The sequence below is a fragment of the Telmatherina bonti genome, assembly GCF_933228915.1.
Source record: "Telmatherina bonti genome assembly, chromosome: 2".
NCBI lineage: Eukaryota > Metazoa > Chordata > Actinopteri > Atheriniformes > Telmatherinidae > Telmatherina > Telmatherina bonti.
The window spans coordinates 10911677-10983765 of NC_136620.1; the positions used below are offsets into that span (position 1 = coordinate 10911677).

A 72089-nucleotide genomic window follows, 5' to 3' on the forward strand; every position below is an offset into this window, starting at 1 on the left:
AAACACACGTTTATGGCAGGAAATCTCGCCACTAGAGGGCGTGTTAACTATTTTAATAGCAGATAAAGATGATTTTTGACAATGGAACAACAAAGTTAATAATAGCATTATTGTTTACATGTTTATGATGTTTGTCAATATTCAGATTCATATCTGAAATAATAAATCAACAGGGAATTGTTTGATTGATTAGAAGTGTTTTAAATTTAAAACAAAAAAAACCTCATTTAACTTCTCAAGGAAAAATGAGGAATTTCATTACATTTATTGAGAAAAAAAAGCAATGAATACCTTTTAGTGCTTTTCCTATTTACCAAAGTCAACCCAACAGGCCTGGTTGGATCTTCTGGTGATTAATATGTTTTACACCTGTGTGTTAGATATTTCATAACACAACCAGGAAAATTGCAAAAAGAGCTGATTGACCGCAAAATTGATGCTTCAAGGAAATACCTTAAAATTAGACATTTTAACCTGAAATTGTCCTTCTGGTATGTACCAAGACCTCCATTCTGTTGGTACATTAACAACAACAACAAAAGAAAAAATAGTTTCATGTGGAATATGAAAGAAAACAAAGTGACCAAAAATAGTCACTTGCCCCATAAAGGGTTAAATTAGGAGGATTGAAGCTGGAGTATTGTTACATGTTTGAGCCCAATAATGGAATGCATTCACTTATTTAATGTAAAAGTTTTAAAACTTTTTGAGCCCTGACAGTCCTGAATTCAGGTTTGAAACTGAAGTCACAGAAGACAGAAACAATTTAAATAAATGTTGACAACCTGCAGCGACTACCTTAAAAAATGAGATTAAAGTGTACATGAAGGAGCCGGAGGAACCATGTTTGCTTCAGCTTGTTTCCTGTGAAACTGAAGAAATGAAGCACTCCATGATTTGTTTGAGCAGGCAGCATTAAAACTAAAGAAATTAAACTGGAAGAAAAACCTGTAGGAGTGACTTTTCTGGTTATCATGCAAATTCCAGGCTCTTAAATACCTAAACGAACTTCTACAAAAGGTAAATCAAAAGGTAAATAGTTGATATTTTTTACTGGACTCAAATGATTCCAAACATCTGTTTAAAAAAAAAAAAAAATTTAAAAAAATTTTAAAAAAAATTATCAACACAAAAAGTTGCTTAAGATGTCAAAAGGTTTTAAATATGTATTTAGACCCAAAGCCACCTTTAGTGAGTCACATTATTCATTTCATTTTTCTCTGCTGAACTTGATGAGACATGTTTACAAGATGTTTTAATCGTCTCTAAAACCACAAAAATCTTCCCTGTCAGCTTGGAGAGAGACAAACAGGGAGGCATTAGAAAAAAATCCAACCATTTTCATGTGAAGGTTTAACTTTTCACCTTTTTAAAATAAAAAATGTCTGATTATTCTCCTGCAGTCTCCGTTTGACGGCTCCCGGTTGGTCTTCCCTCCCGGCCTGGCCTCCATAGTAGTGGGGACTTTCTATCTAATCCTCTGCAGCACGCTTCCAGAAATCCTCGCCGTCTCCATGTTTGTCGGAGGGCTGTGCGGCTACGTTGTGTATGATATGATCCACTACTACCTTCACTACGGATCGCCAAAGAGAGGGTCCTATCTGTACGGCCTGAAGGCATACCACGTCAAACACCACTTTGAGCACCAGAGGGCAGGTGAATAAAAACACAACCTGAAGGAAGATAATAGATTTTTGCTTTTTTTTTTTTCTTCTTTTCATCTGATCTGCTTTTTATTTTCCTCTGCAGGTTTTGGGATCACCACTACGTTCTGGGACCACCCCTTCAACACAGCCATCCCCGATGAGAAATTTTAATAAGTAAAAGGCTCTGAAGCGCCGTAAGAACTTGTCAGCCGTCGTCCTTAGCAACCAGGCCCCTCGTATAACCACCCCTGGCTTCATTAGTTCACGTTTTGCAGCCTTGGCTCAAAACACAGAAGACTGTGGCACCTGATGCAGCCACACTCTCTGCAACACATTAATCAGCAGCACAATATTCTCCTCACCTCAGCTATATGCACACACACATACACATGTACACACGGTGTATATATGTGTGTGTGTGATCTTTTCTGACAGTTTTAAGGTCTTCTTGTGCCGTTCTTTCCTACAGAAGTGATACTTCTCTCCAAGCCAAACTTCATCCATTTAATTGAAATAAATTTATTAGAAAGTTGCGAAGCTCATCCTAAACCTCGAAAAGCTTTCTAACATGATTGAATGTTAAGAGAGGGGACAGAAAGTGACAGATGGTGGGTGAATGTGGAGAGGGAAGTGTGTGTGAGCATCAGAGAGAGCCCTACCCCACTGCAGCTTTCCAGGTGAAGCAACTCAGGAAATGTTTTCGTCCCTCCTTCATCCTTTCCTGCAGCTCTTTTGCTCCCTCCACCTTCTTTTGTCTCCTTGATCTTTATTTGTGAAGTAGCTGTGAACAGAACACACTTGGTTGAGGATATTTGGACGTGTTGAGATGCATCCACAGCCCAGCTTTTAACTTATTGATTACAGACATGCCTGCAGGAGGGAGATTTTACTGCAGGCTGTTCATGAGATGTAAATCAAAGATCTAAATGTTTGAAACCGATGTGTATATATTATATTTTTTGCAAGTTTGTTTTGATATGTCCCCTCATTTATGATTTTAAATGTAAAAAAAAGAAAAACAAAAAAACTTTTTTTTAGATTTTGTACAGAAAAGGAGGCTTTATGTGCACCAGCTTTACACTGTCAGAAAGGGGATGATGGGAGATGGATACTGTAAAGAGGGGCGTTGTCATGGTGACAGGGGGACAGGGCTGCAGACATGAAGCCGAGCGGTCACGCCTCCTGCTGTGGGGATCTCAGGTTCAGGGATCATGAGAATTTTTACCGGCTTAACTTAATGGGTGATCAGATTGGGTTTGTTTAGGCTCATTTGACATGTTTGATGCCATATGCAACCAAAAGTGACCTTATTTGACAAGAGGTTGATCTTATTTCACATATTTGATGAATAAACCTATAAATAAATTGAGACGTAGTGACACACTTCTGCAGAGGATTTCCATCTGACAGCAGTTAACTACAGTCTTAAGTGGTATTTTTCTCTAAGGGCCACACCGTGTGGGCCCTTTGACCCTGCAGATCCCTGCAGAGGATGACGATTGAAGCATCTGACTCGACAGCAAGAGGGCGTGGCAGCGACTGGTTGATTCTCGGCACGTCGCCTTCAAACACCTGACAAAAGGGCCGATAACTGAAGCAGAACAAACTTAACTCAAATACTTTAGATTTACCGCTCTAACATAACTTTATTTCATCACTTTTCATAGACAGATTTCTGCATACGTCACACACATTTTATTCATTTTATACACATTTATGTAAAATAATGCATATGTTTTAGATTTGAACCCAAAAAACTGGGTTTGAACTTGATTTTATTCCCGTCTTCTATACAGATGCAGCACATCATCAATAATAACAATAACAATAATATCAATATCAATATTTATATTAGTATTAATAACATTAACATTAACATTGACATTGATATTGATATTGATATTGATATTAATATTAATGAACTCCATGGGGGCTATGTGACTGGAACTGTGTCAGTAGAGGGGTTTTAGGGATGCGCTGTAGTCGATTCAGCAACAAAATGTCTCAACATTTGTGCGTAAAAGTAAAACCAAAGCGCTGTTTTAGGCTGCAGTGAAGATGTTTTTTTTTTTTTTTTTTTCTTTTTTTAGAAAAAGAAGAAAAAATTATTTAACGACTATAAGAGATGACTTTTTATGGAAAGAACAACAAAAAGTAAAAAAAAGTAAAAAAAAAAAATATATTTCTAATGTCATAATTGTGGAGATGATGGTGACCAAATGATGATGATGAGCGTAACGATGTGTCGATGTGATTGTGACGGTCGCTTGGCAAAGTGAGATGATTCCACATGTTGGACTGAAGGACTTATAGATCTTATTTATGTGTATTTATGTGATGAACATGGAAACAGCTGCATGTATGTTTTGATTCTCACATGGGAACTTTCCCTTTGTACTAAATACTGCATCAGAGAAGATTATTTTTCCTAAATCCGTTTACTTTAATGTCTCATAACTTGTATTTTGGAATTTTAAATTTCTATGCAAATGCAAGCTTGTTTTTAAATAAATGCCTGTATATTTCTGACTTGTCCTGTGCTGTTATTTGTGTTGGTGTGGTATTCGTTCAAGTCCAAGGATAGATGTTTTTTTGGCATTTCTTTGTGTATAAACAGCTCAAATATATCGGCAGATTTGGTGGTTAAAATGTAAACAAAAGGATTGTTTTTATATTAAATGTGAGACATTTAAGGAACGTAACAGGAAAAATTTACTGCCACAAATTACACCTAGTTATAACTCAAAATATTACTGTATATTTATCAAAATAAATTACAGGTACAACACAGTTATGTATATTATACCGAAACATGTGAAAACATAAAAGAAAATTCTGTATTTAATGCCAAAAAAAACCCCCAGTTCTAACGAAAGTCATTATTTCACCTGAGCAGCTTTATTATTCAGCATCTGAACCCTGTTAGACAAGCTTTCTGACATTTCTTTAGACAGATGCAACTAAAATACACGGACTAGATTATGCAGAAGGCTGCTGCTCCTCTCTCAAACTCCCAAACCTCTGAATAAACACACTTTTATTAAGACGAGATTTGGATCAACATGACCATGTTTGGGTTTCTGACTTTCATCTTACTGTGCTCGACTTTTTGGCACAATTTTGACTACGGTGTCCCTAAATGAACAAACAACTCCTTCAACTGGCTTTGTGTGATAGGTGCTAGAGCATCGTGTGATGTAGATAATGCCCTAAAAGACAACTGCTTGTTCAGTTTGACAAAACTGTTTTTACTGTAAAACTTGCAGAAAAGGTCTTTTAATCTCATCACTGAAGCTTTTAACATCAGAAAACAGAGAAATATCGTAAGCTGCCATTTAAACCAGAAGTGTTGAGTTAACTTAGTGGTTCCCACAATCGGGGGCGGGGTCCCAGAGTGATCACACAGGGGGCATGGCAAGGATAAATAAAACTTGGGAGTTTTACACTGGATAAATTAGTAAAAGTACTCATAGGAAATTATGATAAGTCAACAAGAGAGACTTTAAGTAATAAAAACTATGATGGAGCATTTCTGTCCCTGCTTGACCGGTAATCGTAATAATCAATGGTTGGTAATAATGAGAACGCAGCAATTTGCATGTGCTAAAATATTATCTAATATAGTGAAGAATAAAGCAGAACAAGTTAAACCACCACATGGGTACTTTTCCATCCTGAACACAAAGAAAAACCTGCAGGTTACTTTAGAAATAAACTGTCCAACTATCATAAATAGAAAAGTTGTTTCACTAAAGCAGCGTCGTCTCATAGAAAACTCCTCGAACCTGAAGTAGTTTGCAGAGATTCCTGGTTTAAAATGTTTCACACTGAAGCAGAAGAATGGATCATAATACTGACACGGTTTTCATTCTAGTTATCTACAATACAGCCACTAAAACTAGAAACACATTTCTGCCATGGGCCCCTCAGGAACCCAAACCATAATCTAAGTAGATCTGCCTTGTCTGAGTCTGGTTATAACATGTTCCCCCAGAGGTTTCACACAACAGATGCATCTGTGGGGATGTTTTTAACGGTGTCAGTGGTGGTGCAGTAGGACCCTGAGCTGCAGCTGCATCAGTAAAAGCTGGCAGGAGGGAGGAGCCTGGAAATAAACCAAACAACCCTCCACACCCTGCAGTCTCTAGGAAGTTCCTCTGCATTCTTACTACACACACCCAACACAAACACATATAAGGATACATAGAAATCTGGGTGGATCCTCTCTGTGAGGTGGGTAAATGTGAGCAGACAGTGAGAGTTGTTCCTGGTTTGTTCTCTGGCCAGCTCGTCTGATGTTGCCTTCATGTTCCTGTGTGTGTTTGCATGCAGTTTGATAGGAGTTTGGGGAGGGCCTGAGAAAGGACAGGAGACCACAGCCTCATCATCATCGCCCTGCCAGGTGTTGTATTCCCTGAACAATCTTATCTTTCACCTCTAAATGCCTCTTTAACTGCCCCCAGGCTTTTAAAGCACATTTTAGTGAGGGTACAACTCCTGTTCCTTTTTTTTCAGTTCACTTTTACGCTTCTGAAAGTATGTCTTCTTGTGTCTGCAGCCAAAACACAGGAAATACTTTTCTTTCTTTCTGCTGGTAGAGCTGAAACAACCACAGTTTCCTCAGAAGTAGCTGAAACATTTGCTGCAGATTTGAATCTTTACGGTGCAGCAAATGACAGAAAATAGAACCTGAGTGTCTCCAGAAGCTCCTGCATGTTCAGCTTCTCATGCAAATCCGAAAGGACTCCCATGTTGAAGTGGAATAACTGATGCAAATGCAGAAATGAAAAATGAAAATTACAACTGTTATATGACTTATTCAAATTGTTAAACAGCGCAACACATTTTGCAGCATCTGGGAAAAAACAATTCAAGGATTTTTTTCCCCTTATTGATGACATGTAGCTTTAAGGAATAGTTATAAACTTTTTATGACCAAGTCATGATGGGAAAATAAATTTATCCACAGTTTGTCACCCGACCTGCACTCCTGAGAGCATTTTTCTGTTTTTTATATAGAAGTTTAGAAAAGTGGAACAACTTGATGAAAACTAGTTAGAGGCTAAATATATGTCCTTTAAGTCGATCCTGAAACATTTTGACATGTTTGAAATAGTAAGTAAGTAAGTAAAGTTTATTTATAAAGCGCTCTTCACAGATAAAAATCACAAAGTGCTGTACATAAAAATGGGTACAATAACACAATCAGCAACAATCAGCAAAAATTAAAATCATCCAAGAATCAACTAAAAGCTCTTCTAAACAGTAGAGTCTTTAGCTGCATTTTAAAAGAGTCCACAGAGTCAAGCACACGAAGGGACAGAGGCAGCTCATTCCAGAGTCTGGGAGCAACAGACTGGAAAGACAGGTCACCACGAGTTTTAAAACGAGTTTTTGGAACCTTCAGGAGGTTCTGGCCAGAAGACCGAAGAGAGCGTCCAGAAGAGTATGGACATAGTAAGTCGGTGATGTACTGAGGGGCCTGACCATGTAACGCCTGAAAGGTCAATACTAAAATTTTAAAATCTATGCGAAATTTAACAGGAAGCCAATGAAGACGTGTCAAAACAGGGGTGATGTGGGCTGTTCTGGCTGCACCTGTCAAAAGTCTGGCAGCAGAGTTCTGCACAATTTGAAGCTTATTTAGAGTCGTCTTATTTATGTAAGTGAAAACAGAGTTACAGTAATCAATGCGACTCGAGATGAAAGCATGGATGATCATTTCAAGATCTGATTTTGACAACAACCTCCTTACTTTAGAGATGTTTCTTAGATGATAGAAACTGTTTTTGGTCAGTTGTCGGGTGTGACTCTCCAAAGACATGGCCTGATCAAACACAACCCCAAGGTTTCTGAGACTGGTTTTCACAGACGGTCCCAGAGCACCAAGATAGTTTTTGATCATAGGTATCTTTTTATCAGGGGCAATGATCAGAGTTTCTGTTTTGTTAGAATTTATCTGAAGGTAATTTGAGGAGAGCCAGTTTTTAATGCAGGACACACATTCTAACAACATAGATAAAAAATAAAACTCTGAATCATTGAAGGAACAGTACAACTGAATATCATCAGCGTAAAAGTGATAAGATACATTTTCAAAACCACAAATAAGTCGGCCAAGAGGCAATAAGTACAAAAGAAACAAAACAGGTCCCAGGACAGAACCTTGGGCCACTCCACACGACAGTTTAGACACATGAGACATTATATTGTTTACCGCAACATTAAAGGTTCTACCTTTTATGTATGAGGAGAACCACTGAAGAACAGTCCCAGAAAAACCCATCTCTGATTTAAGTCGATCAAAAAATAAAAAGGCTGAAGCTCGTGAGTTTCTTTTAACCCTTCAAAGTTGAATGTATTGTGTTTTCAACACGATTTAGGCCTAAAAACTAATTTTACGCATCTGTTCATTTTACTTATTATTATTATTATTTATAGGTACTTTTCATAATATTCACTTATCATTTGTATCTATTTGTCATTGATCTATATGATATTGTATTTTATTTTATTCTTTTATACTTTTGCAAGCATTTTGCATTTTTTATTCATTTTGTCATTTTTTTTCCTGTTCTTCCTGTCTTTCTTTTTCTTTGTTTCTTTCTTTCTTTCTGATTGTTAATTTCATTTGTAAAGAAGTCCAGGTATTGATCAGTTAATATTCCAGATATTTGCTTGTGTTGCGGTTGTGTTTAATTAAAGGTTTATGATCAGTGAGATCAACACTGTGTATCGTCTTTGAACATTGTACAGGATATTAGACAAATGGTGCACCAAATATTTATGCAAAACTGTAAAAAAAAAAAGTAGCACTAAGTTGGAGCAGCATTACTGAAACAATGCATTTCCAGTCTAATTACTATACATACCCCTCACTACAGGAAGAGCTCTGTTTCTGCTGCTGTTTCTCTTTTGAAACAAGACTTTGTGCACGTCTTTTTATTTTATTAAAGTCTTTTAGTTATTAAGGAATTTCTATTTGAAGTTTTTATAATAGCTATTTTAATAGTCTTTTATTTTTTTTAAAGGTCTTTTCTCCACTTTAAGCCTCAGAAGTCTGTTCACTGTGTCTGTGTACTTTGTATTGTCCTTCTGTTTCTGTTTTGTTCTGTGTATATTTTACACTCTCCTGGTTACTGTTGAACAAATCAACTTACTGGTAAAGTTACTTTGTACTTTCTACAGATGTTCAGATATTATTACAGATCTTGTCGCAGCTCACAATAAAGATGAAGAGATGTTGGAGGGGAAAGCAACATTCTCAGACATGAACACTATGAAGCCCTGATGCTGTCTTCATACAGCAGATTATCTCTCTAACTACCAGAAATACTCTGCAGGTTTTCTGGTTACAATGCACAGGAGGCATGCTATGTTTTGTTTTTTTGTTTTTTTATTTAAAGCATGTTTAGGATGACGGACACGTCAATTGCCTTATCAGAGATAATTATTTTGTCACTCATGATGCAGCTAAACATTTTCCAAGCTTGCAGAAAGCAACGTGCAGGATAGCAGAAAGGAATTCAAAGCATGCTGCGTGAAAAAGAAAGTAGCTACAACTTTTGCTACTCCTAATACTTTACATGATCAGGGTGTTGTAGAGAAGTGTCATCAGGTCTTCACTAAGTTCTAAAATGCAGTAAAACAATCTCAAACTAACAATAACATAATAAACATGAAACACTCACTATTCATTGCCAAAATGCAGACTATAAACACCTTTATGCATAGAATTAATGAGGATACGTAGCAACCAGATGCTCTGCAGCATTAAGATATTAGTTTAAAACATTTCTGAGGAGGAAAGACATCAGTCATCAGAAGCAGTTATTGCTGCCCATATGGCAAATGGACTGATATTTATGTAGCGTTTTTGCGGTCATGCTGACCTCTCAAAGCGCTTTGCACCATCAGTACGTTTACATGGGAGTTTTAGTTCCTGTTTAATTCCGAATAAAAGTTAATTCTGCTTTAAACTGATGAAAAACGACCATGTAAACACTTAATTCCTAATGCCAATTTCTATTCGGAAGTGTCTGGTTTATTCGCATTTTAATTCCGATCTATTTAATTCCTCTGTCATGTAAACCTTCATTCCGCTCTAAGTTAATTCTGGTCGTTCTGAGCATGCTCATTACCTTGTCCTGTCCCGATGACGTGCATTGCTTTGCCTCCCGTGTTTGGTGGTCTATCTTTCTTCTCTCTCTCAGTTGCTGCAGAAAGTGAAGTAGTATGCTCGTGTTGAGCTGCTACTTCACATTTATAATAAAAATGGCGGCGAAACTGGTACTTATCATGTAGTTTTTACAAGTTGCGACTGAAAAGACGAGAAGCAGGGACTGAACTTTGTTTATTTCCGGTGTCACAGTCACACTCACTCATACTCCGATAGGCACATTGGGAGAAAAATGCAGGACAGTGTCTTGTTCAATGAACCATAGGCATGTAGTCAGGGGAAGCCTGGAATTGATCCAACGACCTTCCGGTCTTCCACCTGAGCTACAAAAGTCTGAACAAGTATGTCTCATTTGGGGGGACTGCAGGAAAAAACTCTTCTTACTAAAAAAGGACTGAAACACAGCATAGGTTTGAAAATCTGCATCTGAATAAATTGAGATATCTGGAAAAATGTCCTTTGGACAGATGAGACCAAAGTGGAGACGTTTAGTCAGCATGCACAGCAGCACAAACTCTTCAAATGTACTGTGAAGCACGGTGGAGGAGAGATGGTGATTTGGGCTTTTTCTCCTCTGCATACCAAAGTGTTCAGGAGTCAAATGTGAGGCCATCAGTCTGACAACTAAAGCTTGACTGGAACTGTCTCACACAACATGACAATGATCCCAAACATGTCTAAACAGTCCCGTCAAAATCCAGATCTGAATGAAATGCTGTGGTGCAACCAGAGAGCTGCAGAAACAAATACTGCAAACATCAATGAACTGAAGCAACTTTGTAAAGAAGGAATAAAATTCCTGCCTAAACAACTTTTTGTAGTTTGATATGTGAAGATAAAACATTTACAGTCAAAATGCCACGAGGAAAATAATCTAACTTTTCTTTTTTCTGTTTTGTTGTCAGTCTCATCATGAGTAAGGCAGGTGATAATGAAGGTGGAGTTAGTGACTGGAGGGGCTCATCCAAGCAGCCGGACGGTGCAGCTGCAGGAGAAAAGGTACTGAGCAAACTGAGCACCGTCTCTGCCAGACCAGGCTGGACCAAAGTCAGCTGCCCCTGCTGTGTGTTGGAGCGAGTTGAGCCTTTAGTTCTGGTGAAGCTCAAAGATAAGGTCAGCCCGGAGACGAAGCGGTGGCTCCTCAGACTGATTGGAGCGCCGCAGAAAGACGGAGGTGAGGACTCCGTCTCCTTAGAGACTCCTGTGGTTACAAAATAAACACACAGCAGATTAAATGTGTATCATTTTCAGTCAGTAATCAGTTGGTGGTTAAGTTATAATTTCTCTTTTTTAATCGATAAAATATTAATATCATTAGTCTGAGAATGTCATCTTAAATACTCATGTGTAAATGTTTTTTTTTTTGTTGTTTATGTGTTTTACATAATTCTTATTTTGTTTTGCTTCATTTCTTAGTTTTAAAACCATCATGGAGATCTGTAGCTCTTACACTCAAATTATTAAAACTTTATTAATCCCAAAGTGCATTTAATTAACAGTCAGGCCAATTCATCAAAAGAAAATTAGCAAATTAATCCAGGACCTTCTTATAACGCTGTCAGGAACCAAGCAGTAAAGCCATGAGGAAACCTGGGCTTTTATTGCTCCACAATAATGCAAAAAGCAGGCCTTTAAAATAGGTCAACTAAACACAGCGAAGTGTCACTTGAACAGACCAAACTCCACTAAAGAAAACTGACCTAAGACAAAGACTCATGAGGGTTACTGATATAATCCTTCAGCCAAAACCAGATTACACAGAGAGGGGAAAACATGACGAACAATAACCTAACAAAAGTCAAAAACTCAACTTAACACCGCCCCTCCCCCCATGTTCCAGTAGCACATGGTAGACCTGATGAGCTGGTGTCCAGATTTAAGGCTCCTAAGTCCTTTACCACGCCTTTCATCCTCCAAGTAAGGAAGCCTTGTGGGGCTTAGGCCATCCCAAACACCTGAGGCACAGAAAGGACAATAAAAAGGCGATGTTCCAACCTACCCTAATGATCCGACCCATCTGGACCGGATCGTTTCTTCCAGATTCAGCCCAAGTATTCCTGCTTGCAAACCTTAACAACACCCTGCAATTTACTTTTCTCCTCAACAGACAATCCTTTAAACCAACATTAATTGCTGAAATGGAAGGAATATTAAAAGTTGCATGAAATGTTCCTTCAGACCCAAAAGGTATTGAACCTCCTGAAGAGACAAACTCTTTGGTAACTCCTTTTCACAAAACAGTCTCTGTTCTTTTCTAAACTCTGTTGTGAATCCAAAACTATTCTCCAGTACGCCTGAAAGAAGGAATTCTGCTGGTTTAATGTTCAACATCGCCCTTACTGAAGTCAATTATTCACATAGTTTAGGTTACAGTACTTCAAGTAAATTATTCCAAATTGGATAGTAAAGATAGCTGTCTACTTGAGAAAACCGTTGTTGGAGGTAACGTGTCACAAAGTAACGGATTGCAGTAATGATACTACCTGTTTATGTAACAAAGTGACACATCACAATTGAAATATCATTAAAGGGGTGCTATTCTGGTATTTGGAGTTTTCTGAGCTTTCTACAGTGTTACAGTGTTGAATCCTCATCAGACATGTGAACGACACTGTTTTTTATCACCTAAACGCATGTTCGAGTTTGAGTTTGAGTTCCAGCACTCTCTCCGTTCGGTTTCCATGGCGACGAAAAACACGTCGTTTTAGAGAGTTTTTTTTCTACTTGGAAATCCTTGTGACGTCCCGGGGGATAAGGTTCGGTGATTGGTTACCTTCTACTGGTTAACAAGGACATGTACAAATACATCAGGCGGGTGGAAAACGTGGGATAAAGTTATTTCCAACGATGGCTGGTGAGTTTACCAAAGAGAGACATCCTGCTGCATTCGTTGCTGTGGGTTGCTGTTTTCCACTTCGTTTCCAGGGTCTGATTCAGGTTCCAACATGTAGGGCTGTATGCTATGTGTTGACATTGTATTTTGTTTTTTTATTGAGTTCATATCAGCCTAATCCTTCTGTTTATGAGACGTTACAATGACGGTGAAAGCAGGTGTGGTGCACGCTCCCGATGTAGTGCGGTGGCGGGAGGCGGGGCTTAATGCGGAAGAGTCTCAATCCACTCGTTTTGCCCGCAGGCTGATCTGACAGCCTACGGAGAGGGTCGGTCTGAAGTAAATAAAGCCATTTGTGACAATGACTCCATCAATCCCAGCCCTTCTGGTCTCAGAAATAAAAATAAATTAGCCTAAAATGCACATAATAGTTCCACTTTAAGAACATTAAAATACTGTAGGAACGTGCTTTACTACGTTACCCAAGCTGTGTTTGCCTGTGTAAGGAAAGCTCTTATCTGTTTAAGACGTGCATGCGTGCACGGTCTGCATGTGCTTGCCTGGGCAGGTTGCCGTCGAGATCGATTTGAGTGAGGTAACTGGTCTGTGAAGCAAAGGGAGAGGGAAATGAAAACAAGGCCAGAGACAGCAGGCTTCAGCCGCTACTGATGTTCTCATTACCTTTATTAAACGTTTATTGCTAGAAAGGACAAAAATATTCAAATGAAATGTGCTCAATGCACGTGGTGATTTCAGTTTTTCTTTTTCTCAAGGAGTCCCCTCTCTGTCTATCTCACTTAAATCGACTTTTTGTGATTAAAATCATGTGATCGGGCACGTTTTCGGACCTGAAACACAAATGGTCAACACACGCGTTTGACTCTGCACTCCATAGAAATGACTGATATCTTTATTAATAAATCTTTGTGCCAATTTTTTTTTTTTTTTTTATTTATAAAAATGATCCATTTGACACCCAAATGCAGCGGAAACGTCATGTTGACCATTTTAAAATTTGCATAACCAAAAACTTTGTCAAATAGAATCACAAAGCCTTGCTGGTCTGAAAACTTTTCCTTAAACTAAATAATATTTATTAAAACTATTTTAATAAATAATATGTCCACTCGTTTCAGCCACAGGTGCTCACTTTCACCGCAGAGGATTTTGCACAGTTCTGTTGTTATAAATTCCCATCCTTCTGGATCAGATTATGTGGAATTATACTGTAAATGGTGGTATGCAGAGATGCATCCATGCTGGATTTTACATCACAGTAGGAATAAATGTCCACATCATCAAAAAGTGCACTGAAACCCAAAAAGCTTAACAGCAGCTGAGGAACGTCCAGCGGATTTTATGAAAGGAAACAGACCGAAATATTTTTATTCTAACCGCGTGCATACTGTCAACATGCACAAAGTAGCACACACATGTGGAAAGAAGGATTTAAAGATTTATTTATGTCAATCTACACTATTTACTGTGGCAGTGAACCAACTAGAAGCCCTCGCCAGCACAGATCAGGTCTCTTCTCCTTCTGTAGCGACTCCTCGCATGTTGCTTGTCAGACTGTCTTTTGCCAGCTTTTTGCTTCAACAGTTTCTAGACTTCATAGAGTAGAACTCATTGGAGTCTTTACTTTACTTTAAATTGACTCCTGTTTGTCTTATCAGCGGATCAGTCTGATCGATCAGCTGCTGCGCAAAATCATTCTACTATCAGAGATAGAAAACGTTGATGGTGTATTAGATTATTCATAATTAATTTGCTTCAGTGCACTCAGTAAAAACATACAACAGAAACCTGAGATGGAAGGTAGATCTGATGGAAGGTGCGGTTTTTCCAGGAAGGAGTAAATGGACCCAATTTATGGAGAACATTAGGGGTGGGGAAATCAAATTTAAAAAATTGAATATCGGGATTTTTTGCTTCACAATTACAATGAATTAACGCCAGAGAGCTATGCTAACGATTATTGTGTCATGAGATGAAAAAAGAAATAAGGACGTCAGTAGTTGCTATCGAGCTTGTAAGCGTTAGATTATTTCTAGTTTTCTGAGCTTACTACAGTGTTATAGTGTTGAATATTCATCAGACATATGAACGGCGCTGTTTTATTTTAATCACCTAAACACATGTCTGAGTTTACCAGCACTCTCTGCATTTGGTTTCCATGGCGACAGAAACAATTGGTTTTAGAGAGTTTTTTCTATATCGAAATTTCAGTGACGTCCCGGGGGAGGGACTCAGTGATTGGTCATCTTCTCCAGGTTGTGCACCTTCACGAGAAGAAAGCCACGCCCACCTTCACTGCTTAGTATAACTACTCCTAGCAGCTGACCAATCAGACACAGCCTGCAGGACATGGGGCGGAGCTTTCTCTGTTGGCTTGTTTCTGGCCGAGGCTGATCTGAGAGGATCAATACAAAATGAATGAAGGGGTTTCTGAAAAATGCTTGACTATTTCTTGCCCTTCTGGACTTGCATATTAAAATAAATTAGACTGAAATATGCATGAAAGAGTCACTTTAAGTCACAAAGAAATTATTTTTCCAGCTGCTATCAAGTCATTAACGATTGTGACAATAATGGTGACTAAGTTATAAAAAGAAAAAAAAAGTTTCCTTAGCGTACATCAACGTGTCAGGTGATAAATTCAAAGCTAAATAGCCAAATAGTACAGAGAGAGGAGATGCTGAGACAGATGAACTTCAGATCAGTGTAAAAATCAACCATCATAATTTATTGTCATGGTTTGGACTTTTCGTGTCTTTGTTTTCCTGTTTTATTGTGTAGATTTTCCTGTTTAGCTCCCTTATGTCTTGTTCAGCTTTTGTTCCTGTTGATTTAGTTCACCTGGGTTCATTTAGGTCATTTGTTTCATCTGTGTCTTGTTGTGTTCAGTGTATTTATACCCTCGGTTTCAGATCTATGTTGTGGATTGTGTTAGTCCCCTTAGTGCTTTTGCTTGGATTAAAGCAGTCTTTAACCTGCATCCATGTTTCAGTGTCTCTGCATTTGGGTCCAAACCTCACCTCACCCAGCTGTGACATTAACAAGCTTTTTTTTTTTTTTTAATTAATGATAAAATAAAAAGTAATAAAAAAAAAAAATCACTATTTCATCTATTATAAAAAGTTCTATACAATTAAAATGAGTAAAAGTTATTTCTTTCAAAATGATAAGTATATTGGTGATGATCTAGTTTTTATAATAGTTGCTGTGTTTTGAAGTCAGTCATTCGTTAGTTCCATATGCTGCTTGGTCCAGTTCAGGGTTGTGGGGAAGCTGGAGCCTGTCTCAGCATTTATCAGGCAAGAGGCAGGTCACACCCTGGACATGTCATCTGTCCATCACAGGGATGTGTTTGGAATCTCTTAATGGTCATATTTTTTTTCATAGTTTCATTAAATAGGAGAATTTAAGTTGTAGTATCTTGTAGTAGTTAAAGTGTGTTTCTCTTGATAAACAATTAACCACATTGCAAAATACTAAAGATGTTTTCCACTTCTATGTCCCAAACCTATGTCCTCTTGGAGGACCAACAGACCTGTCTGTGTAAACGTTTGTAAAGTTTCTCATTTTCAGTGTTTAATGTTTAAAATCAAGTAAAGGATTTAAGTCTTTCGTAAATGATTTCTTTGTTTATGTCTGCGTTTTGCTCAGAGCTTGTGGAAACATGATTGGGTTTTTTAAACAGCAGTGCAAAACTTGGCTTATTCTCACTGTAAATTGCTCACTGACTCTTCACCATCTTCTCCAGGTGCTTCATTGTTGGCGCACCCGGGTGAAGATGCCAGCGGTGATGTAATCATTTTGTCGGCTCCACGGTGCACGTTACTGCGAGCCACTGAGGAGTTGGGTCTCTGTAAGACTTACCGCAATGGGGAAATGGAGGCCTTCTCCTACAGTGACAGAGACAACTTTAAAGATTCAGGTACAGAAACTACAGAAACACATGTACTATCTCAGAACATGTGTGTGTTCACGTTCCGCTGTCTGTGTATAACAGACAACATGGAGGCGTTTCTGACGGTGGCGGAGCGACAGTTCATAGTGAAATATGAGCTGGAAGGTCTGCGGGCGAAGCAGGACTTGAGGGTACCTGGGCTTCCTGACAGCTTTACGCTGCATCACCGAGACAACATCTGTGAGTTGCATGGCAGTGTTTACAGACAGTAGGAAGAAACTGCATCCTCACGGTCCTCACGTGCTTCAGAGTCATTCAGCCAGAGCAATATGAAGACAAGTGTTTACTTCATTGTGAATGCTATGAGACAAAAACAATAATATTATTCTTGATTTTATTTCATCAGGGCAGAAGCTGAGCTCGGCCGGCGTCCTCGTTGACATGTTTCCTCTCCACTTCCCGGACAAACTGAAGAATCTCAGCGAAGCCTGGTACTCTGGGAATCAGCTGGTTCAGCCGCTGGGTGGGTGGAAACAGAGCACACACTTCTAAACAAATGCACTTCAAACAAGCTTAGTTTTCTTGCCACTTGTCACCAGAGATCTTTTTGTGCTGATTTCCCCCCCAGATGCAGTAAATGAGTATTTTGGAAGCTCTGTTGCTTTCTACTTTAGCTTCCTTGATTTCTACACCTGGTTTCTGCTCCCACCAGCGATACTGGGATTGTTCATCGCATACTTTTCAGGTTGGTGTGTGGACTTATGGCGCATCCATCCATCCAAACCACTTAGTTTAATTAAGGGTCGCGGGGAAGTTGGAGCCGATCCCTGCAATCATTGCATGAGAGGCGGGGTACACCCTGGACTGGTCACCAGTCCATCGCAGGGCATATTTAAGACTCCAAAGTGGAAACAACTAGTATTGTGTCTGGGACAACTTCACAATAATAACGAGACAGACTCCATTATCTGGTCGAACAATCTCCATTGAGAAAAATAAGTACAGACATACTTTGTTAAGGAATCTATGCGCCATGTTACTGCGCCAAAGGGAACAGATCCATATACAACAACTAGAAATTCTGTTATTCTCATCTTCCATCCTTCTTTTAGTTTAGGAGTCTGAAACCCATGGCCCTTCAGATGCAAACGACTCTTCAGCCCTTCTCCACTGAGCTTAGAGAAGGAGCCCAAGTCCTATTCTGGAGCTCTACTGCAACTATTAGATGCATCCTTTCTCCAACACATCTGACTCACATGGCTGAATTTCCTCATCCGCTCTGCAGAGGTCTGGTAAGGAACCAGCCATCTGATTCAGGTGCGTTAGAGAAGCATTGCATCTAAACGTTGTCACGAGCGCTGGACCCGTGTTCTGAGAGGAAAATAAAGCGGGAATTGGCAACTTCAGTCCTTGAAGACCACAGTCCTGCAGGTTTTAGATGTTTTCCTGCTCCAGCCCACCTCATTCAAATTAAACAGCTCTCTTCAACGGCTTGTTGTCAGGTTCTTCCCAAACCCTGACCCAGTAATCTGATCAGGTTCTGCAGCAGCATATCTAACACCTGCAGGACTGTGGCGCTTGAGGGCTGACTTTGTCCGTTTCTGAAAATAGAGCGTGATTCTGCAGAGATGGATCACGCAGAGGGTTCATTTGCTGGTTTCCTTGATTTGTGATGAGAAAAAGGCAAACTGCAAAAAAATGTAACGTTGAAAGAAGTTTCCAGAAGAAACACACAGCATCTGCTAAAACATCCCAAGCTGGAGAAAAGTGAAAAAAAGCCATTTCAGAACTTCAGTGGAAAGTGCAAACATACTTTAAAAACATGGAGAAACTTCACTAATACTGAGTTAAACAGGAGCAAACTGGGATTTCAGCCTTTTTCCTGGCGTTTTTAAAGGAAGTTGATTTATAATGTGTAAACCCTCACAGAGTTGTCAGATGTGGTTGGGTAGTATTGGAGTGAAGAAATTAAAGGAGGTTTACAGAAAAAAATAAAACCCGACGCTGTGATGGACTGGCGGCCTGTCCAGGGTGGACCCCACCTCTCGCCCAAAGACTGATAGGCTCCGGCTTCCCCGCAACCCTTAAATGGACGAAGCGGTTCGGATAATGAATGAATAAATTAATGAAAAGAAAAACCACAAATAGTTTGCAGACAGTATTTTGTATGATTTAAGAGACAAATTGAGAAATTCTGGTTAAAAATCTGAAAAAATGTATATATACTTACGGAAGTCAACTGTTTGACTGTAAATTTCCATTGTCGCTGTTTATAGGGGCGCCGTGTGTGCGTGTGTGTGTGTGTGTGTGTGTGTGTGTGTAAGCGGAAGACGTCACTCGTTCATCCGATGTTTGGCCCCAGAAAGGCAAAAGGTTTTTCCCTGCAAGGCCGCGAGTTAACGCTGTTTGTTTGCTACAAAAATACTTTAAAACACAATCAAAGGGAATAAACTATGACTGAACTGCAACTAGAAGAATCTGAGCTGAAAATCAATAATTATAGAGAGTGTATAGTGAAGCAGTGTGTCAACCCACTCCTGGGTGAGGTAATCTCAGTAGCTTGGTGTGGATTCAGCTCCTTCAGTACTTGGTGGTAACATGAAACTGATTTGTTCCATGAGAAGCGTCACCATCAGCTCAGTGCAGGTACCTCGAGTTTTCTTCTTTGTTTTGAGGTTCTTTTTTTTTTTTTTTTTTTAGAAGCTGCTGTTTCTTTTGAAGATGAGAAATAAATGGTGTTAGATTTCTTCGACTAATACCAAATAAAGATGGTCAATCAATCAATCAAACTTTATTTATGAAGCGCTTTTCCAACGTAAAATATGTAACTCAAAGCGCTTCACAGTTTAAAATCAGACATTAAGGAAACACACAGACAGACACATTATATAAAAAGATACCTCCAACCCCCCTTTTTAGATACATCTAAATGAGAAAGCTAAGTGCAGACGGACTAGTCGTGGAAACCCCATCCGAGGAGCCGTTTGCACAAGATGTTACACATCTTGAATGCGATTCTTCTAATGTTTTAAACCTCACCTTAAAAAAACAAGCAAAATATATGCAGAGGGAATATTGAATGTGTGTGTTTTCAGCAGTGACATCAACAGCGTAATGAGAGGTATGAAAGGGGTGTTTGGACCAAATTTACATGAAACTGAGTTTTCTCTGTAGAATATCGTCTACAACACATCATGTCCAGTTTTACATCCGAGCCAAACATGAGCCGTCTAAAGTGATGTTATTTCATGTGACAGGTGAAGTTAAGAGGGAGATGGCGGAGTCGGTTTCCGTCTCTAAGGTCATTGTGGGCATCCATGACGACTCGGAACCGTTGGTCAGCGGTCACATGCTGCAAGCAGTTTTCAGCATGCTCTGGTCCACCGTGTTCATGGAGCTGTGGAAACGGCGGAGCTCGACCCTGTCTTACCGCTGGGGGACCCTGCAACTCGCTGAACGCTTTGCAGACCCTCGGCCAGGTTTCCACGGGAACCTCGGTGTCAACCCTGTGACGGGACGTGTGGAGCCTTTGTTTCCTGACTGGCAGAGAGACCTGCGCATGGGGCTGGTGTCCATCCCAGTGGTGGGGCTGTTCCTAGGTGAGGCTCGCAGACTCTGTAGAGTGTTAAAGAGTTTTCCAAACATACAAGATCGGACTGAAGGGAAGTGCAACAGATAAGCATGACACATTTCCTGCCTCCTCCTCCTCCTGCAGGGCTGGTAGTTCTAGGGATGCTGTGTTTCTACTGGGGGGAGGCCCAGATGCAACAGCTGCATAAAAACTGGGACTCTGTGCTGACTCAGGCTTTGCTCTACATGCCTTCAGTGCTCCACATCGTCTACACAAATATGCTCTCAACTGTCTACAAGAGGGTGGCGCAGTCTCTGACTGAATATGGTGAGTTAAGGAGAGAACAGGGGGAATCTAGACCAGGGGTCTGCTCTTCAAGCCCCCTCCACTGGCTCAAGAGGAAAATAAAATGTAATTCAGCACGGAGAGACTCATTTATGTTCATTACCAACAATACATAAAATTCAAATTAAAAATGAACTAAAAGTTACATTGAAAGACAGCATTTGCTGAAACGTACCGAGCTGGAGATGAGTGAAAATAGCAATTCCATAACTTCTGTGTGTAAAATGACATCTAGTGGTAATAAAAGGCACAACATCAAACACACAAACCTGTCCAGTGGCCTGCGGTGCAGCAATGATTGCAATACAGGTAGCCACCCAAATGGTGCTCTAGCACTTATAAAACAAGCTATTTCATCAATCAGTCAATCAATTGATCAATCAAATTCAAATATTTCTGCAGCACTTTCCATGCAGAAGCAGCACAAAGTGCTTTTAAAAATAAAAAGCAAAACTAAAACAAGATTAAAGAAAATCCCTGACAGACAAGAAAGAAATAACTCACCCAAAGTCAAACACATCCACTCGTGTTTTTACGCCCACTCACATAGGTAAAACATGTAAAACACTCTCCACCAGCAGGCAGGAAAACGTTGGACCCCAATACCAGGCTTAGTGGACAATCAAGAAGCAATATCTTAGGAATCCAAAAACAACAAAGAGTTTAATGTGAGAGTGAAATATATGTTAAAAATCCCTAAAGAATTCAATAAGAGAGAAAAATTACTGTTGTTAAATGAAGTCTAAAAATAGATGTAATTAAAAGCCTGGTTAAAAAGATGCGTCTCCAGCCGGCTTTTAAATGGCTCAACGGTATCGACCATCCTCATCTGTTCCACAAACGTGGAGCATGAAAACAAAAAGACGACTCACTGTGAGTCTTTGTTAAAATGTGTGGAGTTTGTAGAAGTTGCTTGTTAGAGGACCTGAGGGTCCTGGAGGGCTCATAGTACCTGAGGAAGTCCAACAAAAAGGAAAGCCCAAGCCCGGTATTTTAAAGCTCAGAAGGTTCTCATTTCACACACATTGTTTGTCCATACAGGGACGCCGTAGTAGCGTTAATATGGCACCTGCCATGTACGTGGACCCATAGCAAGTAGGTACAAATGGCTCATTCTAACAGAATGAGAGTTATTTAGGTTCAGTGATTAAATACTGTGATGGACTGACGTCCTGTCCAGGGTGCACCCTGCTTCTCGCGTGCTACTTGCCGGGACAGACTTCAGCTTCACATGATGCTTAATTAGACTCAATGTTATGAAGACAATGAATGAGAAACTGACCTTCAAAGAGACGGATCAGGTTCCCAAACTGAACTACAGCTGCAGGTTTTGTGGTCGCTGAAGGGCAGAATAACATTCACAAGGTGAGAATACATGAAAGAAAATATCACAGTATCTATTCTTGGACTTTAAAAGAACAAATGTGAAGTATTTAATAAAATTTGAGATACAGCATCTTTTTCTGTAAAGACAAAGTCAGACTCAGCAAAGTTAGCGAGCTCCAGGAGACTGAATCACCTGTGATGAGTCGAGCGATGTTGGCACCGAGCAGACAGAAACGTTCTGTAAACTCTAATAGTACTTTAATAGGTTTGGCAGATTTGTTTAGTTTATTCTAAGTTTTTTTTTTAGTTTTTTTTTTTTAAGTCTAATGGATTTTGTGGCTCCAAAAGATGCTTATGTTGGTGGGACAGATGGTAAAAATGTCTCTTATTAATAAACTTTGCAGACACCATGAAGTTAGAGGGGAAAATGAGCAAATAGTCACAAGACTGATGCATTTCTGATAACAGAATGATTCTGTTATGAGAAGAAATGTAATGAAGTCTGTGTGTGTCCCTGCAGAGAACCACAGAGAGGAGTCTGCTTTTGAGAACCACCTGACAGCTAAAGTCTTAGTGGTTAGTTCCTCCTCTTCTCTTAAACCATTAAGTCATCTTTCCAGGGTACCCAGTTCATCGTAACCTGTTTTTTCTCTCATCCTTCAGTTCACCTTCTTCAACTACTTTGCCGTACTCTTCCACATCGCGTTCTTCAAGCAGGATGTGCCGCTGCTCCGTAGGGTAACGATCACATCTATCTATCTATCTATCTATCTATCTATCTATCTATCTATCTATCTATCTATCTATCTATCTATCTATCTATCTATCTATCTATCTTGAATTATTAAAAAAATTAAACTACATACATTATTTTAAATCTACAGACATGTACTGTAATGCTTTCTTATTAACGATGTATTTGATTTGTTTTTATCTAAAGATTAAAATATTAATAAAAGTACACATAATTATATATATAATGCAATAGTCTATAAAAATGATTTAAAAAATTCTTTTTCTCTTCATCATGCAGGCAAACTGATAATTACAATATATGCTGATATATTAAATTATATGATACATTTTTTCAGTAGTATTGTATCAAATGACCCACAAATGCCAAGGCTAATTTACAAAAATACTATCTGCACCCATGAATGTAACAGACAGAGGCTTTTAATGGCTTAGTTGTTTTAAAGGTGTATTAAAACAAAATAATACAGGAAATTATTATTAATCATTAAATATAAATTATTTTAATACAAATTAAAAAAAGTTTTTAATTAAAAAATTCAAAAAGTAATGGAAGGAAAAAGACTGAAATTAAATTAAATACAGTAAATTATTATATAAATTAATAAAACAATAAATAAATCAAATTCAACTAAATAAAAAGTAAGTAATAAAAGTGAATAAATAACCAGAATAACAGTTCCTGTGGTGGTGGCACAAACCAGATATAACAGACTGGAATTTTTCTGTGGAAAATGGGATTAGTGGTGGTGGGCTCAGATTTAATTAAATGTTGAAATGATAGGAATGATATATTTATTGTTATTGTATAAAGCATTTTGTGCTGCTCTTTGGCATAAAAGTGCCTCATAAATAAATTTGATTTGGTGGTTTGAAGGAGCTGAACTTCCTCTTTCTCTCTGAAGCGTTTAGCATCTTTGCTGATCATAAGTCAGCTGGTGAACCAGGTGACAGAGGTGGTCATACCTTTTCTGGTGGACCGATTCATCAGCGCTCCCAACAGGGCAGAGAGTGAAGACGATTCCCATCAGGACAAATTCAGGAACCAGTGGACTTTGCCTCCTTTCCCTGTGAGTGTACAGCATGCAAAACAATCCAGATCCAAACAGGATTGATCTGAATACCACCTTGTGGACGTTGTGTTGTGGACGTTGTGTTGCCACAGGGCCTGTTTGCAGAATACATTGAGCTCCTGGTGCAGTTTGGGTACTTAAGCCTCTTCTCCTGCGTGTTTCCTCTGACCGCCGTTCTGCTCCTTCTAAACAACTTGACTGAAATCCGATCAGATGCCTATAAGATCTGCAGACTCTTCCGCAAACCCTTCTTCCCCCCCGTTGCCGGCATGGGCGTGTGGCAGGTCAGCAGTAAACACAACACAAGTGATAAAAACGCAGTTTGTAGATCCAGTTCACAGTCACTGTCTTGTGTTTCAGATCGCCTTTGAGGTCCTGAGTTTTGTCTCTGTTGTGTCCAACTGCTGGCTGTTGCTGCTGTCGCCACGGTTACAGCAGCTGTGTAAGGAGGGCGGGATGAGCAGCACTGATGTTCTGCTGGTGGCTGTGATGGTGGAGGTATGACAAAGGACATGCATGTAAAATAAGTAAAACTGTGTGTTTCCCTTAACATGACCAGCGCCGTGTGTGTTTGCAGCATCTGCTGATCATAGTCAAGTTCATCATCGCAACCCTGATTCCAGATGAGCCGGACTGGATGCGGAAGAAGAGGGAGCACATTGAATACAGATCCATGAAGGCCCTGAGACAGCAGGTAAACCCTGAATCTGTTCCCTTCAAACACATTTCTTCTGCTTTCTTCATCTGAGTGACTTTTTTTCTTTTTTTTTTTTTTTTCCAGAAGCTGCAGAATGAAGAGTCCTAACTTTGTTTCAAGGTGCTGCTTCATGTTGTTAGTGGTGGAGCCTGAAAGCAAGACCCTGATGTTCACTGCTGCTCCCCAGATTCAAGTGTTTCTGCCTTTGCCAGTTCACATGGTGCATCTGCAACGTTTTCACTGAATATTCATTCATTCATTCATTCATTCATTCACTCATTTTCTGAACAACTTAATCCAATTCTGGGTCGCGGGGAAGCTGGAGCCTATCCCAGCTGGCTTTGGGTGAAAGGCAGAGTACACACTGGACAGCTCGCCACTCCATCGCAGGGCTATTTTACAAATATATATTGCAAGTGCAATTCAAACATCAGCTAAAATGTATTATTTTTAGATATTAGACAGAAAAGGAAATGTATTTGTTGAAATGCTACAGTGTATAGAATAACTAGAAGACACATAAGACAAGGTGTTTTATGCTACTGGCAGTACGTAACACAGGTGTTTTTCTTCTGCTGGAGTCTGGAGACAAGCTGCAGTTAATGTGCGGACTCATAATTATGACATTTTAATCTACAGAGTGAACATAAAAAGCAACAAATATTTGTTTTGAAACCTTTGTTAATTACATTTGTTGCACATAAATCTATTTTAACAGTCATTTTTTAGCCCTTTAGCATTTTCCTCTTTTATTTATTGACAAAAATATCCTATAAATGATTTCTTTAAGTGGCAAAAGTTTCTATTAAGGTATTTTAATCAAAGTTTACATTCCCTGCACATCAAGGGAATTAAATTTAAAGATATCTGTGAGGATCTTAGTATTTGTTGATGCTCTTCAGGCAGATAGGTTGTCTCCAGATTACTAATAATCCTTTAGAAAGAATCCAGAGCTGCTGGAAAAATGTTTTAAAGGGGAAGGAGAGTCAATCAAACTTCCTTGGAATGTTTTATTTGGAAAACGGAAAAAACTTAATTCTACTACTATGAATTTAATTCCATTTGTGAAACACAGAGGTGATAGTATCATGGTTAGAACTAGTGTTACTTCTTGGATATCTTTGCCATCATTATGACAACATTCAGTCCTCAGTTAGAACCATAAATAGATTTTGTAAAAGGGCTCATTTCAGCAGAGGAATTAAAAGTCAAAACTCTGACTGTATTCTGACTCCAGAGAGCAGATCATGTCAGAAAATCCAACAATATCAGAGTGGAAGCTGCTGGAAATTGAATTTCCCCTCAGAAATGAATAAAGTATCTGATTGATTGGTTGAAACTGAAGAGTCAGCTACAAACCTTTATTGCTGGGAATAACCTAGAAAGTGGTCACATTTGATCCTAAATGGAAAAGTTTATATGCTTTTCTCCCTAGTGGATGTGCAATGTGGTGCCATTATTTATCAATATAGAAACAATCAAACTATTTGTTAAAAAAAAAAAAAATCTTTTAAAAGTTTCTTTTTAAATTTTCATGATCCACTGATCGTGTTTTTAGTGTGTTTAACATCAGTGTTTTGCACATTTAAGAGAAGAGTAAATTGTTCTAGCTTTAGCATTAACAAACTACATTTACTTATGGCTGCAGCAGCTGGATAGAAATAGCTTGCTCTGCAGTCTTTACTCTTTACTTTGGTGTGTGTTTGATGCTCTTGATGTCATGAAGAGATTAAATGACAGAACATCAGGTTTTAAAAAGCAAGACTTTACAGTTTTATTTTAAAACTACAGGAAAGAGGTTATTCTGCACTAAAGTGAATCTGCTAAATAATCTTAAATTCCTTCTATCGTCCTTGATGATTTTGTCACATTAAATAACGGAGGAATAGGTCTGTGTGCTGTGCCAAGATTACACTTGCTTCAATGCTGTGGCGAGAAACCAAAGATATGAGTTATAAATATTTTATCCAATGTGAGATTTAGTGTTTGGCTGGCTTTGCATTGGTCATGTGCCTCTAGAAACCATCTTACAGTGTAACACATTGCGGCGTACTTCTATGCTGAATCTTTAAAGGTGTTAACGTGTCTCCAGCCACCAGGTGGCGCCAAACCATGACATTTATTCCAAATGCAGCTTACTGCTTTCTGATGTGAGGCTGCAGGACTGATTCAGCAAAGGTGCAGATAGAGAAACCTTCCCAAGTGGGTGCAGCTGTAACTCTGACACTAATGGTGGTTCTGTGTGTGTGTGTGTGTGTGTGTGTGTGTGTGTGTGTGTGTGTGTGTGTGTGTGTGTGTGTGTGTGTGTGTGTGTGTGTGTGTGTGGTTTTGATGCATTAATAAAGAGAGATGTGTAGCCAGTCTGATCCAGCAAGGATCAGGAAATAATGTCATTGTTTGGGATGTTTGCTGGATGTCTGATAATAAAAGTCACTGACAGAAACTGTTGGCTTGTTTTTTCACTTGTGATTAGATGATAAAAGACATCAATGTGGTAAAAACGTAAATTCAGACTTTCAAGTCTTTGTTGTTAAACTATGTTTTGGAAGAAAATGCAAGTTTTGCCCCATTAGTGAACAGCTGCGGTTATGATCCATCTGTTTTTTCAATGTTCCTCTAATGCATGAACAGAAAACAAAGACAATAGCATTGTTTAGTTTTATTAGGTGACAGTAAAGTGCAACATCTAGATAATTTCTGGACAGTCCACTGAACAGGTCTATAGACGACAACCAACACAATAAGTGTTAGTTATATTTTATGAGGAATATTTTAGGAAAAGCCAATATATTTAATTTTTATTTGTGTAAAGTGTAGTTGCATATTAATAATAATTTTACACGAATAAAAAAGACATGTAAAGTTGGTTATGTAAGTTTAATGTTTTCCAACACAGGGGGCAGGTGCCCTTTAAAGGGTCACATGCTCAGACTAAAGAGCCACTGCATTATTAATGAGATGCAACATGGAAGGAAATGTTCTAGCATATAAATGATGGTTTGAGGACTTTATTTTTACTTCATCTTTGCTGCTTTTTTCATACAAAGAAAATCTTGAATCTTTGTCATTTCTTGGATAAAATGCAGAAGAACTAAATCTATGCTGATGTCTGACATTATTACCAAATTGCACATGTTGATGTTCAGTGTATTTAGATATAAATAAAAGTTTGCATCTTAATTTCACTTTGTACAAAGATGACCTTTTAGTACTTTATCTATTAATTAGTAAACTGAACTAAAATAAACCCTTTAGCCCAGTGATTCTCAAAGAGGGGGGTCACAAGATAATGTCAGAGGTTTGCTAGATAATTGTAAAAAAGCATATCTACCTACAAAAGTACATCTAAAGCCTACATTTATCAGATGTACCCTGGATTTTATATTATTTATATCACACTATTAATTGCTCAGTTGACATGTGGGGGTTGTGAAAACCAAGAGTGGAGCCAAGTATTCACATTCATTACTCAGATAGAAGTATAGATACTCAGGTTTAAAAAGACTTCTGTAGAAGTAAAAGTACCAGCTCATTTTTTTACTTAGGTAAAACTGTGGCTTTTACTTGCAACGTGGGAGGAAATGTTCTAGCATATTTAAAAAAAATACTTAAAGTATAAAGGTAAAAGTAATGCCAGTGTGGAAAAATACCATTAAAAAGGACTGCTTAAAATTGTGGCACTGGAGCCTACAGTGCAGTCCCCAAAAAAAACATCTTTCTATAAGTTATGACTATAATGTTATATCTGAATGTTAAAGATGAAAAAGGTGGGAAGTACTGCACCTTTTTTAGCCACATAGATTCTTATGAAAAATGAACACATTTGAGTGCAATGCAAATATTTTAAAGAGCCATATATGAGCATTAAGATGTGTTTCATGGCCTGGATAATATGACTGTAAACATTGTAATGTTGCAAAAAGCCCAACTTGAAAAATCAACAACCTTAGAACATAAGTAAATATAAGCTTGGCTGCAGGAATCAGTGTGGGCAAAAGATTTGTATTATGAGACAAACAAAAAAAAATGAAGTGATAATTGATAAGAAAAAAGAAATTAATTATATATATATTATATATATATATATATATATATATATATATATATATATATATATATATATATATATATATATATATATATATATATATATAGTATTATTTTATTTTTACATAAATGTACATATACATACATATATATATATATATATATATATATATATATATATATATATATATATATATATATATGTATATATGTATATGTACACATACACATATATGTACATTTGTATATATACATACATATATGCCAGAAAGATGTAGGAGTAAACTACTCTTATTTATATTTTTAAATTGTATGGATAACTGTGCAAAAATGTTAGGAGTAGAAAGTCGTCTTAAAAAGAATTTCTCCAATAAAGAATACAAACCCCAAATTTCTACTTAAGAAAGGTAACAAAGTATTTGTACTTTGTTACTTGACACCTCTGAACAGCAACATACGTTATCTTGGGAGTCGTGGTTGAAAAAGTTTAAAAACCAGTGCTCAGACCTCAGTGTTAATAACAGTGAGTCTGAGATGAAGCATAACATTTATTTAGCTGGATTTTCTCCTCTAAACAAACTACATAATTACAGTAAACCAAACAGTGGGTTTGGGGGTCCCATTAGTGCTGAAACAATGCATTAAGTTAGTGAATTAGGATGGGGTATTTATTGTAAATGTCCTGTATTTTGCCCCTTTTGTTAAAAGTCTTTATTGCGCTGCTGATGTTGGATTTAAGAACATGATTTGAGAACGATCTGTGATTTGTCTTGAGATCAATGTGATTTTTAAGTTATGAGAATGTATCAAAGATAAACACACCTCTTAAGTAAAAAATTAAAAGTTTAACTTTTGTGCAGCCAACCACTGTTAGCTTTTATCAATAAATTCAATAAGATGAAAGAATTATCATTACACAACTTCACTTTAGTGCACAACTCCCATGATATATCAGTGTAGCTTTAACTTTTTTTTTTTTTTTACTTTCCAACCTATGGTTTGGTATTGGTTTAATTGCTGTAATAACTATGTAATACTCTGTATCCATTTGTACAATCTGCTCATTCAGCAGAGGAAGTGTCAGATGGATGTTGTGGTTTGTGCAGAGGAAGCTTCCTTTATTAACTACGGCTTTAAAGATAACTGGAATTAAAATATCTTTCTGATATTTCTAGTTTTATTTTGCCGAAGGCTTATTTTGACTTCCACTATCCCCAATCTACTTAAAATGAGATATTACTAGAAAATAAAAATGTAATTGGATAAAAACTACAGAAATTGAGCCTCGTCAGGAGGTCGTAAAATGTAAAGTGCATTTTTTATCCCAAAGAAAATGTATAAAATATCAATGTTATTTACTTATATATTCAAAATTGTATCATTATATAATTTTATTTTCAATATTGTATATACATACATGCTGAAATAATCACACTGCACGCATCCAAACCTGTTTACTGAAACAATTTTAATAAATAAATACAGAAAAATATGTTCACAGTTCCATAGAGTCACAGTCCTAGTTAAAATGCAGGTCAGCAGACACTGAGGATAAACAGGCCGCAACCACAGGAACAAATACTTTTTATCCCTCTTTTGCGCAGATTTTAAGCTCCCGTGGCTGATGAGATACAAGTTATAATCAGATTTTCACGTGATGGCTGATCCTTTTTTTAGGCAGGGAACGAACAATCACAGGCCAGTGACTGATGCATGAGCTCTATTTACTGAATTATAAGAGGGAGAAGTTGTTTATTGTACGACTCCGATCTTCTGTTGCTCTACAAAACTGTCTCTGCTTTAGATGAGAGAAAAGATATAACATACAGAGTCACTGTATAGTAAAATTATACAACATGGTGCGACTCCTTGGCTACACAATTACGATTCATTGTGAGTTGGTCTAAATCTACCCACAAGTCCCTGGGTACTGCTATGGAAAGCTACCAGCTACAGTAGTTACACTGTGTGCAATTCATCACTCAGTGGGTTACCACAAGGTACTTATAGTTACACAAGAACAATGGATGTCCTGTCAGATTCAAGACACATGGAGGTAAATTGTGATAAATAACAGTAACAACATGCAAAGTCGCACATATTTTTGTCACCTTATTAAAAAAAAAGGGGAAAAAAAGATAACAAATCAAGAAACTGCATTTCATCAAGTCTAAAATAAAAAAAAAAGTTCTGTTCAAACATTAAATGTTCGGTATAATCAAAAAGAATAATGGGAGACCTGCATCCCAGATAATGACCACCATAAAGTTTCATACAGTATGTTAGAACAAGCCATTCTACTACTAAGACTGAAGGAATAAAAGAGCAGCTATCACATCTGTTCTCAGTCTCAGGTGGGTAATAATACAGTGTCATGTCAGAGCATGTCTTTCTTCATATGGACTCATATTAAGAGCTTTCACACCAGTCTGAGAAGCATGTTGTGCAAAAGAAAAGGGGAATGAGTGCTACTCTGTAGCTGAAGCTTTCACAATGGAGCTGCACTGAGCAGCCAATAAATAAATGGTTCCATCTGCACCCTTTTCCACATATATGTGTGTGCAAATAAAATACAGAATACAAAGATCTATGCAATCAAATCAAAATGAACAAGAACACCATGATTGGCAAGAGTATAAAGAAAATATGTTTGTAATTGCAACTGACTGACTCAGATTATATAAGATGTGTTAAACCACAATAAAAAAAAGTACAAAATATTTTTAAAAATAAAATCAGTGGCTTTTGTTTACAATTCCCCAAACTATGGTGAGAGATTGCTGAGTTATGCTACAGACACAACATGCAGAGGCCTGGGGCCGTAAAGTTGAATCTACTTATTCTATAAATAGCGCAAAACTACTTCAATACATCCTGCTTATCATCCTGTTTGCAGTGAACAGTGATGGAGACTTCAGTTGATGAAAGGATAGCTTCAGCATTAAAGCATCGACGATGACCCATCGTTAAGCAACGCTAACTTCAAGAAACGCTAATTTAGCTTCAGAAAAACAATGTTGGAACATTTCATTAAATGGCTCAAGAGCAGTAAACATCTACTTAACAACACTATTTACCATTAGATCAAGGATTTGTATCAGTTTATAGAAAACGCTGCATAACTTTCCAACCTTAAGAGTATTTCTGATTGTTTTGATGGCACACTGACAATTATTATGCATTACTTGGGCGGCACGGTGGAACAGTGGTAGCACTTGGCCTCACAGCAAGAAAGTGATTGGTCTGAGTCTTGACTGTGGCCTTTCTGTGCATGTTCTTGTGTATGTCGGGTTTCTCCTTCCAACGACATGTTAACTGATCACTCATCACATATAGATTGTATTGGAGAAAAATGTCTGTCAAATGAATGTAGAATTAGAAAAATTACATAATAAATGTCAGTATGTCCCTTAGATGAGAAAACTCCATCCATCCATCAATTTTCCTAACCGCTCAATCCAATGAAGGGTCGCGGGGAAGCTGGAGCCTATCTCAGCCGTCTTTTGGGCAAAAGGCAGGGTTAGCTGAGAAAACTGTGCTTTTAAACTGTTTTTTTCTGAGCCAGAACATCCCTTTACAGCTGAGTTTTGCTTTACAGCACTGCATCAAATGCTACCAACTGGATATCAACACACTGGCTGTTTTCAGCGCACAGCGTGGCTGATCAAACAATCACAAGAGGACATTATCTTTACGGAAAAGAAAGAGACAAAATAACAGAGCAGGAGATAAGACAAGGGTCAGTATTGGACTGACCTTTACTGCCTGGACAGAGTTCAGAGAAGAGACAGGATGCAAGACAAGGTCCGAAATATAATCTGCTAAAGTTCAGAAGTAGGGCAATTTTTTTTTAGTTAAAAGAAAAATATTTAAATTGGAAGGTTTATGACACAAAACACTTGTTACCCATGAAAACAGTAACACTGTCAACAGTATTAAATAAAATATAGTAACTGTTTGTTCACACTTTAAAAGTAATCTTTATGCAAATTACTTTGGAAGTGTTGAATATGTAAGATTTATTTCCTCAAAAAAGAAGAAAAAGTTGTAACAGAGCCTGTGGAAATCATCTTACCGGACATGGAAGTAAATTACAGCTGACCTTGTCTGAAGCCATGATCAAAACAAAGCGCCTTCTTTGGTTAGAACCCCTCCTTTTGTAAACATCTCCAGCCACATCTGTCTGTGTAAATAACACAGGCAGTGAAAGGGAGGACACGACTTTTCCAATGATGTTGTCAGTCACCAACAAATCTTAGTTAGCTGTAATTCAGACCATTGTAACTGGATTGTAAATTACAAGAGACGTTTTAATTGCACTTTTAAATGACACTGCAGCTAGTTGCCAGTTGCCAGTCATGGTGTTTTTACTCAACATGGATCTGACTGCAAAGATCTTACAGCCCAACCCAAAGCACCAAAGCTGTAAAAAGCACATCATTTTCCTTTTAATTAGAGTAAATCTAATATTTATGGGTTTTTTTCAAAACTTTTTTTTATATAATGTATAGACAAACAAAAGGAACCTTAGCTTATTCAGTAGAAATTGTTATATATGTCATATTTTCTCTCTCTGCTGCCTCCTCTTCTCCAGTCTCCCTCTTTATTATACAGATATGTCCATTTTTGTTTCTATGCTACAACTGAGAAACAGTCTATTCATAGTAATTCTGTGGTAGCTCCTGTACACAACAGCAATGCGATGAGTTCCTGCTAAGTCTGACTCTTGTGCTGCAATCCAACTTTCTCTAAAACAATGTTTATTACATGAGCACAGTGTTGGAGCTGAGTGTGTGTGCGTACGAGGCCGTCACATCCTCATGTTTGCATGCTGAGGGCTGTTCCTAGTCGTTTCTGTGTTTGGCTCAGCAGGAAACTCGTGCTCGGTAGCTGGCCGCCTGCTGACTGTTAAGCAGTCTGTGCGTCCCGAGAGAGCGTGCGGCGCATCCGACAGCACCCAGGCTGGTGTCACTCACAGCACATGGCAGCAGTTGTACTGAGCCAATGGCAGGATCTTGGGCTTGTTGTTTGATGGCATGTTGAGGGCCAGAGCTTTCTCACACAGAGGGAACTGAAAGAGTCTCTCACGCAGCTTGATGCTATGCCGTTTGCCCTGTTCGGGCCTCGGTGTGGACTCATCCCGGCTCCCTGGTGGATTCGGAGCTGGAGATCTCTCTGTGCACTTTCCTGCTTCCTCTTCTTCTTCTCTGCCTGTTCTTTGCGCGTCCTTCTCGTTCAGGATGGTGGAGGATGCAGGGATGCAGGAGTGGCAGGATTCAGATTTATGAAGGAGAGGAAGAGGTTTGTTGGTGTTGTTGTTGGGTTCTATTTCTTCATCCTCTCCCTCCTCTCTGGTTGAGAAGTCCGTTTGGCCCTGACAACACGACACCCCCAATCCAGACGGGGAGGAAGCAGTGACTTCAGGAGTTTGACTAAGCGGCTCGTCTCCATGACTGACTGGCTGATCTGAAATCACACAGCCACTGTCTTCGTTCTCTGTTTCCAACTCCATGTCATCTTTACGTCCTTCCTCCACCTCTTCCTCCTCCTCCTCCTCCTCCTCTTCCTCCACTGTCTTGTTTTCTACCTCTAACTTTTCCTCCAAGTCCTCCTCCTCCCTGTGCTCATCATTGCATGCCTCTTCCAGTCGCTCCTCAGAATCTCCCAAATCTTCTTCCTCATTCAAGAAACTGCCCCCCTCCTGGTCTGGTTCCTCTTCCTCCACCTCTTCCTCTTCCTCCTCTTCCTCCTCACAGATCTGCTGTAAAGCCGGGAGGTTCTTGCTGACAGGAGACTCTTCAGCTGGAGTTGGATTGGTGCTGAAGCTGAGGCTGGGCTGCCACGGTCCAGGGAACGGCTGCTGAGCTGAGGTGGGCCTCGCAGCGAGCAGATCCCCGCATTCAGGTGCTCCTAAGCGGGAAGAACTGGGGGAAAGGGCCCCTGAGAGCCAGTGCGGTGGGGCCTCCGGACTAAGGAGGGCGTTATCCAGACCCTGGAGCCAATGGTGAGACTCAATCTCATCGAGGGAAGCCCGACGAGATGGATCTTTCTGCAGCATCCTGGAGATCAGGCTGATGGGAAAAAAAAGATAGTTTCAGTATCAAATGAGGAGGATTTAAGTAGTTTATAAACTCTTCCCTCTTTTTCAGAACATATTAAGGATAGAAAAATGACCCACTTTTCATGTGATCTGGGCCATCGCCACATCTGTGTTTTTGTGAAACTGCTTGAGACCTGAACGCATGACCAGGAGCATGTTCTGTTCTGTTCAGCCTCTCTCCTGCGTTCACAAACATTGTCATGTGAATGCGGGAAAAATCTTATGACTGGTCCTGGGTCACATGTTCCAAGATGTGTTTTCAGATAATCTGACACATCACTGGGATAAGGTTATTTATGCCTGCCATCCTCTAAATGCAGCTCACTTGACAAGTACTGGAAATGTGTCTGTAAGGGTGTTTATTCTGCGTGTTGAGAGGAAGAAGCAGAAACAGCTGCTGTTTTACACACAGAGCCTGAGGCCTGCATGATACAGCTCAAAAATATACCTTGAGGTTTTTTATTTCAGGTTTCAGTGTCACAAAGCTGGCTTATTGTTACAGGACTAAACCTGTGCTGCGTGGTCAGGTGACCAGATATATAACATGAAAAATTTAAACAACTCTAAAATCTGCTTAAGATGAGGCAGAAAAAGACAGAAAGTTAATAAAATGTACATCAATAACGCTCTGACAGATTATTCAACAAGCAGATTAAGGGGTGACCGGTGAGGGTGTCAGGATTGGGAATAAAAGGAAAATCCGTCAATGCTAAGTTTTTCCTGCAATGAAGGTTTTAAACTTAATCTTGTGCAGAAATTTATCAGAAAATCATGAAAAAGTTAACTTAAAATATGTTTGTAAGATTACGATGAAATTTAGACATTTAAAATCTGTGAAAACATTAAAGGGGGCCGTGAAAATCTCCAAATCTTAAAAGATGCAAACATCATGACCTTCGAGTCTTTGTGCTTTTCAGTATTTCTGAATAACAGATTTTCATATCTCCTGGTTCTATAAGCCCACAGAAAAAAGAAACAACTGCATATGATTTGTTTTCTTCATTGTCACCAAAATGTAGAGAAAAACTCTGAACTGTCTCAATATTTTACACTCAGACTCATTGGCTCAGATAATATGAATTGTTTTTATTGAAGAAAAACTAAGTCCATACGAAGCTTTGCAGCATTGGAGATGTATAGGGTCAGTAAACATTTTGTGAGCATAAGAAATATTACTTTTTTTGGAACAATTTTCAGCTGTAGATTGATGTTTGTTTAACCTCATTTAGACGAGAGAAACAAACTAAACTGTTATTTGACTTAATTTTTTTTACTTTTACAAAAATTCTTCAAGACTTCATTCATGATAGCGTGCATGCAATATTGGCCATTTGCGTAAGACCAGGGAAGCTTAAATCAAGTATCTTGTCAGATGACTAGCACAATTCATGTTAGCATGCAATGCTCGCTGTGGAGGAAACAGCTGAAAATACCACATCTCTGCAGGTTTACATTTAGAGTCAGCACTATCCAGTGCTACAGCTGCAAGAGAAGCCATATGAGCACACACACACACACACACACACACAGAAAATGCCCTAAATCAGGGCTGTTCTCAGTGTATCCCTGCACCGACATACATGACTAACTTGTCACTGTGCAGGACTTCATAGGCTGTTGGATCCATTCAGTTTGAGTCAGAGTGTTAAATCAGTGATACAGTGAAAACCAGACGGGCTGCGGCCCTAAATCCTAATGTCCTTGAACATTGTTTCCCAATCCTGGTCCTCAAGTGCCGCAGTCCTGCATGACTTAGACCTGTTCCTACTCCAACACACTTGTGCCGTGTTAACTTAAATTAGTGATGGGTTGAAAACGCTGACATGTTGTCATGTTGCAAAAGTTTTTTAAAAATCTGTTTGTTTGGTTTTTGTTGTTGTTGATTTTAGAAGCATTTAAATTTAGATGAAAAATTATCTGTATACATTCACCTAAAACTGAGCAGGAAAGGAGGATGGAAAAAAAAGACTGAATAATAATAAAAAAATAACTAAGCAACAACAATATATTGTTATTATTATTATTATTATTAATAATAATAATAATAATAATAATAATAATAATAATATATAATATAATAACAACAACAACAACAACAATAATAATAATAATAATAATAACAATAATAATAATAATTTTTCAGCATTTTGAACAATTATTTTTTCCATTTTTTCTCTCCTTTATATAACTCAGACATTGTGACCATAATATTTATTTAACAAAAAGCAACACATAGGGGCTTCACACATGACAGATATTTGAATTTGCCACCACACTAAAGTTAAATCCTTTAGTTACTGCCTATTTACAGCATAAAGCATGTAATAAATGTATCATCCATTATTACGTTCACTAGGATCATTTCAGAATGATTGGTTTAAGTTTAAGTCTGTTAGAGATCTATTTAATGGCACATTGTCCTTTTAGCTACAATGGAAATTTGTTTTCAGGTTCTTAAAGGACTTTCCTATAATCTCTAATAATATAACCCAATAGTGGCACATAAAACAGATTTTATTGGACTACCAAATGATAATAAATCATTAAAGTTTGTGCAAAAATACTCAGCTGATCCATTTCTCTGAGAAGTTCTGCAGTTTTCCTTTAATTCAAAAGCTCATGTGTGCATATAAAAATGAGGTTAATGCCAAAAGAAGACAAAGACGGCTAGATCTAACTAGTGAATACATTTATTTCAGATTTGATACTCTTCTTTAATATTTAATGTAATAAAACCGTGTGAGTGTGGTTTAGAGCAGGAGTAAGTGATCTTCACCCTCAACACACTGCAGCAGCAGTGGTTTCGGCTGGTTCCTGCTGATGTTTACCAAACCGAGGACGAGTTGCTTCGAGGTGTGAGGAGTGACGATTAAGTGAGAAGACAGGCGAGTAGGTGTGAGGTGTATTTTGTTCCAGGAGTGGTTTGTGCCACCATGATGGGGGTGATTTATGATTTAAGCTGCAGGGATTCCAGCAAACAAAAGCCAACATTTGAGATAAGGTCACACTTTTAGCTCAGACTGCATTTGCAGCTGTCCAGACAAGTCTGTCTGACAACTGGGACACTGAAATTATTCACTGCAATGCACACTAATGAGATTATATTTAGGTCTGCAGCTCCATATAAGAACTTTGCATCTCCAAATGGCAGATAATAGGAAAAACTGACTCAATATTTTGACATAACCCAGCTTTATGTCGAAATACTTACTCTCTGCAGTGTTCAGAAACGTGTTCAGGGATGGAGTAGCGACAGTCCAGAATCATGACCAGAGTCTCGCTGTCATTGGTTTCCTGAAAGGGAGGAACTCCACACACCAGCATGTACAGGATCACCCCCAGAGACCAGATATCTGGAACACACACAAAAAAAACCACAAAAATCAATTTTAAATAAAAAAAAAAAGGCTTAAAATAACAATAATCGCTCGGATCTCTGATCTAACTCAGAGTTCACTTTTAACATCCCACAAATGAGGAGAGAATTATCAGTCTGACCAGCAAATATGCACAAAAGCTCAAGGCTGGATTAAGGCAGAGATAATGGCATTGACTCCAGAGCGGAGGTGAAACGTGAGGATGAGCTGCAGAGCGGCCTTCCTGCTGAGGCAGGTTACTTCCTCCATGAGGTGACGAAGAACATGAGGAAAGTGGATGAGAAACAGCAGCACAAGTGTGAGACAAACCCTGTAGACGACTGGGTTTGGCACGGTAGACCTTTGACTTTAAAACACACACACACATATACACACACACACACACACACACACAAGTTCATGTGCAGACCGACATTGCTGACACTGTGTTCTTTCCCGTCTCCTCCCTTTCCTTCCCCCTTGTCTTCCTCTCCCCCACCTTTCTTGATGCACACTCAATAAGAGAAGGTTCAGGCAAATTTAGGACAGCCTGAACCAGCTGAGAACACAGCGGCCACTTCAAGGAATCCTCATACACACACATACACACACGAGATAGGAGAGGGAGCTGAAGGCCATGACAAACAGAGCGCTCGTTGTGGTGCTGTGCTATTCTCAGAATGAGATTCCCTCTGTCTTGTCTGTCTCTTTGTGTTTTTTCCCCAAACACTGGAAAGAAGAACACTGCACAGTCTGTTCATGTTGAGTGTTAACCCTGACGTGACACCAGAAATATCACAGAGCCCATGTAGACTCCTAAAAGTCACATTTTAAAGCGTGATGAACAAAAAGTTCTTAAAACTCAGTTTTGCTGAACAAATAATTTTGGATTAAAGGCAAAAGGAACATTTATAGTTTCCCTGAAATCAGATCTTCATGCAGTAATGGCAGATCGGAAGCAAGCTTCATGAATATCACCCCTGAAAAGCAAATAAAAAGTCTGTGGAGTGTCACCACAAAAATTAGAAGTTTAAAAATAAAACTAGTAGATATAGTAATAATTTAGTAATAAGTATAGTATAGTAATAATTTAGTAATAAGTATAGTATAGTAATAATTTAGTAATAAGTATAGTATAGTAATAATTTAGTAATAAGTATAGTAATAAGTATAGTAATAAAAAAAAAAAAGTTATTTACAGATGCCTTTTAGTACAATTCATGACACCTGCACTATAAAAAAGACAAGATAACTTAGTCAAAATCATACAGCATAAAAATAAAAATAGTTAAAAAAAAAAACTTAAGAAAATGCAGTAAATTTTTTTTCTCAATAAAAATTCCTCTAATTTGCATGATTTCATCTGTTAGCTAGAATGGGTGAGTTGATTGTTTTATAAATTAATTTTATTACTAATGTTCAATTTTATTTGTAAATATTAAAAGGTTTGTAGAATTCCTACTCCATGTCTTTGCACAAGGTCTTTACATGTCAGAAAGCTGATGGAGATGTGTTATCCCACCTGAATAGGTGTCATGTGTAGATAAAAATCTGAATTATGCAGTATGGGGATGAATTTACAGGCAACAACAGTAAAATGGAGACAGCACTTACTCACAAATCAAGGCTAATTTGTGCTCTGTGCTACACATGCACACAAATGGAGTTTTCCACCTAATGTTTGGGTGTATTTCAGTCTGTTTTCAGGGAGCTTGCAGATTTGTAGCCAAACGGAGCAGTAGCACTGAAAACCCAGGGGGCAGTTTTCAGCTGACATGTCCCCAGCAAAAGGAACAAAGAAGAAGAGGCTGCAAAGTATTTAATGGGGACACAACACACCATCGACTAGTTTAAAAGTCTCTTTTTAACAACGTACATTATCACAACCGCCTCTACTGTTAGTCATGACCTGAAAACCACCAGAACTTGGAGGTGAACTCTGCACTGCCCTTTACTGGGCAGTGCTTAAAGGTACAGATTGTGAACTTATTTGGCTTTTAATTTGCAAAAAACAAGTATTGCTTTCATAAATACTCATTTTTACCAAAGTCTAATCACAATCACATCCAAATGAAAGCATTGTTGTAGCTTAGAACAAGTTATTTATAAATATATAGGTGGTGGCGGACCCAATAGAAGGCTGTTGCATCGCCATCTTTAAATATGGTAGATGAAAGGGGACAAACTTGTTAGCCTTGTGTTGTCAGGGGGAAACGAATGGCAAAGACAACTGAATCATTCAACTTGCCATTTTCCATTGAAACAGAGGAGCATCCATACTCTTTGCCCCGCAAGAGGTAAAAACGTAGCCAAGAAAAGGAAAACAGATAACAACCAGAAGAAATCTAAAGTCTACATGGGTGTAGCGTTTAGGGACTTCAGAACTGAGGTGGACATTGCAGCTTTCTGCCAGACACGACAATCTAACAGTGAAGTTAGAAACAAGACGGGTAGTCCAGGAGCTACTTTATCCTCCTGTTTAAGTCGCATCATTTACTGTTACTCGCTGATTTAACAACCGTGTCAACATAAAGGATGCATAGGATGCACATGCGTAGGTGTGGGAAGTCACAAACTTTTTTACATCGGTAAAGAAACCATAAATGAGACTGAATGTTCACCTCTGGGAACATCTGCGGCATTTAATGACAGGGTTGTAACAACGCTTCTAAACAATGATAAACAAGCCAGAAGTATTGATCCTAAGTGAAAGCATAGATCAAACACTGATACACTAATCGGTTGTTAAATTTCCTTAAAAAAGTGCATCTGTACACATTTATTTTGTTCTGAAAAGCAGAATTGCCTGTAATAATTAGAGAGGAAATTTTACACAACCACATGTACAGTGTGTAACAATGACAGTCAGACTCAATTAAATTGGTTGTCATATTCAAGTTGTAGAAATATTTGGTTTGAGGGTCTAAGTGGGAGTGATTTCTTACTATATCCTGCTTTAATGTCTATAAACTGATTTAGTCTTACAGCTTTTATTTGGAACGATATTAACATTTTACAGATCAAACAGAAAGTGGTTCAGTCTGGTGGTTGTTATTGGTGTGTCGGTATCTGATCTTGTTTCAATCACCAGCTCCAGAATTAAATGGACATCTTGATGTGACATAATTTGTGTTATCACTAAACACTGAATTGTTCTCCATTCAGTCATGCAAATTAATTGTTTGCTAACTCAAACAAGATAAAGCAGAAGAATAGCTGTTTGCATTCACCGTAATGACAATTTATCTTTAAAACAACAAAAAAACACCTTAAAGGTGGAGTATGTGAGATCTTCAATATTTAAAAAAAAAAAAAAATTGCCTAAAAAATCATAATTACATAGTTTTTTTTAAACATGTAGGTTCCAGTCTGTCCATATTTGATGTGTTATTAAATTACAAGTTTAATTAATGACAAAGACCCTTCTTAAATGTTTGCCTACCAGTAAAAAAAAAAGTGCTTTTTGTCATTTCTCATTAATTAAACTTAATAATGCATCAAATATGGACAGACTGGAACCTACATGTTCAAAAAACTATCAAATTATGATTGTAGTTATTTTATGAGTTAATTTTTTTGAAAATATTGAAAATCTTACATACTCCGCCTTTAACAAAAAAAAATTATTTTTTTTAAAAACTTTAGTGCATTTTCGCCTCAATTTTTACTGTTTCCTTTCACTTTTTTCTTTTTATTTTACACTTAACATTTAGTAACTTTAAAAAAAACTAACTTTGGTGACATATTTTAGCGCTGTACTTATTAACCAATGACAAGATACATCATTAATCAATAATCATTCATCTGAGCCAAGAACATTAATGGAAGCCAGAATTGGTTGACACACTAAACCTTTGAGAAAACCTAAAGTTTTCCAGCATCTCTGAAATTATTCATGAAACTTACCAATGTCTCAAGAGGTGAGTTTTTGTCATATCAGGCCAGGATATATAAATATTATTCTCTATTTTCAAGCCTTTTAAGGGTCATTAAATCAGAGTCAGATGATAATCATATAAGAATAATGAGATTTGTCAGGAAGGGAGGCAACATGTCTCCATAACTGGTCCAGTTCATTTGATACAGAGCAGTGATGACCCGACTGAACCACAAACACGTAGCACTCCCTGCTTCTACTTTCCAAATGTGGGCAAAAGGCTGAATTTTTTTGTCTGAACTTGGCAGACCCTTTCCAACAGAGTGAGCTCTGTTCCCCCTTTATGACGTACTCGGTCTTGAAATATGCACTTCAAATGAGGTAGCGGCTTAACAAGGTCACAGAGCAGGACCACTCACTCTGCTTGAGGCTCTGCTGAACCCTGAGCCAAAGCTTTTATAAACTTCTCTTCAAATCTGACTCAACCATCCACATCTACTTTATATACTCTATATAGCCAGTGTGTGTGTGTGTGTGTGTGTGCGCTTTGAGCTGATCTTTGTGCTGTCAGCAGGCCACTAATGCATGGTGGGAATGTGCGATATTCCCCAGTGAGAGGAGAAAAGTACACTCCCAGCACTCTGTGGCTTCTCCTCGCTGTTGCATAACACGTCTCTGGACTGAGGTGATTGTGTCAGCGAGCGTGCACTTGAGCGAACATTGTATGGTGAGAACTGAGGGCTGTTGTCAGGACCCTTATGAGTGTAATGCAGGACAATGGTTTAATGTTCCATTGCACACGGGTCTGTTACATGTAAGGGTCTGGAGAAATGGCAAACTCAATGAAGGACAACATTATTTTGTTTCCTCATATGGATTTTAAATCCCTCTATATGTGATCTGCTAAGGACATTAGGATATTAGAGGGTCACAGGGGGCTGGAGATTTTTCCAGCTGAGGGCAAGAGGTCACTGTGTGCAGACTGTGGATCACAAAGCTAAAAGGCTTTGCTGATGCTGGTGATATACCAGCATCAGCTTTGGATGCAAAATAAATAAATTAGAAGAAAAAATTCTCAAAACAACAAAGAGATGAACTGTGCTACATGGCAAGATGTTTTCGAAATAAAATTAGAACACGAGTTACTAAAGTCTAGACTTAATTATCTCTTTAATGTTAACAAAAAAAAAAAAAAAAAAAAACCCACACCAGACAGCTATAGGTCTGTCGCTACGGAACAGCGCGATGTCTTGTCTGCACATCACTATCTTTTTATTCTAACAAATGACACTGATGGCAGCATCCAGCCGTTTGTGTTCTTTCTTCTTGGCATATGGCTTCAAACAACAACTATTCTACGTTATAACTAAAGGGCTGCTGTTATGAAATTTCCAGTTTTCTGAGCTTTCTACAGTGTTACAGTGTTGAATCCTCATCAGACATGTGAACAGCACCGTTTGTTATCACCTAAACGCATGTTTGAGTTTGAGTTTGAGTTCCAGCACGCTTTTCGTTCAGTTTCCATGGCGACGAAAAACGCGTCGTTTTAGAGAGTTTTTTCTACTTGGAAATCCTTGTGACGTCCCGGGGGATAAGGTTCGGTGATTGGTTACCTTCTACTGGTTAACAAGGGCATGTACAAATACATCAGGCGGGTGGAAAACGTGGGATAAAGTTATTTCCAACGATGGCTGGTGAGTTTACCAAAGAGAGACATCCTGCTGCATTCGTTGCTGTGGGTTGCTGTTTTCCACTTCGTTTTCAGGCTCTGATTCAGGTTCCAACATGTAGGGCTGTATGCTATGTGTTGACATTGTATTTTGTTTTTTTTATTGAGTTGATATTAGCCTAATCCTTCTGTTTATGAGATGTTACAATGACGGCGAAAGCAGGTGCGGTGCGCGCTCCTGATGTAGTGCAGTGGCAGGAGGCGGGGCTTAATGCGGAAGAGTCTCAATCCACTCGTTTTGCCTGCAGGCTGATCTGACAGCCTACGGAGAGGGTCGGTCTGAAGTAAATAAAGCCATTTGTGACAATAACTCGATCAATCCCAGCCCTTCTGGTCTCAGAAATAAAAAATAAATTAGCCTGAAATGCACATAATACTTCCACTTTAATAGGGGTTGGAAAATCAAATTAAAAAATTTTTTTGCTTCACAATTTTAAAATCGATTTTTTAAAAAAAAAAAATCTATTTTTTTCCCAATAAAAAATAAGTCTACTGTAAAATTTAATCATTTTTATTGTTTTTATTGGTCTTTTAACTTGTCTTTTTTGGGCATTATAGCAGCAGAATGATGGTCTGGCAACTGTGTTGTTTTTTCCTCATAGAAATTAAGGAAAATGAAAAGCAAAATTTTTTTTTTTTTACATTTTTTTTGTTTTTAATCTACAAAAATCTGCAAAATCAAAGAATTGTGAGAATTGCAATTTAAATCGAATCAGCACCCAAAACAAAATCGGAATCGAGTCGAATCGGGACAAAAGCATATCGTCACAGCGCTAATATTTAAACTCTTCGCCCATTGTTCTTATTGCAGAGCTGCACCACAAGTAATGATTCTTTTGAACAAACAATGGATATCAGTCATTCAAGCTCAGTCTTTTAGTGTCGGATCTGTAAGATTGGGACCCCATCGCAAGGTTCCCAAAAAGAACGTAGAACAACTAGAATCGGATATTCTGGCATCCTTACTGGTTTTGTGGGGAAAAAAAATGCTGTACTGTCCCGTACTGAAAAAAGCCCTCTGTAGAAACGGGCCTAATGTTAAATCTCAGAAAGATCTTACTCGTCTGACACTTTAAAGCATCAAACATGCTATAGCTAATAAAGTTATAACTAATAAACATTTATTTAAAATGGCTTTAGACTCAATGAAAACACAGTAACATTTCCCTCGTTAGTTCTTCTTTTAGTCTGATAGATTTTCTGCGGTTAAAAAGAAGCAAAAACGTTGCTAAATAAAAAACAAAAAAACATAGCGTGTCAAAAGCATCAGTGTGAGAAGACATTGTTCATTTGTCTGAGCTGCAGAGCATCTTTAAGCTTCAGGACATGCTGTGCTCTAAACGATACATTAACCTCCTGCTGCTGCACAATGTTCACCCAACATGATGCGTCTGTTTTTAGATTTTGTTGCTAAGAGAATTGATTTGTTCTCAGCACTTTCATACTTTCCAGAATGTGCTGGATGTGCTGGTGGTGTGCTTTCCAAACCTGGGAACAGTGGTTGTTGGTATAAACAGTCCTGCAGCCTTCAGGTTGACATGAAAACACTGACAAAGTGGTTTTGTCTGGAAAGCCTCCAGTTATGCAGCTTGTTCTTGATCTAAAATAGGATGTTTATGGGGGCTGCTTCGAGCTGGGTAATAAGCAACCATCAGCTTCCACCACGGAGCAGAGAAGTGAGCGGTGCATGTGTGTGGCAGCATGCTAAAGAGGAGAGATGAGCTGTTTTCACACGACCAGACCTCACCCCGAGGAGACATATATGAGGACACAAATGTCGGAGTTAATCAGACAGTGTATTGTCTTAAAAATAAACCTGGTGTGACTGCTGTCCAGCTTAGCTGAGGCCAGAATAAAGCAGGTAATTATGAAAAAAAAAACCATCAAAAAAGAAAAATTTATGGGAAATTTGTGAATTTTAATGGCTAATACAACCTTTTTGATGAGACAAATGCTGATAGGTGATTAAATCCTGTTGTACCACCACTGGAAATGAATTATCTATAGTTAGATAACAATATTCTTTGAAGCTGCTTTACTTAACTTTAATGCATAATGATGACCAGTTATTAATAGAGACAATCATTTATAAGTAAAGAACACTTGTTAGAGTCTCATTTAAATATAAACAATCTTGTGTTTCCAGAGTCACGTCAGTCTTAGAGTTTTTAAATGTAGGTGAAAGGAGAAGCATTTCTTATGAAAATGGAATAACTATCTGAAGAAAACAAATTTACTCTGGTTGCCAAGCAACAGTACAGGGAAGGAAGTTGTGAGACAGTGTGAAACTTTAAATCCTGTGAGAAAACCGGAGCTGTTGCAGAGTATTTCAGAGCAGCGATGATAAGCTGTCATAGTGACCATGCACATAAACAAACAAAGGAAGAGGGTCACATGACAGATGTAGAAGCAGATATTATTTGTTTACATTGTCTAAACCATTGTGGAAAACTCTTGGAAGGACCCCCCCCCCCCATTTCTTCATATTTCATCTTTTCCTTCCAATCTTTTTTTTTAAAACCTGGTCTTGCGTAATAGTTTCCCAGCTTTCTAAAGCTCTTTAGAAGTTTTTCTTTGGACTTTGGCAGCTTATTCACTCATTTTCAGGACGTCTGTAGACTTTGTGTTTGCTTGTTTTACCATCTGAGGAAGGGCAGTGTGCAGCTCTGTAGGGTAAAATGGGATGGATAGTTTAGATGATCTACAAAGGTTTTCCAGACATTTATATCCCATCCAGGAGGCTTACAATCCAGCTGGAAAATGGTTTATTCTAAGACTTTACAAGGTAAATTCACAATAATAACGTGATTAAAATAATGTTTTTATAATAAATGATCACTATCAGTACTATGTTGCGAAGAGACATATATCTGAATTGAAATATCATGATGAACCCACTTCATGTCAGACTTTCCACCAACCAGAGAGCTCAAATTGCCTGTAATGTTTCTTTAGCAGCAGCCAAAGATCAACAAGTGAAGAGGAAGTTGTGTATCTGAAAATAACAAAAATAATCTCTGTGATGGAATAAAGCCAAACTATTTTTGATGCACCATTTCACCAAAATAAGATGAGTTGGAGTTAGTTTTGTGAGGATAGCAGATAAATAATAGAAATTATTTACATATTTACACTTTATGCTTATTTATGTATTTATGCTATTACTTGCTGCTGTGTTTGTTTTTTTTCTCCCAAATCCAAGATTTAAGAGAACAATCTGCAGATGAGAAAAGACTTGGTCACTGTTAATCTGTTAGTAATGAAATGAAAAATACTTTATTAAATATTAAATGAAAAATTATTAAATGAAAAATAAAAAAATTAATTTAAATCATTAAAATTTAAATTATTAAATGAAAAATACTTAATTAAACCCAAAAGGGAAATTCAGTTTTAATAAATTCTGTTTAGCTGTTTTGTTTGGCCTTTAAGCTGCTATATCTATTGAGACATTTATTTTACATAATTTTATCCACATAATCTGTTAACTGAGGCTGTCCTGCAAAAATGACGTCTGGATGTTGACTGAGATTAAAAGAGACGAGGTTCTATGCACTGCTATGTAGAAAAAAACAAGCTGACCAAAAACATACATCAATAAAAGCTTGGAGCATTAAGGATTAAGTCCCTTTTTAGTGATCTGTGAATCATTCAGGAATAAAAATGACTAAGAAGTTTTTCAAAACATAGCAGAGCCAAACGTGTGACAGTGCCCCGTCACAATGACACAATTTGTTCACAAGTCTTTAGATATAGTCGCGAAAAAACATGTTAGATTCACAAACAAACAAATTTTAGCAGCAACACGGCGACTCACAAAGAGCAGTTTGCTGCATATCTAAGGATGGCGTGACATGTGGCCTGACAACATGTTAGTAAAGTCGACAAGTGAAGGACAAGAGGAAAAGTTTCGAGGCTGAAAAACAATTTAAAGCAGAATGTGAGTGTGATGTCCTGAAGAAACAGGAACAAATTGGAACAAATCCAACAAAATACCAACATAAGACCTGACAGATGCACCTGGAGCTTCAATTCAGTTTGTATTCCAGCTTTATTTATCTAGCACCACTTCACAGCAATGTCATCTCATCAATAAGAGACAATTCATAATAAATAGCCGAGTTAAGAAAAGCCAACAGATTGCATCAAATCTTGACTTAGATCCAAACCCCCATCCTGGCAATGCACCGGGTGACAGTGGAAAGGAAAAAACTCATCAGTCAGCTGCCTGGACCAACCTTCAGTTGATCAATCAACTGTTGGCCGAAGCCTCACCAGAAATGGTCTCCATGGTAGGATGGCTGTCAAGACGATACTCTTAAGGAAGAGAAATGAAGAAAAGGCTGAGATGTGCCGCATGACACAACAATGGGGGTGAAATTCTGCAGCAGCAGATCTGAATCCTCCCCAGAGCCCAGACCTCTAAACTACTGAAACATCATATGGACAGAGAAGAGCTACAAAAAGCTATTCAAGGATTTAAAAATACATTTTCTGTACTGAAATAACATGTCTTTGTCTTTAAAGTGGCCCCATTCTGCACATTTCAGTGTAGATTATTTTAATATGCGAGCCCAGAAGGGCAAGAAATAATCAAGCATTTCTCACAAACCCCTTCATTCATTTTGTATTGATCCTCTCAGATCAGCCTCTGCCAGAAACAAGCCAACAGAGGAAGCCCCGCCCAGCACGCTGCGTCTGATTGGTCAACTGCCAGGAGTAGTTATACTGAGCAGTGAAAGTGGGCGTGGCTTTATTCTCGTGAAAGTGCACAACCTGGAGAAGATGACCAATCACTGAGTCCCTCCCCAGGGACGTCACTAAAATCTTGAAGTATAAAAAAATTCTCTTTCCGTCACCATGGAAACGACGCCGCTCACATGTCTGATGAGTTTTTGACACTGTAACACCGTAGAAAGCTCAGAAAACTATAAATAGCATCACCGAGCCCGTTTAAAATAAATAAATGATGGCAGACCAGTAAAGTTACTTTACCATCATTTGTTTACATCAGTTAATATGAGTTAAGTCATAGGAAGTAAACCTGTCGTTCACACATGGCTTTGTTAATGTAAGTGTGTGCTGATGCTCAGACAGGCTTAAAATAATCTGTCCGGTGCCGAAGCTCCTCCTGTACAGACCACAGGACAAATTTAGCTCTTCCTTTCATCTTATCTGGTACTTTCTGTAACTTCACTGCCAAGCCTAACGTTTCCGTCACAACCTGGGGGAAGAAAAAAAAGACAAAACCAAACCAAAAACACATTGGCGGTTAGCATACACAGCGGTAGCAATGACAATCTTCCTCTGGTGTTTAACAACCTGGAGCCAAACTGAGTAAAAACTACACACATGCATGAACATGGTCATGGGCAGATGTTACGCAACTGCAGATTGTTTTGGTCTTTCTCCAAGGAAAGAGGCCCTCTGCAGATTCTTGTGTTTCCTCCACATCATATGACGATCATCAAGCGTGCACACACAAAGCAGAGCACACTTACACAGAGAATTCAACAGCAGCCTGTTCACAAGAGACACAGGCAGCGGTCTGTGTGTGAGCGCAGCTTTATGAGTCATCTTACTAAGCCGAGATCATCGAGGGACATCTTTTTCTCTGTGCAGCTCAGGATTACAAACACATATCCATAAATACATACATGTGGAGATGATGAGAGCATACGCTTCTATCAAAGCCATGACACAACGTAGACATTGAAAAACTGAGTCATGTTAGAGGAAGACAGCAGAGAAGCGCGCTTTAGCTGAAGTGAAGCTGAGAACGTCTTCAAGGAGGTAATCATAAATTCATTTAACAGGACAACGTTCCTGTAGACGCTTTTAGAAACAGGAAGTAACGAGAAAAAAGGAACAAATGCAACTCATGAGTCACACTGAGAGTTAAGGATGGGCACTCTTTCTTCACCACCCTTCTCGTACGGCAAGGTCGTGTGAAAATAAGATACTTCATGTTGCTTGGGTCCATTTGCAACTCAGCCTTTCTCACATACGTACATAGAATAAATGAAGTGAATGCCAGAGGGGGCACTGATTGCAGCTGGGATGAATTTGTATCCAGAGCAGATGCATTTTACATTAAGCAGGGTAAGAAGTGGCCAGACTGCAAAAATAAAAAAATCCAGCCTAGTCCAGCTTAACAGATAAGACCACCGACCTCCCAGAAGCAGACAACCCATGGCGCTCCCCAACACCCCCCTCCCCAACGGGACACATAAAACCAAATCCCTCAGTTCTCCTTCTGTTTCTACCAGCTTTAATCCCACAATCAGTCCATCCTTTCCAATAAAGACAAACAATGCATGGAACTTCCTGCTCCTGCTATCTGTCCTCATCACAAGCGCGCACACACACACACTCCTTCACACAAATGCTTGCTCTGCAGTGTGCACGGTGGGCTCGGCAGCGAGCTGCAGCGTTTCGTTCCACTGCAGAACGTGCCCGGTTGGCTCATGACTGACTGGCTTGCTTAGACTGACCCAGATATTCACGCTAATCCTCGACACACACGATCACACTGTGATCCATACAAAGCCATGATTGTCATTGGAGGACATAAATGTGGAAGAGATGCTCGCATACATACAAGGAATGTCCACGCAGGGTAAATAGAGGACACAGGCTTACTCAGGGAAAGTTTTGAACTCACACATCTTGAGGATGTGCTAAAATAATCTCAAATTTACTGTCTGTTCTTGGCTTTGGATGAAGACAAGATCTCCATCTTACTGTTACTCTGAACTAAAGCTTTAAATGAAGCCCCACACAGGTCGAAAACTAAACTCCAAAGTCTTAATGAGAAGTGTTAAAAACTTCACCTTTTACATCTGCAGCTTCAACACAGACTGAAGGATGTGACGCAGCTGCTAGATGGATCTTGAGATATGATCCCTTTATTTAAATTTAAATCAGTTTCACTTGGAGAGTTTTTTATTCATACCGTACTGAGTGAAACTCTTCACTCTTTCATATATATTACCAAAAACTGAATAAATAATAAAAAAAAAGTGAAAATACAGGCAAACATAGTTAAGAGGTGTGAAAGTGAATATTTGGTCTTAGCAGCTTTACTTATCAGCACAGTCTGAACTGCAGATACGATTTCTGTCATTTAGTCTTCAGGAATAGTTTTCCAGGCTTCTTGAAGGACTTTCCAAAGCTCTCTTTCGATACGTCTTCTGTCCAGATGATCTAATTCTGCTTCAGTACTGTTGATGTCTAGACTCTCGTTGAGGTTTGGGTTTCATTGTCGAATCTGTCACGGTGCGCTTTGAGAAGAGCCGGTGTGTTTGTATCTGTGCGACACAGAAATGCACTTGATCGATGTCACTGTCCGAAACGTGGAAAGCTACATGATGCCTCTTTAAGAACGTCTTCCTGACAGCCGACCATTTCCGATGAGGCTTCAGCCAGTAGTGGATGGATCAGCTGAAGGTCCGGATGCACCTATCAGGACCTGGTTCAGGTCTTTGCTGGATTTGTTCCCATTTCGTCAGGACATCACTTTCAGACCTTGTTCATCTGCTATAAATATGTTGTTTTTATGCCTGATACATCTTTTGTCCTCCATCTGTCCACTTTCCTCAAAAGGACACACTGCACACCACGCTGAGATAGGCCAACGTTTCAGCTCATATCTCCGTCTTGCTGCAAAAATATTACTTTCTGTCTCTTAAACCAGGTTATCTTTATTAGTAAACTTAACTAAAGCAATGTGAACAAACTGCCACCAGATGACGAAAGAACCTAAAGATTACATTTAAAATGGATTCCTTGCTAAGAGGTTCATCCTTTGAGTTTAGAGACTTTTTTTAAATCCCTAAATGGCTCAAAGGTCAGTGTTCAAATGTGCAAAGACTGGACTGAAAATAAGCCAAAAGGAGTCAATGTCTAAAGACAAACTTTCAAAAACCCTGGAGATCGATAGCTGGAGACCACCAAAAGAAATTAAAGGTGGCTGAGGACTTTTGCACTGAACCGTGTGTCCTCGAGAGCGAACCTGCAGCTGCTGATGTGAAAGCAGGATGGCTGATGTCATATCATGTGAAACCTCAGGCCATGCTTCACATGTATGGAAGGTTTTTTTTTTTTTTTTTTTAAAAAAACAACAAAACTTTTAAGTTTTATATTTAAAAGTTGCAGCTGAAATCTTGCAAATATTTTTTCATCTGCAAAGAATGCAAACTAAGATAATCTTGAGTTACAGAATAAAAATATCTTATTCTCTTTTGTTTAACAATCCAATGTCCCAAATCTGAACAGCTTCAGAAGCTCCAATAAAAAAGGAAGGCCTTTTCTTGTCTCTTACCCACAGCGGGAGCATCGTACTCTTCTCCCAGCAGGATCTCTGGAGCAGAATAAGCCAGCGACCCACAGCTGGTGGCCAACATCATCCCGGGTTGGAATAAGTTGCTGAACCCAAAGTCCGTCAGCTTCACGGTGCCCTGCTGGGGGAAGAAGACCACGTTCTCAGGCTTCAGGTCCCGGTGCACCACGTGCAGCTGGTGGCAGTACGCCACAGCGCGCACGATCTGGGCGAAATGACGCTTGGCGGTGCCCTCGGCCACGCCGCCCTCATGTCGCAGGATGTAGTCGTAGAGGTCGCCGCCCTCTGCCAGCTCCATGATCAGGTAGAGAGTGGTGGGCGTATCGATGACCTCGTAGAGCCGAACCACGTTGGGGTGCTGTACCAGCCTCATACACCTGAAAGTAAGCAGAAGGGATTGTCTTTATGCGATCGTATTTGTGGATTTTAGTAGAATTAAAGATGCTTTGAATGTTGAAATATCCTACCTGACTTCCTGTAAGAGGTGGCTGGTTGCCATGACATCAAGTTTTGTCTTGTCAATCATCTTCACAGCCACCAGCTGCCCCGTAGTGACATTACGAGCTAGTTTAACCACAGCAAAGTGGCCTCTACCCAGCGTCCGACCCAGATGGTACAACCCGCTGAGATCGGAGCGAGCGGGGCTGATCCTGGTGTCCAGAGGTCCATCATGGACTGAGGACGAGTCTTCAGAAGAGTCCATGTTTGAAACAAAGGGTGGAGGGAAACGGTCTGTGTCGAGGTCTCTGCGATGAAGGGAGTCACTGACGGAGAGTCGCCTGGCAGGACAAAGACAACAAAAACACAAAGAAACTAAATGAGGATGAGGATAATTTCAGCCTTCGGCTTCAGACGAGGTCAGCTGCTGCTAACGCCTCGTCCCTGTAGGCTCTGCACCAGAAGTAGCCTCATAACGCCGACAGAACGCGTTTAGTTTAAGCAGCGAAGACCAGATTATTCCACAGTGAGAACAGCGGAGGGTGAAACCATATCTTATTGTCTCTGATCGTTGAAGGCTGTATCTCAGATATCACCGTCCAGCGCAGATGGCTCGTCAAATCAATGCTGTAACAGGAAACCGTAATGCATGCTAGTGTGCATGTGCGTTTGAGCGTGTGCTCGTGTGTCATCAGTGTAGTTATGAGGGTCAAGAGATGGCATTAGACCTGATGATGTCATCATCGTATTTTCCCCAGGCTAGGCAAGTTCACTTGCCATCTTCATCTTCATTATGGTGGTCATCGTCAGCGCAACGTCACCTCCTTCTGCTATTGTATTTAAGGATGAACGACGTGGGAAAAATAACAGATAAAAACATGTCTCCTGTTCTTTTAAACCAGATTTATTATTAGAAATCTGCAGTTAAACCCATCTTGTTATAAAACTTTTACTTCTGAATATTTGGTCTTGAAACTTGCACATCTTTCTGGAGCTTTTTTGCACATTTTTGTGCTTACATTTCCTGTCAGTTATCACGCCTGTGTGGTTTTGCCTCTTTGTAACAACTCTGCTTATATTTTTAATTTGTTTTTTTTTTTTTTCATTTAAAATTTCTGATTGCTATTTTTGCTTTTCTTTTAGCCGTTTTCATCATGCTTTCTTAGCCTTAGCATAAATAGTGTGAATGTTTTTTCTTTTAGAAGCTTATTAGTTTTGGTTCCATCTTTTAGCACATCTTGTTAGTTGATCTTTTTTCGGTTATTTACACTTGTTATAAACAGTTTTTTTGTTTTATGGTTTTTACCTTTTTGCATCTCTTTGAATTGTTCTAGTGATTTTCTACAAACACTTGTTTTGAAAACTTTGAAATACTATGTAGTTAATGCAACTGAATTAAAAATACCTTAATCTCTAAGGAAAATTGCTTAGTCACGTTTGTTTAATTATCATTCTGCTTAATAAATTCTTTTTTCTTTATTTGTTTGCAACTCATTGTAATAATTTTGCATCGCTTTGTTGTCATTTTGGCATCCCTCTCAAGTTGTTTTTCTTCTTAAAACACATCTTTTGCACCTGATGCATTTCTATTTCACCTGTTTTGTGGTAGTAAAGCTTCTCTTTGTTAAGTTTTGTGCTCATACAGCTTTTATCTGTCATGTGTTTTTTTTAAGTGTTTCTGGGAGAGTTTGTGCCCCTTGTGGTTGCATTGAATCATTTATTGTACTCAAAGTGAAATAAAACTCTTTAACTGTTGTCTTGCCCATCAGTGCCGCTGTCGATTTTTCCTCTTTACATTTTTGTGCACTGTTAAGTCTTTGTCATCTTTTGTTGCAGTTTTTTTTTTTTTTTTTTTTTTTTACCACTTTGTCATCTTTTTGCATTTTTCTAAAGGCATTTTGGGAACTTTTCTTTCCAATTTCTTTAATAGTGTTGTCATTTTCCCATCAATTTATGCCTTTCTGAACACTTGCTTTGAACATTTTTCGGTTTTTTTTTTTTTTTTTTACCATCAATTTTCAGTTTTGTGCATGCTTGAGGTCATATCCATTTTTTAAATAAGTGTTTTATAATGATCCTGTGGCTCTTTTTTTTCACCATAATGAACTCTTCCTAAATTAACAACGTCATCAAAAGCAGCATCATATAGGCTATGTCAGTAAATACAACATTTCACAAGACATTTAACACCTTCGTCACACCGTCACTGGGCCCAGTGAACAAAACATGATGTTTCACACAACATCCACAGCACGCATGGCCCAAAGGCCAGATGTTCGCTACTTGGCCACAACTGCATTCCCAACTTGGCACCACACGCATGTATTCATCCTCCGTTAACAACTCCCGCTACCGACAACCTCTCCGGTGGGAACGTCACGGTGCTGCTGGATACAAGAAGCTGCCGTGAAAATACAGCAGCTGCGGCGCAAACTTACCATGGTGGGGCAGGTATCCCGCAGCTGCGAGCCGCTCTTCCCGTCACTCCGCAGCTTCGGTGCCTCCGCTGAATTCAGACGCAGAACAGCGCAGCGGCGCCTTCTCCTCCTCTTTCATAACACTCCATGTTAGCAGTCTGTGTGTGGACATACTTTCCTCATGACCGCCTGCTGCACTTCATTCCGCTGCGCGACCAGAGAGAGAGGGAGAGAGACAGAGAGAGACAGAGAGAGAGAGAGAGAGAGAGCACAATAGAGCAGGATGGAACATTTCGTGCACGAGCGTGCACACATATACCCTTCCTTCTGACGTCAATGCATTCCGGCTCGCCCCCGCTCCGCGCGCGAGTTAAGCAGCAGCAGCAGCGGCCGCGAGCCTCTCGCGCGCAGGAGAGGAAAATAACTGAATGAATGCAACAGAAGTCCAAGAAATTATGTAACGGTGCAGGTGTGTTGTTGTGGAGACAAAATGATTTGTAACATGACACATATGCAGAGTGTTGCTCGCACACGTGAAAGGCCAAGACGGACTGACAGGACACTTTCTGTGGTTTCTTTGTGTATTTTTTAAGTCACTTTGTACTTTTGTTTCTTTGCTGTTTTCATGTATAATTTCGTAATTGTTTTTCTAATCAGTTTCCATTGTCTGTGTGTTTTTTTTTTTTTTGTTTTTTTTTTAAATATTTGTCGTTTTTTGGTCGCTTTTGTGCATAATTTTGTGTGAGCCATACTTTGGTCTGAATCAGATCGTTTTTGCCGTGAATGTTTTTCCCTATTTATGAACTTATTTTTGTACATTTTTTCTCTTTTGCACAGCTTTGTATATCTATTTGTGTAAATTGTGTCTTTGTCGTCCGTTTCAGTTGTTGGCTTGGATAATTGTGCATTTTTGTGAATGTTTAACATATTTCTTTTGCATTGTTTTCCTTTCAGATCACAAATGTCTGCTCGCTTTTTTTTATATTTTGCATTTTTGTGAACAGAAGATTTTTTAAAAATATTTTTGTGGTAATTTTCTTTCTGACATTTTTTAAAGGTCGGTTTTGTGTCTTTATTAAACTAAATTAGCGCCTCTTTCCATTTCCAGATTATCTGTCTCTGTGTCTGTTTTTATTTGGTCAGTTTGTTTATGACCTTCTTTTTCTTATTTTCGTTCCCCCTTTAGACAGCGTAATCTCACACATTATTAGTTTTCACTTGTTCACAGGTATTTGTGTGTACATTGATTTTATATCTTAGGTTGAGTAGCTGCACACCCTCATGATAGTTTTTTCCACCTTATTTGTATAACAATTCTCTGTAGCCATGTTTTCTCCTTTTCCTCTGGATATATTTGTTAATAATTTCTTCTGTTTCTTTATAAGGAATTGTTAAAGCAGTCATTATTAACCATTCTTGTCATAATTATGTGCATATGAGTGTAATTGGGTTTGTGTCATCGTGTTTCACTAGATATAAGCAGCATTCTCATTGGATCAATATTAGTTTTGATGGTTCCAGTACTGTTACACTGTGTAGCTGCATCAGTCTGCAAGATGATCTCATCCCTGTTGCTCTTTGTTTCATGTAGTTACCAGTCCACCAGCTGGAAGATAATGACGCCATCTTGTGGTTAGTCTTTCTTTCTTTCTCTCTTGTTTGTTTCTTTTACCTGAATCTTTAAACCTTTCGGTGATAAGCAGATAAAAGAAAATGTCTCATTCTATCACCTATACATTTTATAAATCAATGACTTCGTCGCATGGTGAAATGATTTTGTTATGTGTTGTTTCTGAAAACAAAAGAAAACGGTCTATGTCATTTTAAAAACACTGACATGGTGCTACTCACATGTAATTTGTTTTATTAATACCATGTTGTTGGCCTTTAAAATCATAGGTTTTGGACTCATAACCTGGCTTTTCATTATTCGTACACACACACACACACACACACACACACACACACACACACATATATATATATATATATATATATATATATATATATATATATATATATATATATGTATGTATTTATTTATTATTTACGTTTGGTCGAGTATCATTTCATTTCATAATTCACGTGTCGGGGTAAGAAAAAATAAAACGTGTGTTTTTCACACTGAGGTCATTGAGTTTATTTCATATTGGCGCCATCTCGTGGTTAAACCCAGAATGACACAGTTCAGACGAGACAGCTTCATCTACATCACAATAACTAATACACAAACAGCAACTTTCTTTAATATTGGACTAAATCTGTTTAAAATTTAGAAGTCTGTGCTTGACTTTGTCATATTTACAGTAAATGATTTAAAGGAAAGCCCAAACTCCAGCTTGGAGGGTTTTCATTTCCACACCAAATGAAAGAAAAATGAAAAGAAAATAGATTTTCAAAAGTTGAACATGTTTAAAAAACATCATACATGAAGACATGTTCGTAGGCTGACATGTGTAAGAAATGAACAATTTAAACTTCAGTATATCATACAGTTAAACAAATAACATAACACCCCCTCTCAAAAGAAAACAGAATAACCAATATTTCTGAAAATTAGGATATTTCTTTCTCCAGGATGACATGTAATAAAGTAGAGGGGAGACATTAAACTTGGTTAGCTGTCTAAATTAAAACTGGTTATTTTAGAAAGGTTATTTTCTTGTATTCTCCTTGGTATTAGCAGCGTTAAATCTGTTTTCTGATAAATTGGTTTTGATTCTTTAACACTGATGAATGGATTGAGCAAATGACAGACTTTGTTCAAGCACAAGGACGAACTGATAAAGAGCGTGCTCAGATTGTTTTTGACCATCTAGAGGGCGCTGCTAGGACGGAGATTAAATTCCTGTCAGCAGCTCAAAGGGAACAAGTGCAATGTATTTTTGATGTTCTTAAGGACATGTATCGTTGCATGCATTCATGGATAACATTACAACGCAGGTTCTATAATCGTTAACAAATAGATGGTGAGTCCCTGCTTGAATATGGAATTGGAAGGGGCGGTGGCTTTTGCTCGGGTAATGTTAACTGCCTTAGATAGTGGATCCATGGTTACAACTTTAATTCAGTTTTTCCAATGAGAAATTTTCTAATCTGTCTGATAATGACCTAAAGCAATGTGGTTGGTTGGGTTTTAAAAGCTGCAAATGGTTTAAAAATCCCTTATCTTGGGTACATGAAATTTGATATTACTGTGCTGGGGGTGTTGCTCCCTCGTATAGGGGAATTGGTTGTTGAAGACCCAGCTGACAGTTATATGAGGCAGAAAAAGGCTCATGTCCCAGGAGTATTGGAAATAAATTTTCGTAATCAGCTTTATGTTGAGCTGTATAAGAAATATGGCCCTGACCTGTGGGATTTGCCAGTGCTTAAGTCAGCCCCATGTGGATGGAGGCGGGCCCTCAGATACTGTCAGATGACGGAGGCCATGGCCAACTCTCCTGACCCTCATCTCATCAGAGTTCAGGGTAAGAAGTCCTTTTGTGTCCCTGCAGGTAGCTTAAGTTATGTTCCAGTGACATGTCCACAAATACCTACGACCCATCAAATGGGCCTTGGAATCCTTTTGGTCCAGAAGAAGGCAGTCTCTCTGAGGGTTTATTGGTTTCCTCTTCTTTAATTAAGGCAGAAAGGGGGAATGCATTTGTCCCTGTTACTAAAGTGGGTACAACAGATGTATGGCTAACACCTCACAGAGTTATTGCTACAGTTCAGTTAGCTACAGTTGTGTCAGATGCCTCCCAGATACAGATTTTGGTTGATTCACAGATTTGTACTGCAGTTGTTTCTAGCCAAGAAGTAACTGAAGTGGATATGCATGTGGAGTTGCCTGGATTTGAAAATCTGCATGAGAATGAGAAACAACAAGCCAGGGGTTTGCTGTTTAAGTACCGTAAGGTGTTTGCAAATGTAGCAGGAGGAACATTTTATTCTTCCTCTTGCTCACTTATAGGTCCTGTCACTTTAACAGCATGAGATGGCCAGCCCTATAAAAGGGGATTGCAGCTGCAAGTTCAGCATGCAGACAACAAAGTCTCCACCTACTTCCACCTTTCTTTACATATGTAATGCAGTATTTTATTGTGGTTTTTCATTTTAGCTATTAGTGTCATACACATCCCCCAGTGAAGGCCTTACTGTTGGTATATATGTTTACCGTGATGGTAACTTACTATAAGCTGCCAGTAGTCATGTGGCATATGCTACTAGGGAGAGCTTAGCTGGAGAAGGAGCCCCAAGCTGGTTATCTCTGCCTGGACATCATTGACATTGCTGGACTGGTATGTATGCATGTATGCATGAATGTATGTATGGTATGCTTTTCTGTGTTATTATTTCCCTCAAGTTCATGATCTTTCTGCCTCCTAGGTTGGCCTCAGTCTTTCCCTGTCATCTCAAGTAGCTTTCTGCTACCACCGTGGCCTAGTCTGCCAAGAGCCAGGCCAAGACCTCAAACTCTTCTGATGCTTTGCCTGTGTTTTAGCTCCCTTTTAAATCGCTGCAATTTCACTTATTGCTGCAGAGTAGCCCCAAGAAGGACCGGGCCTTGCGAGAAGCTATTTTTTTATCTTGAAATTTTAATTTTGTTAATTTTTTATTGCAGACATTTTTACTTTAAAATAACCATTTTATTTGTTTTAATTTAATTCATTTATTTCTTTAGGTGCTGGAGAAGTTGGGTGGTGGTTGCTGGGCTTTGTTGGCAGTGGCATCCCCCTTTTTGTGTCTGTATGCAGTGTTAACCCTGCACTCTTGGGTGTGGCTTGTTCCATTTTGGGTGTGCGAATTAGTGACTCACGTGTGCCTAGCATTGGGGATGCCGCTCCTGTCCTGCCAGCCTCCCCGCCGTTAAGCTTGCCAGCACCAAAGCTTGTGTTTATTTTATTGGTTTTTTTTTTTTTTATTGTTAAACATTTTAACTTTGATCCAGTCTCTTGCCTTAAAGTGAATCGAACCTGAGTGCCTTAGTGTTTTGTTGTCTCAGATTACTATTTCCTTGGGTGCAATTCCCAAGGTGGTGTTGTTAAGATTACACACCTCTCACTCGCCACACAAAGCATAACCTGGATAGATGAAATACCCATACGGCAGCCATATAGACGGATCCCGCCTTCCAAGTATGACTTGGTCCGTTCTCATATTCAACAGCTCCTACAGAGTCAGGTTATCAGAGAATGTACTAGTCCATATGCATCACCAATTGTGTTGGTACAAAAGGATGAAAATTTACACATGTGTGTGGATTATAGACAGTTGAATGCTATAACTAGCAGGGATGCGTTTCCTTTACCTAGGATTGATGAATCCTTTGATGCCTTGGTAGTGGCTCAGTGGTTTACAACGCTTGATCTAGCTAGTGGACATAGTCAGGTTGAGGTTGCGGAGAAGGACAAAGCAAAGCCAGCATTTTGCACACCCTTTGGATTATTTTAATTTAATCAAATGCCATTTGGGTTGTGCAATGCTCCTAGCACATTTCAGCGCCTCATTGAGCGTCTTTTTGGGGATTGCCGTTTCAACTCTGTATTATTGTATATGGATGATGTTATAATTTTTTTCATCAACAGTGGAACAACATTTGTGCTGTTTAGATAATGTTCTTTCACAGCTTGAGACCTTAAGGTCTAAAAGTGAAACTTTCTAAATGCCAGTTTTTCCAGAAAAGTGTGAAATATTTGGGTCATGTAGTCTCTGCAGATGGGGTCTCTACTGACCCGGAGAAGTGGCTGCAGGACGTGACTGGAGGAAGCCCAGTAATTTAGCAGAGCTTCGGTCACTTTTGGGGTTTGCTAGCTACTACAGGAGATTTATACGAAATTTTTCTTGCCCCATTGCATCGTCTGGTAGCTAGACTCCTTCCTCCGGGTAAAAAAAGGCGAGACGCCTAGAAGACCTCTCAGTGAATTTTGGGATCCTTAGTGTGAGCAGAGCTTTCAGTCTCAGAACAGCATTAATAATTACTCCTGTTCTTGCTTATGCAGTCTTCCAGAAACCATTTGTGTTCGAAGTAGACGCTAGCCATGGAGGGTTAGGGGCTGTTCTTTCCCAAGAACATGGGGGTAAGTTGTGTCCTGTCGCTTTTGCAAGTCGTAGTTTAAAACCTGCTGAGCACAACATGAACAACTATAGCTCAATGAATCTGGAGTTGGTAGCCCTTAGATGGGCCGTAACTGTAAAGTTCAGAGAGTACCTACTGGGGAACAAGTGTACCGTATTTACAGATAACCTGTTGAGTCATTTGGCTACAGCAAAGATTGGAGCTACAGAGCAAAGGTGGGGGTCTGAACTAGCAGTTTTTGACTTTACTATAAAATATTGTCCAGGCTCTCAAAATGCTAATGCAGATGCACTGTCCTGCCAACATGTTTCTGACTGGGAATTGGAAGGGGGTGCAGGGGTCATTGAAATGCAGGAAGAGACCAGTGTGTTGCCTTGATTGTCAAACTTTGATTTATGTGTTGTTCAACATCAAGACCCACTTATTGGCCCATTCTTGAAGTATTGGGAGAGGGGTAGGATGCCCGATGTGAAGGAGAGAAATGAGCTGCCTGGGGGCAGCAGAGAGTTGGTACGGCAGTGAATATGAGTCGTTACTCTATCACTGTATTCACACTCCAGATGGGCAGGCTGAAGTGGAGCAGCTGGTATTACCACAGTGTTTGCATAGTGGAATTCTTTGCTCTCTACATGATAATCAGGGTCATCAGGGGGTTGACTGGACTCTGCAGTTGGTGTGCTCACATTATTACTGGCCTAATATGTACAAGGATGTGGAAAAATTGTGTAAAACCTGTGAAAAGTGTGTGTTGGCAAAGGCTGTGCAGCCAAAAGTAAAGACTTATCTGGGCACAGTGAAAGCATCTCACCCCCATGAAATTTTGGCAATAGATTTCACTGTTTTGGAGCCTTCTATGGATGGTAGAGAAAATGTTTTGGTAATGACTGATGTCTTATCCAAGTATACACAGGCAGTCCCTACAAGAGATCAGCAAGCTAGCACGGTGGTGGAAGCTTTGGTGAAGAACTGGTTTCAGTTTTTGGGGTTCCTAGCCATTATTCATTCAGATCAGGGCAGGAATTTCGAGAGCAATTTGATTCATCAGTTGTGTAAACTTTATAACTTCAAGAAGAGTCACACCACCCTTTACCGTCCTGAGGGGAATGGTCAGTGTGAGCATTTTAATCGCACATTACATGACCTGTTACATACTCTTTCCCCTGAGCAGATACGGCGGTGGCCTCGCCACCTTTCTCAGGTGACGTTTACATATAATACCACTGTTCATCAAACCAGTGGTAGGACACCATACTTTCTGATGTTTGGGAGGGAGCCGCAGTTATCGGTAGAATTTCTGGTTGGCAGTGAGACAGAGGGGTCTTCCCTTAGAAGAGTGGGTCGAATAGCACCAGAAATTTTTGGCTGCAGCCTATGAGTCTGTGCAGCAAATAGTAAATAGTAAAGTACTTCAGAGGGAGTTGCAGAATCAGGACCTGGGGTTTGCCCCGATTTTGAGGAGGGAGAACTTGTGTATACAAGGAACGATTCAGTCATGGGCGTAATAAAATTCAGGACTTTTGGGATTCTACTCCATACCAGGTAGTGTGCCCGCCATCGAAACGATGAGGGGTGTATTCCATAGCGCCTCTAGGTCAGGAAGGGCCCCTTCGGCAGGTTCACAGGGCAGAGCTGAGGAGTATCCCTGACAGAGGCATTGAGGAAGAGGCTCAAGAGAGGCAAACAACCACTTATGCTCACTCCTAGGGGCAATTTAGAGAAACCAATTCACCTGCATGCATGTCTTTGGACAGTGGGAGGAAGCCGGAGTACCCGGAGAGAACCCACGCATACACAGGGAGAACATGCAAACTCCACACAGAAAGGCCACTTGTTAAACCTTGCCCCAGCCAAGGATCAAACCAGTGACCTTCTCGCTGTGAGGCAACCTGCCAACTCAAATAAACGGCAAAGCAAAGTAACCACAACCAAAAACAAATATATGAAAAACTTAAACCATTCAAAATGTTTGAAGGCAGGTTGCCTCCACACCAATAGGTCCCAGCCGTGCACAAATACACTCAGGAAGAGCAGGAATGGTTAGATGTCGACAGAAATCAAAGCCGCCAAGATGAGTCTCAATTGGGTGAAGCAGGTCCGGTCCAACTCTTATTGTGACCCAGACAAGACCGCAGCGCCTGCAAGGGACCTGGAGCAATGGCACGTTGGGGTGCACACCTCACCAGTATACCTAAAAAGAAAGTTACTTAAATTGGTGTAATGAACAAACCATGTGGACATCTGGATATCCGACCTGAAAGTGAAGTGCAGCCTACCCAGAGAAACAGATTTACAGCCAAACGGATGCTGGGAGGATCTGATGACCCAGCTCACCTGGCAGCCCAACGGCAGCAACGGCTGGCAGACTCCCACACTGCAGGGCATTAGGGCAAGTACCCAGAGACAAAAAATACCAAGTGTTCACAAATAGATTGTACTTATGAATTGCCAATGGGTAGAACCAACACCACTTGCTAAGCTGCAGTCTATAAGGCCCTCTGATTAGCCCTTATGGCTTACGCCTGGAGGTTGCAGATGGGTGTTGGAAGGTGAAGCCTTCCTCACCACATAAAGACAACATGAGAAAAAAAAGTTGTTTTATATCCTCACTGAGCAGAGAACTGAGATATTAGTGTATTTAAAGTTTTATCTTGAATATACAGAATGATTGTAAGTTGAGTTGCTATTGTATATAATAATATAATTATACAGTCAATCATAAAATCCATGAAGGGCGTCATTTTGTCATGGTTGTGCCTCTCCCCCATGGCATGGGCGTCGTAGTGGGGGGAAAAGTGGACCTGACTACCCAGGGCCCGAGTAGGGAGAGGGGCCCATGAAAATCCAATTTTTTTTTTTTTTTTTTAAATTATTTTTTAAGTTTTTAATTTGAATAAATTAGGCCCTCCCAATAATTGGTGTAATAATTTATTTAAAATATATTGATAACATCAACTGAGAGAATGAACTTTATGTCACACAACATATTGAACTTTCTGGGGGGTCCCCCTCTTACACAAAATGGTTTAGTCCGCCCAACAGCAACCGGTGGCAAGTTTAACGTCAGTGAACTCAGATTGAGTGATGGCATCATGCTGGCCAAAAAACATAAATCAGGATGTGAAAAGAAGAAAGAACGAAAAAAAAGAAGGCAGAGTGAAGGGAGGCAGCTGTTGACTGCTTTCTTTCCCAAAGTTGAATTGAGTTTGCTTGTGATGCAAAGTACAATTAAAGTTTACGTAGTCCACTTCAGACAGTTACTGATGATGATTGTATGCTAACGTCAAGTCTTCAGCTAGCTGCCAACCAGGCTGCTTGCGGCTGTAAGTATCAAGACAGTTATGGGTCAAGTAGCGTTAGCTGTCAACATTAACCAGTTTCAGAAACAAACAGTTTCTGAAGCTGGTGGAGCAGCAGTGGCCAGACCTGGCAGCTATTCTGAAGATGAGACTGAGCTTAGAGATAAGCAAAGACAAGGTGAGATCGTTGTTCAGGTGTTCCAGGGCAAGCTCCCTCCAACACCCCATTACGTTGGTATGTTGGTGAGAGAGACAGAGTGCGAGAGAGAGAGCGTGCTGGCGAGATATAGAGAGAGCACGCTGTTGACTGGTAGAGTTGCTGCCTAAGTTTAAATTAAGTTAGCCTTTGGATCCAGTGCTATGCTGTAGCCTGTTATATACCAACAGCAGAGCTGAAAGTGAAACTCTGTGCTGAGACTTAATAAATGATGATAGATGTCGACAAGACCACAGCCGCTGAGATGAATCTCTCCACTGGATGAAGCAGGTCTGCTCCAATGCACACCTCACCAATATGCCAGGAGGCGAAGTGCAGCCTTACCCACAGAAACAGATTCACAGCCAAACAGATGCTGGGAAGACTTGATGGCTCAGCTCACCTGGCAGCCCAACTGCAACCACAGCTGGCAGAATAAAAAGAATTTACTCTCCAGAGTGGTCAGCACTGGTTTGTCTGAACCCTATTTTTTGTGCACGATGTTAAGTGACTGTTGATGTGTCGTGGGTTGCTGTGCAAATCAGGATGTCGTCAGGGTGTTCATTTTGCCGTGTACTTAGCGGGTGATCAGTCTCTGGGTGTGCGTTGTTGGAGGGGCAAACTAATGCTGAGCCAGATGGTCTGAAGTCGTAAATGGAGTGTTTGTTTATAAAAATAAATGATTAAACCTCTTTATGTTTCATTTTTTTAGTGTTTACCACATGCTCACTCCTGTTACATGTTGTCCTGGCCGATGTCACAGTTTTCTGTTCTAACTATGTGACTAACATCACAGTTGACACCGCGGCTTTTAGCAAGAAAAACATTAGAGGGAGATTCGGTCTACAAACTCTGGATCGACCTTCTCAACCTTTGAGTCAGTGGAGGTGGTCATGGTTAGGACTTTCCTTGGGTGATATTTGCTTTTGCGACCTTCACAGTGATCTAGGTGGTACCACGTGGAACTTCCTTTCACACAGCCTGCTGTAGATGTGGCTGTATGACTGTAATTTCTTTTACGCAGAGAAGGATTCCACTTTAGGCAAACTTTGACATAAACTCACATCAGGCTTCTGCCCCTTCTTCCTTTTTTGCAGACAAATAAACTAACGGACAACAAACATATCACGTTAAACGTATTACGACTATAGGTCCATCTTTAACCATCTTTAACACATAAGTGGTGTCCCTTCATTGAACTCCTAAACTGAGAAGCAGAAATTAGTCGACCAATAAGCATTTTATGCAGTGAAAATACAGAAAAAAACTATGAGTCCGCATGCATCAATCAAGCATCAGTTAGCATTAAGTTAGACTGGCACAACTTAGGTAATTACCTGCTCAGTAAACTGTCCATCATCCCTTGGCATTTAGGATGATAAGTTGTTCGAAGATGATGCTTTATTTTCTGACCAATCCAGAGGAATTTGAAATCAATATTAGCTGTGATTAGTGGATGTTGTTCATTGCTGCTATGTCCCAGCTGCCTCTTCTGGTTTCTGAAATCTTTGAGTTTTTTTTTTTTTAAATTTAATAACCAGTTGGTCAATGCTATGCTTGTATCCAGTGGCAGACATCTCCCGTTGCAACATCTCGAACACAGGCTTTGTCCGATTTGCGCCGTCCAGTTTCTGCTGTACTTCTACGGATGACCACAGAGCAAGAAAACACTGGATCTCCTCCTCGGACCAATTCTGCTTTTTGGTATCTATTTATTCGTTTGTATGTTGATGTTGGTCCATGTTTCAACGCTCTTATTTTGGCCAGGTAACCCCGCCCCAGCTGCTGACGCACACAACATGAAGCGGATCTTAACTCTGGCCCAGCAAAGAAGGGGTGCCAGGATAGAACCGGTTTTGAGAACCAAGAGCCGGAGCTTAGGAGGTTGAAAACCAAAGAACCAGTGCAAAGTTTGGCTCAGCTCTGGAACCAGCTCGGTGGAAAAGCCCTATTTGAGACTCAGGGACTCTCGTCCTCTCTTCGCATCCACTCACCCAGACATCGCTTAGATTTTATATTTCATTTCATTCCCAATTTAGCTAGCTGTAAGTATGATTTTATATCCATTTATTTAATCATTTGTTTACTTGTTTAACTTATTTGACCTCACATACTTTTCACAGATACTTACCAGTCTCTTTTTTCCTCAACAGTTCGAAATCATTCCGCTGAAACATAAATTTTCAAAGGCCTGTTAAAACCCCAGTTTAAACCCCAGTTACTTACCATTGGCTGAAGAGTTTGATGTTTGAATGGTTGAAGTGAGACTAAAGGTGTAGGAGTAGTAGTGTTTCAACCATTTTGCAAGAAAGACAATGGATGTTATGGTGGCAGTGGAGATGTGGACCCAAACGCAGAGATGAGGGGGAAACAGGATCCAGGTCGAAGATAGATTTATTCCCAAAACAAGACGAGGGCAGAACAAAATGCACACACACGAAACTGAGGGGTATAAATACACTGGAAAACCAAACTAAATCAACAGGAAATCTATGAAGCTAAACAAGAACCAAGGGAACTAAACAGGAAAAACTACAAAATAAAACAGGAAACCAGAAACTAAGACACCGAACGGAACCACATCATGACAGTGGGAGCCTGCTGCGCCGGACGGGTTCTGGGCACTGGAGACGTGGACCAGGGCGGGGACGCTGGAGACGTGGACCAGGGCGGGGACGCTGGAGACGTGGACTGTAACTGGAACCCAGTGACAAAGATAGCACTGGGGCTAGGCGAAAAAGGTGCCGCGTATCGTCTGGCCTGCTCCAACAGTTCGTCCATCCCATCCTCATCCAGACACCAGGGGTGAGCAGTCACTACCTCCAAAAACTTCTTTGCAGCTCCCAGCTGCACAGGAGTGGGGTAGTGCCCGGCCGCAGAGTCAATGAAGTCCTTGGTGGGTCTATGGACTAATAGGAACTCCATTTCCTCTGGGTCCATCTCTGCTGGGTCCTCGGTTGGTTGGTTCATTATGGCAGTGGAGATGTGGACCCAAATGCAGAGATGAGGGGAAAACAGGATGAAGGGCCGAAGATAGATTTATTCCCAAAACGGGACGAGGGCAGAACTAACAAAATGAACCAACACATACAACTGAAACAGAGGGGTATAAATACACTGGAAAACCAAACAAGAAACAGGTGAAACAAATTAACTAAATGAACCCAGGTGAACTAAATCAATAGGAAATCTATGAAGCTAAACAAGAACCAAGGGAACTAAACAGGAAAAACTACAAAATAAAACAGGAAATCAGAAACTAAGACACCGAACGGAACCACATCATGACAATGGAGACCGGGACCGATATGAACCGGACACTGGAAACCAGTGCAGAGCTCCAAATCCCCGTTGAAGCTGTTTCAGCTCAATATGCAAAAACCGACTAATCGCCGAGCTGAATTTTTTCAACGTTCAATCCGCATTTGGTTTGAAGGACTTTCATCCAATTACAAGGCTAATTTTTTTTTTTTTTTTTTAAAATGCTAAATATCTCAAAAACTACGCAGATTTGAAATGACAAAAGTCAGAGCACACATGTCCTGAAGGAGCTGCACAGTTTAAGATCTGAATGATTGTATTGACATGAACAGTGCAGGAGTAGTAGCATACCAAAATTTGGCGGAATAATATAGAATAATGACCAAAAAAATGCCGTTTTATGCTTAATGAGCACAACTATCACTAGCAGCACAACTATCCAACTTGATTTATTATAGTACCACATCAGGATTCAAACTCACAAACATCTGAACAAATGCCCGTTTCTTTAAACACTACACCGGCACAGCTCTTCACACTTACGCAGAAGCATAAAAAAATTTTACCATTGGAATAAGAATGTTTTTTTTTAACTTCCTGCAGTGTGAAATCTGCAAAAGAGCTTAAGATTTAAATGGGTGAAGTAGCACACAAGATTTATTAGTTTGTTTTTGTCAGCATAAGCATTTGGAGAAGAAATACAACCATCTAACAAGATTTATAAAGATCAGGTACCTGGGTTAGAACCCACTACCTTCTGAATGAATGGAAATTCATCTTCCCAATATGCCACCACCGCCCAAGGTGGTGAGCAAATGTCTGTATAAGATGGGGCAGAATTGAGGGGGAGAGGAGAGAGGAAAATTCTGTAGATCTAGGTTTGATCCCAGTAGAGAACACATATTTTAAAATGTTTTTTTTCCTAATTATTTATATATATTTCCAAAAGTATAATAAACTTTAATTACTTTTAACAAATGAGCAACTTTATTGTGCATTATAGAATGTTTTGCATAATTTTAAGCTACAATTTAGAGCAACATAAGTGACTCACTATCAAAGAGCTGTGAGCTAATAAAATAATGCAATTTAAACATACCTTTACATCACAATGAGGCACCAAGGCACATTTGATGTTTTGTGGGGTTTTTCTTGGATAACCAGCATCAAACAGGCACCAGGTGTTTGTTTTAACAGAGGTCAAGTTATCACTCAGTTATCTTTGTCTTAAATGTATTACCATTTCAATAAAAGGTTCTTTACATCACAATCAGGCAAGAAAACCATTTGATCTTTGGTTGGGTTTATTTTACTACCCTGCACTGATGACCCAGCATAAGAGGTCAAGTTGTCTCTCAAGTTGTTTTGACACCACACATTGTCTTAAATTTAGTCCAACAAAAGTTATTGACACCTTAATCCACCTAATCACTGTTAAAAGGTCAGAATTCACAAACTCATTTTAATTTTGTAGCTAAAGGTGGAACAGACACCAATGAAGGTGCATTTAATGCACAAAAATATTATTTGTCTAATCATTATATATCCACCACCACTTATGAAAAAAAAACCTGATAAACACATATGTACATATAGCATATATAACCTAATTTCTTTCTAATCAGTTTAGAATACTTTAACATAAGTATTCTACGGGATATTATATATTGGATGGCTGATAGTGACAGGAAACAATAAACGTTGAGAAATAATGGATTTCTTTTATATAAAACATTGAATATACACAAACTGAAAAATCTCAAATACACATTTTAAAGTCTTGTACACTATTTACAATAAAATGATTTACAATGAAAATATATTTACAATAAATAAAATTTGCAAGTAAAAGAAAAGAGTTGAGAACTATATAGAGCACATGTGACTGAACTTAGCAGTTTGTCTATCAGATCACTTAATGCTCCTGGATATGTTTAAAATTTGTACAGTGGCCTAATATTTTCTCATCATTCTCAGCCACTGTTCTTTAGTAAGAATCTCCTTGTTTGGGCAGTAAACTCTTCCTTTGTACTGACTCTGGCTAGTTTCTGTGGTACGGGGCTCTCCACATTTAGTGCATCTGTTGGATGCAACTGTCCTTGTATATCCGCGCTTTTCTTTTGTACTGTTTTGGGTTTGAGTAGGGCTAGTGGGAGGCTCAGAATATGGTGGACAAATGATGTTTTGAGCAGTGGTCTGGAATGGTGGAAAAAGCATTGTGTTGGTTGCTGCAGTGGTTGGAGGCACAATGAGTGGTATGTAAAAAGCTGTTTGAGGTGCAAGTTATTTTGGCAATGGTTTTCAGCTCTTCTCTGTCTCTGACAAGAAATTTGGTTTGTGCCAGCCCTGCAGTGTTAGGAGGCATGTTGTAGGTGTCATCATGCTTATGTGATGTGTGTTAGCTGGTAGTAGTGGTTCATTGGCAATGGGCTGGTCATCAGGCAGTGCCAGCCCTTGCATCAGAATGGTAACATCTTGTGCTTTAAATCTTTTATTATGCCATTGTATTAAAGTGGTCTGATTTAAAGTTACAAGTTGCAGAGTTGTATTTTTCATTATAATTGCATTACTCAATATCAGTTGCTGAATCTTTTTGTAAACGTTTAGAATTAGTGACCATCTTGAAATGGTCTGGTGTCTAATTTTCTGGGGGCTACTGTGAATGTTTCACAATTGGAAGAATATGGTTTCAACTAGGTGGCTGCAGTCTGGCCACTGAGCAGCAGAACTAGTAGAACCAAGTACACATCTTTTTGTGCTTTCCACTCCTGCATGAACAGCCTTCTTTTTGTGAGATCTAAATCGACCAGTGAGCAGATGTTCCTGATTTTGTTGCTCCAAGTTCTGCCAAAGACCCACAATGTTGCTGGCCTGCTGGTTGGTAAGCGTCAGGCCTTTTTCATTTCTCAGCACAACCAAGTACTCTGCAAGCTCATCAACTTGATCCAGTCCTGTCATATAGTGTTCATCCATGGCCTAGGGAAATGAATAGTATGAGATTTTATGACTCTTGAGAAGCAAACACAAACATTTAAAAGAACCCTGTTATTTAAATAACAACTTTCTCTGAAGATGTAGTTGGTCCAGGTAACCCAGGCTGTACGGCGGGCAGGTGAGTGAACCGGAGGGTGGCTGAGGATACAAGCTGGACAGTGGGCAGCAGGTAAGTGGACTGGAGGGTGGCTGAGGATGTAGGCTAGACAGCAGGCAGCAGGTGAGTGGACTGGATGGTGGGTGAGGATGCAGGTTGGACAGTGGGCACGTGCGTGGACTGGAGGATGGCATAGGACTCACAAGTTCAGCAGGAGGAAGAGGGTGATGGGCAGGGAGCACTGAGGTTACATCACATGTGTCCAAAAATACATCTGCAAGAGTGACAACACACTCAAGTTCCTCAAAGCCCTCATCCATCTCTATTGGCTCTTCTACCTCTATTGCCTCCAGCAATGTCTTTGCCTCCTCACAATCTGGTACCATATCCTTTAGAGCATACATGTAAACATTTTTACATCATGTAAAAAGCAGTGCTTCTTCTCCTTATGGTTACACTTCTGCTCAGAAAACCATGGTTTCAACCTTCTATGTCTGTTGTGCTACTTCACCCATTGAATTATCAAACTCTCCAGCTCACTCTGATATGTGCTTTTGCACTATTTATAACTATCTGTAGCGTCCTAACAGCAGTTTAGTTCAACTTTCCCTTTTAGCAATCCTGCTGATTACACTCTGATGCCAATAGCAAAACTCTTCAATAGCTCTGCCAGCACCTTGAACCGCCGCTCTTCAATAGAAAAGTTTTGGCTTTTTCCACACATAGACATGCTGGCAGAAAGGTGTCCTAGTGGTTATGAGAATGGGCCTTCATGCTGGATGTTGTAGGTTCAAATCCAACAAGTAACAATTCACTGAATATTTCTCCAGAATGAAATTTATCACCTCCTTCCACATTTTATTCTTCAAGAAATTATTCCTGTCTCTCTCTCCCTCTGTAATTTTCATCACTTAAAAAAACTTTTTTCTTTGGATTTCTTTTATACTTTATCAGAATGGAAAAAAAGGTTGTACATCTGCTAGCTGCTGGAATGTGCTGCCTCTAATTTCAGTGACATCTTCAGCTTTCTGGCATTATACACCAGGAATTACACATTATTGCCTTCACACTTGCTGTTATGTAATAACAGCAAAATTTCTTGTTTAAAATTCAGTTTTCCTTGTTTTTTGATTCAGTGAATAAAATAGGAAAATTTGTTAGTTTTTTCCATTTCAATTGTAAATGAAAAAATATTGGAAATGTTTAAAAAGTAATAAATTTATAAAACATCAACACTGAGATTGAATCCATAGATTGAATGATAAATAAAATTTGTACTGATGCCAAATAATCTTCCATAGAAAGTTTAAAATAGACCATTAAACATAGCTGTCAGTTTAAAGTTTCAAGCATTTATCCTGACAGTGATTTTATGTTTTTGTTATATTTGCTTTGCTGAATGTATGCTTCCAATTGCTGGGAGCTGCAGCCTATTCCGGCTACGGTCAGGCGAGAAGCAGAGTACATCATGGACAGATCTCACCAAAATCCACTACAACTAAGCTCAACAGAAAGTGTGCAGTACTTCTAATAAAGCAGAGGT

General features: G+C 39.2%; 3 protein-coding genes across 3 annotated transcripts in view; 2 read left to right on the forward strand and 1 right to left on the reverse strand.

The window, feature by feature from the left end:
- fa2h (fatty acid 2-hydroxylase) overlaps positions 1–1817 on the forward strand; it is a gene marked incomplete at both ends in the record, with an annotated part of 39799 nt that extends 37982 nt beyond the window's left edge. Inside the window, 2 exons of the mRNA XM_079252157.1 lie at positions 1404–1656; positions 1750–1817. Coding sequence (XP_079108283.1) covers positions 1404–1656; positions 1750–1817 — 321 coding nt within the window. The remainder of the gene's footprint in view (positions 1–1403; positions 1657–1749) is intronic.
- Positions 1818–5792: 3975 nt separating this feature from the next.
- On the forward strand, positions 5793–25098 carry ano10b (anoctamin 10b). Its single transcript, XM_079248049.1, has 16 exons — positions 5793–5879; positions 5979–6048; positions 10731–10999; positions 16425–16598; positions 16674–16811; positions 16978–17094; positions 17200–17316; positions 19829–20170; positions 20287–20469; positions 22334–22389; positions 22477–22551; positions 23472–23636; positions 23732–23923; positions 24000–24137; positions 24217–24333; positions 24421–25098. The coding sequence occupies exons 3-16, from the start codon at positions 10738–10740 to the stop codon at positions 24442–24444; spliced, it is 2100 nt and encodes a 699-aa protein (XP_079104175.1). The 5' UTR covers positions 5793–5879; positions 5979–6048; positions 10731–10737; the 3' UTR covers positions 24445–25098.
- A 7061-nt stretch (positions 25099–32159) lies between these two features.
- Positions 32160–54780, reverse strand: snrkb (SNF related kinase b). Its single transcript, XM_079254388.1, has 5 exons — positions 54663–54780; positions 52254–52565; positions 51769–52163; positions 37695–37836; positions 32160–34454 (listed from the first exon to the last, which is right to left on the reverse strand). Exons 2-5 carry the CDS (start codon positions 52487–52489, stop codon positions 33356–33358), a joined length of 1872 nt encoding a protein of 623 aa, XP_079110514.1. The 5' UTR covers positions 52490–52565; positions 54663–54780; the 3' UTR covers positions 32160–33355.
- Positions 54781–72089: the final 17309 nt, after the last annotated feature.

Bases quoted from the DNA above. Each gene is read 5' to 3' on its own strand.
- snrkb (XM_079254388.1), bottom strand. From the start codon at position 52,489: ATGGACTCTTCTGAAGACTCGTCCTCAGTCCATGATGGACCTCTGGAC. The intron at 37,837-51,768 runs GTAAGAGACAAG...TGTGTGTTCCAG, and splicing joins GTACGATGCTCCCGCTGTGG to ATATCTGGTCTCTGGGGGTG. The intron at 34,455-37,694 runs GTAAGTATTTCG...TTTTCCCATCAG, and splicing joins GTTTCTGAACACTGCAGAGA to CCTGATCTCCAGGATGCTGC.
- ano10b (XM_079248049.1), top strand. From the start codon at position 10,738: ATGAGTAAGGCAGGTGATAATGAAGGTGGAGTTAGTGACTGGAGGGGC. The intron at 20,171-20,286 runs GTGAGGCTCGCA...CTCCTCCTGCAG, and splicing joins AGTGGTGGGGCTGTTCCTAG to GGCTGGTAGTTCTAGGGATG. The intron at 20,470-22,333 runs GTGAGTTAAGGA...GTGTCCCTGCAG, and splicing joins GCAGTCTCTGACTGAATATG to AGAACCACAGAGAGGAGTCT.